We start from the raw sequence: 60235 nt of genomic DNA, 5'->3' as shown, positions 1-60235 counted from the left end.
TTTTTTTTTTTTTGGTTTTTCAAGACAGGGTTTCTCTGTGTAGCCCTGGCTGTCCTGGAACTCACTCTGTAGACCAGGCTGTCCTCGAACTCAAAAATCCGCCTGCCTCTGCCTCCCAAGTGCTGGGATTAAAGGCGTGCGACACCACCGCCCGGCTATTTAGTTCTAATAGAACTATTAAAAAAAAAAAAGACCCTGTCAAGAAAAATAGATATAGAAAAAAAGCAAACTGAATTAACAACAACAACAAAACCCCCACAAGAACAGAGCAGATAGTTGGGTTGGGGAAATGAATCGAAGGGAGAAAAACGTAGAAAAGAGAAGCATCTTTAAGGAGCTTTACTAGATAAAGGCTGTTGACTTTTCTGGGGTGAGTCCTCTTGTGACTCAGAACTCACTCTTTAAGGCACCTACTTGAGGAGTGGGTAGTTTCAAGCAGCCTGAGCTACCTGGATGTTCCCTGGAAACAATGTTGAATGCTTCTATCTACTGACCCACAGCTAAAGGATCACCAGCTATAGGCAGAGGTGCCAAGGGTGTCCTGGTAGTGATCACTAGAATTGGTGGCATAACAAGTAACTAAACTCGGTGAAGCCAGAGGCACAGTCCATGCTTTCCCAGATTGAGAATGACAAAGCCAACTGCCACAGAGTAATTAATATTCCTCATTCCTCGTCAGTGTTTCCTGTGACCTCAGGAGCCAAGAACACAGGAGAGTGGGAGCAGAGAGACAAGAGAATGACAATTACAAGACTTGACTATAAGTGCCTGCAGGGGCCAAAAGAGGTTGTTGAATCAGTGGAACTGCTGTTATAGACAATTGTGGGCCCCCATGTGGCTGCTGGAAATTAAACCTGGATCCTCTGGAAGAGAAGTCTTAACCTCTCAGTCATCTCTTCAGACCCAAATTTTATACCCTTTAATGTTTGTTTGTTATTTTGAGACAGGATTTCTCTGCGTGGCCCTGGCTGTTCTAGAACTGGATCTGTGTACCAAGGTGGCCATGAACTCATAGATCTACCTGCCTCTGCCACTCAAGTGTTGAGATTAAAGGTGTGCACCACCATGCTCATCTGCCTTTTATTTGTTTATGATAGTGGTGCTTCCCTAAAGGCTTTTTTTGTGAGGTAGCACATGTTAGCCTACTCTGTAGCTGTGGGTAAGTCCTTTGGGCTATCAATGTCACTTTGTAGATCTCTTTCCCAGGCATATTAGGTCCCCTGGAGCCCTCTCACACTGAACCTGTGAAACCCTGATTAGTCCCCTAAGACTTGGGATAGAGAATGATGAGGGATAGGTGGTGTGACACCACTGGGGTAGCACAGCTTCTAGGCAGGTCTCTCCTCTCCTATCTATCCACTCAGGACAGTGATCCTTAAATGTAAATCCCTTTGGCATGGGACTCTTTGCTTAATAACTTTCTCTGTCCCTTCCATATCACAGGGATTCAAGTGCCTAAGATCAACCTTTAGTGAAGAGGGACTGAAGCTGACCAACATGCAACTCTATTTCCTCACTGCTCAGAGAGACTTTAAAAACTTATGTAACTCTGTGAAGAGAAAAGAGAAGATACAGTAGATGTACAATTCCATGAAGAGCTGAAAGATTACCACTGGGGACACTGTGTCCTTGAGTTGTCTCAGGAGTCAGAGTGAGGATGAGCTTCTCTTGCCCACTGAGTTGCTTCTTCATGCCTGGTTGCTCCGTGGTTCCTAATGCTAAGGAACCATGCATCGGAAAGGCGTTTAATGTGAAGGTCTCTGAGCCGAGAGCTGAGTGCAGGGAAGGAGTTGGCTGTATTAGGACCAGTACAGGGTGTGGGGGAGGCTCTGACTGTGGCAGTCTTGAGTATGGAAGAAAGGAATGTGCTGGAGCTGGCACAGGACAATGACCAGGGAGGCGAGGACACAATATGTAATAGGCAGGCATGAGCCAGATACTGCAAGGCTGCCCATCGCAAATATGTGCAACATGTATATATGTGGCAAACCTGATCTCTCTTTTCTTCTCAGCTTTCCTTACTTGTATGAACCCAAGCTGGAGGCAGACATGGCTTGCTGCATTCCCTGGAGTATAGTATAAGGACATGACAGGAGAGTGAAGGAAGCATCCACCCCATGGATGATTATCTTCCCAATTACTGAGATTCTGTCTCAGCTTCCAGACACTCCTTTCCAACTAAAGAAATCAGTTCCCAACCCTTTCTTTTATATGTGGACAAGGAGAGGCTCTTTGTGGCTATGTAACTGAAGACTTATCATTATAGACAGTCCTTAAACTTAGAATGAGGTTAGCTCAGAACTGCTTCCATTTTCCCACCATGTTAAAAGGAATCTGGCCAACTTGAAAGAAGTTACTTCATATTTTTGGATCCTCATATTTTTTTTTTTTTTAGAAAGAAATGATGTCAAACTGAAGCAGGGTGATCATTTTCCTGAGGTGTGCATGCATTGCCCCCTGAGCTTTTGAGAACAGAGATGATAGATTGAGGAGGTGGTTCAGAGGGTGAAAAGCTTGAGGTTCAAGCATGTAGATCCATGTTCAAAGCCCCAGAAACTACATAAAGCTCAGTACAGTAGAGGGCCCCAAGTGATTCTCCTTCCCAGCCTCCCTCAGACCATATGTAAGGCATATGTGGTGTATGCCACCACAGCCTATGAATCTTTCTAGTCTTTTTTGTAGGAAGAAAAATGTAAAGTTTCCCCAAGAACTAATGTAACAATATAACACAGAGAAAAGACAATTGAATACCAAACAAACACCAAAGAACAAGCCAGTAAGTGAATTTTGATTGACAACACAGCCTGTTAGCATTTTTATTAAAATAAAACTTAATGTTGTAAATCATGTAATAAAGTGGATATTTCATGATGTGCTTGCCAAGTTATAGACATAGATGAAGAGACCACAAGAAATGATAATTTACTATCAATAAGCAAGTGCCCTGTAGGCAGAGCTGAGCACTGTAACAGTCAAGTAGACTGAAAACCAGAGTGAATCCTTGATATCATGGAGATCTGAGTTTAAACTGTAGCAAGACAGCTTCTGACCATCACTGATCCCAAGTTTAACCAGTCAAAAATTCAGGCTGGGAAGGTAGCTCATTGGCAGAGATCTTGATGAGCATGTACAGTGCTCTAAGTTAAATTACCAGTGAGAGAAACAGAATGGGGAAGATGTTTCCACATTGTTAGCTATTATAAAGCTGTGGGGAGGGGTTTTCTTTGGCTCTGGTGATGGTTATTTACTTAGAACCTCGTTCCCTTTCAGAGGCCTCTTTATCCTCGAGTAGGGGCTCATTGTGTCATCCATCACAAAGTCATACAGTGCCTTCACCCAGGAGCTGTGATGTGGGAGCTCATCGTAGTACTCAGCTGCGATTCTCCTCACCTGGAAGTGAGCACACAGAGAAGTGAGCTATGTCATTGAGGCCTCAGGACACAGACAGAGGGACAAAATCCAGCCAAAGGGCAACAACACCTCTGTTCATGAATAAGGACAATCTGTAGATCACACACATAACTGCCTCTACCGCAACCAACGTTGAATTTAGAGTCTAGCCAATGGCAATCAATTTAGCTTAGCAGCTGGAACAGAAAACCACTGGAGATCTAAAACTGTAAAATGACAGAGCCAGTTCAAAGTTCAGATCCTAAAAAAAGCACTTAAGATGCTCTTGAGGATTGAGAATATATTATCAACCAGGAGAAAATAAAAGTTGATATTTTTTTCATATTTTAAGGACATAAAATAAAAATTAATACATTTCTTACTGTTTGTTGTTATCCTAGAGAATTTATTAGTCTCATATCCAGTGCAATTCAAATGCTGACATTGTAAATCCCTGGGTATCCGCTGTCTTTACAATCTTGTGAACAGGTGGAAAAAGATATCCTTAAAAAGTGTTTTGTGAACAACAAATCTCAGTAAAAATAAGTAAAAAACAAACTTCAAAAATTGGAGTATTAGTTGGACATGGTGGTAAGTGCCTTTAATCCCAGCAATCAGGACACAGAGGCAGGTGGATCTCTATGAGTTAGAGGCCAGCCTGGTCTACAGAGTGAGCTTCAGGCCAGCCAAGGATTTCATAATTCAGTGATTCACAGAGGAAAGAAACAATATCTGTACTCTGTTCAGAGTAGACTGACACCAGGAACTGGAGGCTAGCGACATATCACACCAACTCAAGGTTGTGTTCACTCAACCACATGCTTTGTTTACACAAACCTTTATTCTGATTATGTAAGGATTATCAAAAAGTTGGAAGAATAGTCAAAGTAATCTTCAGCCACTTCTTCAGTTTACCAGTTCTGCAGCAGAGGTGCCCTCTGTGATGTTCTGTATAAAATGAGCCACAGCCTTTGCTCTTCTTGCTGAACATGTTGGGAGTTGCAGATGTAATTCATAGTTGTGCTGGGTCATCCCTCAGTATTTCGCCATGCCATATTTTATAAACCACAGTACTGTCACACTGCAGCTACATTGCACAATGCTTTATTTTGATGAGAGAACGTCTTGGCTTGAGGAGTATAGGATTGGTCCCTGTCCATTCATTTTGTAGATCATTTTTGCAGGTCACCTCATCTGTATTTCATAAAAGGGTGGGAAGATTATAGGAGCCCGGGGGTGGGTGAAGGATTGTTGCAAAATAGTGTCTTCTTGATTGAGTCAGTCAAAAAATCAAGCATAGAAGCATGCGAGGCACATGAAGCCCCTGGCTGAGGAGCTTTGGTTCTTACAGGCTTCTGGAGTAGGGAGGGTCAGTTCTCTCAGGACAGCCATCCCTGTAGGTTCTCCATGCTCTGTTAATGACCACACCCATGAAGCAAGGAGAGAATAGATGAGACCCAGTGGGCCATGAAACAAGGAGAGAATTGATGAGACCCAGTGGGCTATGAAAAGAAGACACGAATTGGAGGGAGAATTTGCCAGGGTCAGGGTCTTGTAAAATAGGGGATTGGTATTGTCAAAATATGCTGCATATATGTATGAAATTCCCAAAGAATGAAATAGAAAATACATACATCTTAACAGAGCCTGTCAGCTCAAAATGCAGCTGGTGTTCCCTTTACACAGGAATTTGATTTTTAATTGAGGTGTTTTTTTTTTTATCAAGTAATAAGTTTGTACATCTTCTGACACTTCTGAATTCTAATCGTGATCATCAAGTGTAAGGATCAAAGAGAGTGAAGGTTACTAAAACTAGTCTGTCAGACACTGGGTGTACACTATGCTTTCCTTTTTATTTTGAAGTAAATTTTTGTTTGATAAAACATACTTTTTTTTAATGAACAAGGAAAGGCTAATTTAATTTAGATCCATCAGAAATTAAAACAATAAATCAGAACTTCTCTTACCTGTGGAAGACGACTTCCAGGAACACTGGGGAAGTCATGATGTTCGTTGTGATAGCCTCCGTTGAACATGAAAAGGTTGAGAGGCCCATAATATGAGTTTGTGTCTTGCCCCTTTAAGAACATGTAGTGGTCAGCTATAAAATGCCCAGAAATTGGGTTCAAACCCAGGCCAAGTAGGGAGGCCAACATGTAGACTAAAGATTTAATTCCAAAAACATAGTAAACTATAATGTTAAAAATGATCTGGGTCACAATATTGATAGTTTCCAGATAAGTAACTGGTTTGGGGTTGACGAAGTAAGGTCTAAGAAAAAGAAACAAAGGCTGAAAAACAACCCATATAAGCTTCCTGAAAGTGGTGCAGAAGAACCAGCCCTCAAAGTCAGAAGGAGCATCCACATCAATGCCAGCAGCTCCAAGGTATCGATGGTGATCTATGTGATACATTTTATAGGAAATTGAATATGGAACCCCAAAAGGGAGATTAGTAAATATTCCAAACCAGCGGTTCCACAGAGCCCTGTGGTGGCCAAAGGGGAAATTGTGGGAAATCTCATGGATAGCCAGAGTCACTGAGTGGTTAATGGAGCTGCCAAAGACAAAGGCCCAAAATATGACCCATTTCCACTGTAAGTCTTTGACTAAGTAAAATGAAGCCAACTGGACAAGAAGCATCATGGTTATGATCCAGATCAGGTTAGGGTCGGGTTTCATCAAGGATTTTATCTCTGGATACTTTGCTGTAAGAAAAAAATACAACAAGAATTATAAGTGGAAAAAATACAATATAATTATACACAATTATAATCAACACACCTAAGAAATTATAATGAGGTCTGGAGAGACAGAGCTTAGTGGAGAGACAGTGCTTGTGTGTAGAAATGAGGATCTGAGTTTGATCTCCAGAACCCAAGGCAAAGAGCCAAGTGTGCTAGCAAGATTTTGTAACCTCTAAGCTAAGAGGGCAGAGACAGGTAGGTCCTTAGGGCTACATTAAGTAAAGTTTCCTAGCTCAATGTTTTACCATCTGCAAGGGTATAATGACAAATCAAGATTGATAAAGTATGCATCCCTTGCTGAAATAGTTTATTATCATTTAGTTAGTATTTTGAGCACTTAATAATATGAGAAATATTGTACTATAATAAAATACTGTAATTATCCTTTTTCTAATTTTTTTTTTTTGGTTTTTCGAGACAGGGTTTCTTTGTGTAGCCCTGGCTGTCCTAGAACTCACTCTGTAGACCAGGCTGGCCTCGAACTCAGAAATCTGCCTGCCTCTGCCTCCCAAGTGCTGGGATTAAAGGCGTGCGAATATTCTTTTTTCTAAAGATTTATTTATTGCGTGTATGTGAGTACACTGTCGCTGCCTTCAGACACACCAGAAGAGGGCACCAGATCTCATTACAGATGGTTGTGAGCCACCATGTGGTTGCTGGGAATTGAACTCAGGACCTCTGGGAGAGCAGTCAGTGTTGTAAGCCACTGAGCCATCTCTCCTGCCCCCTCTAAGTATTCTTGAATTTAGGTGACAGATTTTATCCTTCAACAAAAGACATGATATAGATGAAATACTAGTGTATTTAACAATTATAGAAAAATAAGAAGATTTAGCCATACTCTAAAAAGCATAGTGCAGATATTAACAAAACTGGTTGTTTCCCATACACGGACTGAATAATATAATGAGAAGAAATAGTCAAAGCATGAACAACTATGTAAAGAGTCTCAGTCTGGGCATGGTGGTGCACACCGTCCATCACTCAGGAGGCAGAGGTAGGACATCTCCGAGAGTGAGGTCAGTCTGGGCTACAAGGTGAGTTCCTCAACATTCAGGGATATGTAGAGAGACCTTGTCTTGAAAGAAAAGATTCTCAGGACATAGAAATTAAGTCAGGAATGCTCAAATTAGAAAAAATCTCTTAGGGCCTAAAACTTTGACAGGTAGTTTTGTTATTTTAGTCAAAAGTTCTTTGGGAAGTAAATATAAAACTTGCTTTTATGTTTATGTAATACAAATTTCATCTCTTTGGAGTGTGTGTACCAGGAATAGATCCTGGCACATGCAAGAGAAGTGAGCCCTACCCTGAGCCCTAGAGATCTGAAGTATTGTTTTTAGATGGACTCGTGCTTTGTTGTCCAGGGTGGTCATATCGCCCAATGTCTTTACTTTGTTAATGGGAAAAGCATGATATAGACTAATTCTATATATCTTTTTATTTAAATTACCATTTTATTTATTTTTAATAATGTATTTATTTTTGTTTAGTTATATATTTGTGCCCTGAGTTTTGCCTATCTGTATGTCTGTATGAGGGTGTCAGATCCCCTGGAACAATAGTTATAGACTATTGTGAACTGTCTTGTGCGTACTGGGAACTGAACCTTGGTCCTTTGGAAGAACAGCCAGTGCTCTTAACTACTGAGCCATGTCTCCAGCCCCCAAGTTACCATTTTATAAATATATTAATTATACATATTAATGAGCTTCAGTGTGCTTTTTTTCATGCACATATAGCCCGTGCAGATCAAACCTTCTGTTTTCCTTTCCCACTTTTCCTCCATTCACTTCCTAACCTCTAGTAACTGTGATTCCACTTTCAAGTCAGCTTCCTCTGGCTTCTGCATGTGGAGGAGAAGCTGTGGTGCTTATCTTTCTGTCTCGTTTACATTTAACACAATTATCTCTAGTTCACCACATTATCTACTAATTACTGCATGTGTATGGTTCTGTGTGCAAAGGTCAATGTCCTTAGTCACTGTCCACCTCAGATTTTACAGGTTCTTTTTAAAGATTTATTTATGTATATAAGTGTTTTGCCTGCATGTATATAGATGTTCCACATGTGTGCATGGTGTACATTGATGTCAGAAGAGGACATCAGATCTCCTGGAACTAGAGTTACCAATGACTGTGAGCCATCATGTGAGGGCCTGGGTCTTCTGTAAGAGCAGTAAAGTACTCTTAACCACTGAGGCATCTCTCCACAACTCCACCTTGTATTTTGAGACAGAGCCTATAGCTGAATTTGAAGCTCACTGATTGACTATGCTTACTGACCAAAAAGCCCCAGAGATCCTCCTGTCTCTGTGACCCCTGTTCCAGAATGGCTGACACATGCATCTGCACCTGGCTTTAACATCAGTGCTGAGTCCTCATGCCTGCATGACAAGCACTTACAGACCTCTGAGATCTTTCTCCAGCTCATTTCGTTCTTCATTGCCACAGTAGTTTAATGATACACTGTTGTGCGCCTCACACTTTCTTTATCCCACCTGCTTGTTGATGAGCACCTCAGCGAATTCCATAGTTTAGCTGTTGGGAACGCCGTAACACATAAGAATGTGCAGTGTCTCTTTTATATGCCGATTTGTGTTCATTTTAGAGGCATAGCAGGAAGTAGGAGAAATGAATAGATATGAAACTTATTTTTGGTGTTTTTGGGGAATAATAGAACTTTTAAGAATTGTTTGAGAAAACTTCATACTGTTCTTCATAATAACTATATAGTTTATGCCCCCAATAGCAGTGTGTAAATGTTTCTTTTCTCTGTATCCTCCCCAGTGTTAAACAGGTACAGTCATTTAACTTGGAGTGGAATATTACTATAGTTTCAGTTACATTTCTCTAATGTCTAAGGATACTAAGAATTTTTTCATCGATTTCCTGGTCATTTGTGGATTTTGTTTGTTTTGTTTTTGAAAAGTGTCTCTTGAAATCATTTACTCCTTTTAAACTTGGGTTAGCGGATGTTTTGTTGTTGTAATCCTCATGTATTCTACTATTAGCTCTGGCACATGACTAGCTGGCAAATGTCTTGCATTCTGTACATTTTCTCCTTGCACAGTTGATTATTTTCTCTCCTCTGCAGAAGGTTAAAATCCTATTTTCAATTGTTGTTGCCTTTTAACTCCAATCCAGAAAATGATTGCTGTGTCAGCATCCCAACAGTTTCTCCTGTGTCTTCTGTCAGCTGTTTCTGGTCTTATATTTAGGCACTGATGCCTTTGCGATTGTATTTTGTTGTTTTGACAGGGTCTCTTCCACGTAGTTTGCCTGGTCTGGAACTCACAGCAACCTGCCTGCCTGGGGTTAAAATTGTGTGCCTCCTAACCCAGTTTGAGTCAGTTTTTTAGTATGTTATAAGAGTCAAATTTCAATGTCATATATGTAAATAATTCCATGATTTTGTGTGTCTACTTCAGTTTTTCATCAATATTATTGAATTTTCATTGTTGAAGTCTATTATTTCATTGGTAACATTTATTTTGTGCTATTTAACTTACAGATATTGTGAAGGTGACTGACTTAGTGTTTTTCTTTCTCATCAAGTATTTTTTGGGGGGCAATACAGGGAAGCTAGGGATTTTTAGTTTAAAAAAAGTTATTTTATGTAAGCTAGACATAATAGCTTACACCTTTAATTCCAGCACTCAAGAGGCAGAGGCAGGCAGATCTCTGTGATCTCAGAAACAGCCTCACTTACAAAAACAAATTCTAGGACAGTCAGGGCTACACAGAGAAATTCTGTCTCGAAAAAAAAAGATTTTGTATGTGAATGTTCTGCCTGTATGTATGTATGTATGTATGTATGTATGTATGTATGTGTCAGAGGAGACTGTTGGATGCCCTGGCACTGGAATAACAAATGTTTGTGAATCACCATGTCAGTGCCAGGAAGCAAATCGGAAGTTTCTGCAAGAGCAATATGTTCTCTAAACTTCTGAGCCATCTCTCCAACCCCAAAAGTAAAAAAATATTTTTAAAGATATATTCTTGCTGTATTGGCAAGATCGGTCTCAGACTTGTGGATTCATGCAAACCTCCCGCCTCAGCCTCCCAAATAGCAAGTACACAGGTGTGCAGTCATGACCAGCAAATAAGCTACTGTTTGTATGCTGATGTTGTGTTCCGCCATGTTAGTGAGTTTGCTAGTTCCAGTAGCGTTTGTGTGGAGTCTGTTTTTCTACCTGTACTGTCACATGGGCAGACAGAACATTGGACTTTCCACCTTATTTGTATCTCCTGCCTTCTATCACCTATTGACTCCTTCTAAAACGTTGTAGGAACAGTAAGTGGCACCCTTGCCTTCTTCCTGAATGCAGAGCAAATGCTTCGGGTTCTTATTCAGAAAAGGGGAAGAAAAGGTGAGGGGAAAGAGAACAGGGTAGGAGAGAGAGAAAGAGAGGGGGGTAATGAGAGAGAGAACAGTAAGTGGCACCCCTGCCTTCTTCCTGAATGCAGAGAAAATGCTTTGAGTTCTTTCCTTGTTCAGTATGATACTGGCTGTGGCCTCTTGTGGGCTGTTCGAGCATCCAACCATCCAGCTACGTCCCCAGCCCCACTTCCATAAATTCTCTGCCAAGCATTTCACTCACAGAAGTTTCTGCAACTTCCATTGCTAAAAGCCAGTTCTGTTCTTTTTCTGGCATCCTATTACCTTGTTTCACTTAAATTCTGTAGTTTGTTTTGAGATTTTTGAGTGTGTTTGGTAGATCAGTCATCTCTGCCAGTTTTATGGTGTAGACTTCTTAGAAAGTGATTTTCCTTTGAAGATGTGCCTGAAGTGGGAGTTTGTTGTGCACTGTTGACTGTATTCCAATATAGTCTCCCTATCCCATCTGTGGCTGTGACTGATGACTTTGTCCCAATGTATCCTATAGCAGAGGCAGTGACAGCCACTTTCCTCTAGGGTGTTCTGACAGTGGGGACATGCAAATAGTTCAGGCAGCGTGTTGTAGACAGCAGTGGATATGAAGTCCTCACAGTCCAGCTTCTTGTTTGGTGCAGCTGGAGATCTGTGTAGGGCAGTGGGCACTGTGGAGGCTAACTCTGCAGTGACAAGGGCCTGTGCACTGTCAGCCCCTGCATTGGTGAAGTGCCGAAGCCTTGTTCTCTGACCTCTCAGAGATACGGGCTCACAGAGGCAGCGGTGGGAAGCACAGCACCCTCTCTTTGGCACCTTCGCCCCAGCACACTCTTTCAGCTGAAGTGCATTCCTGGAGCAGAAGCGCATCTGGAGGGAGCTGGGTGGAGTTTCTCTCCATCTCCTGTGCTCTTGGACACCCCTAAGGGGATAAAGCATGAAGTGGACTTCTAGCACTAACTCTAAATGTAGATGGAAAGCGTCGGAACTCCTGTCTTCCCCAAAGGTCAACGTGTATTTCAGAAGTACACTGTCATTTGGATGATGTCATTTAAATAGGTTCCCATGGTCTGTTTCCTTCCTTCCTTTATGTCTCCAGAAATGGAACACTGAGGGGTAAAAAGGGTATTTTTCATCACACCATTTAGCTTTTCAAGGGAGATAGTTCATGGGTGATAAGTTGTGCAGAAAGATTCAATGCTAGAAAAGCATAAAAAGCACACTTTATTGCTTCATTGATTTTTCTGATTACTGAAGAGAAAACTAAATTTGAGCATCACTTTCTGCAAGGTTGGCCATCACATTGTTCTTATGCAAGATGCAGATAAGGTTTAGATAAGATGTACCACATAGTAGCTCATATAAAACAGGTACAAGTGAGCTGCAATATTGTTCAGGAAGACGGAAGAAACCCAAGAATTAGATAAAAGTCTTCTATGGGGCTACCTTAAAATGCAATGTAAAGGTTGCCACACACACTGCTGTGAACTCATCTAACATAAGACATTTCTAACTTAGATACTCATAAAACTTGGAGCCTTGTCTTTTCTTTGGACAAATGTTGCCAAGGCTGCTGCTATGTGAAGCCCTGGGTTTGGTCTCACTGGAGGGAGGGAGCTCCTCATATTCAAAGCCCTTCCCATAGGTTTCATTGGTTTTAAGCAACCAACTTATTGGTTAGAAGCATATTCTGTGTAGACTGCCAGCCCAGATTAGCATCCTCCTAGCATTTATCTCCTTCCCTCTCACTGCACCTTTAAAAGGCAGAAAAGTAGGGAGACTGCCATGAGAGAAGTCAGGCAATACTGAAAAGCAACCAGCTCAAAAGCCTGCAGGTCATGAAGGGGAGCCTGGGAGAGATGAGAGAGCTCTCTGTGAAACACAGACGTTCCAGTATACTCTAGAGCTGTAAGGCCCGCTTAGCCTGCGATAAACACCCTAAGTGAACAAACTGTCAGGACAAGCCAGGTTGTAGTATTAGGCTGGTCATCTGTGCTTTAGTGTCTTCACGCTAACACCATAAAGGAGGAAAAGTGTCTATGAACTGCCCTTCCGATGTCACACGATTGTGGGAGATTCACAAAGAAGCACACCAGAACCTGGCTTCTCTAATAAGCCCTGCAGTCCCATCACCAGTGAGGACTTCAGACTGCACTGCTTCATGCTTACTTGGCTCCAAGGGTCCCAGAATTTCCCAGAGCTACTTCCTGAGCCACACACTCCAGTGGCAGCCTATTTAGGTAAATCACTACCCAGTGGTCATCTGAGGAATCTTCTAGCTAATGGATAAGGCCTGGGATTTCTCAGGCTGAAGATCACCAGGTTCAGCTGGGATTGCCCACACTCAGGGACTGGCCTGTGCCACTTCACCACACGGGTGAATCTTGGTGGTGGTGGTGGTGGTGGTGGTGGTGTGTGTGTGTGTGTGTGTGTGTGTGTGTGTGTGAGAGAGAGAGAGAGAGAGACAGAGAGAGAGAGAGAGAGAGACAGAGAGAGAGAGAGACAGAGAGAGAGAGAGAGAGAGACAGAGAGAGAGAGAGAGAGAGACAGAGAGAGAGAGAGAGACAGAGAGAGAGAGAGAGAGAGAGAGAGAGAGAGAGAGAGAGAGAGAGAGAGAGAGAGAGAGAGAGATGATTGGGGTGAAGATTGGGGTGAATACATCCCTAAGGCTGAGCACCCTGAGTCCAGACCGGGCTTCTCTTTCTGCTGGGCTCCAGGTACTGGCTACACACTCTGAAACATATGCACAAGACCTCACCCAGGATCTCCCGTCTCCTCTGCGCATGTGGCTCATCCGTGTAGACCCACTCAAAATCTTCCCGAGAAACATGGCTGCCCATTGCTCTGCGCGGACCTCTCTGGGTTCTGCTCCAAGTCCAACGTCTTGAAAGCAAAGGAGGTAGAAGCTGCTGCAAGCTCTGGTCGGCAGGTTCCTGTGCTGGGTTGAGTAGAGTAGCAGGTGGGCAGAGCCCAGCCTGCTCCTCCCACTCACCCCACCCAACCCTCTTCTGGCTCCTAGCTCTGGGGCCAGAGTAGGAAGAATTTGTTGCTAGCTAGGTCTGAGGTTCCTTAGTGCATGAGCACCCGTGGGGTCCAGCTCCTGTGTCTACTGTCTATCCCTCATCTCAGGACAAAATGGGAAAGGAAAGAAATGTCTGAGGGTAGAGAGGCTGCTGCCCAGAACCTCCTGGAACTGAGGATCCTAAGGTGGCTGCAAGTTTTCAAGACAGGAGGCTGCCCGCTTTTACACACTCAGCACCCTGAATTGTGGTTAGATGTTTAGGTTCCAAAGCAAATGACCAGCAGAGCCCGCTGTGTCTGCTTCTCAAACAGAAAGGTTCTTGCACCCAGAAGAACACAGGTGCTGGAAAGCCAGCAGCCAAACAAGAGCTTGTGAGAAAGACCACATAGAATCTGTCATTCTGATGTATGTCAAGAGCGGACATTGTGTTTCAAAATTAACTACCACTGTGGGTCCAGAAAAGAAACCAAGACGAGGATGGCAGAAGGTAGACAGTGTGCTTCCTAATAACAGGACACACCATACACTCTAGCTAAACTACACACTCCCACACCATGCCACACACACACACAGACCCAAATCCATTGAGTCCCCTGGCTCAGATTGCCACTGTATAGAAACTAGGAAGGACAGAGGGCAATGCACAGCACAGAGGTGCTGTCAGTCTGAGCTGTCTGTAGAGAGCAGTGACCACAGTGACCCAGGTTTTCAATAATTATAATTCTAGGGACATAAAAAAAGGGATCTGAAAGAAGGAAAGGCTGTTGAAAGATGTTCAACCACCTTCAGTGCGTTTGACATATTAAGATTAGGATACAGATTTTGTAGTTTTAAAAACAGATTTGGCATTTAATTTAAATCACTGGAGGTGTCAGGAAGTTACCGTTAAAATGTTAATGAGGATATAGTATTTTATGGTTATAGTTTCTCAAAAGAGTTCTTCTCCTTTAGAGGTAAGTACCAGATAAATACCAGGAAAAAGTACCCTAAACTAAGACAGCTACAATAGGAAGCTATGCTGTGCTACTGCTACAAACTAGAGTTCTCCATGTATTAATATGAAATAGACCCCAAGGCATATCATGTGTTAGATGTAAAGCAGTAGGCATGAACAGTAGGCTACACAATAAATGTACATGCTTTCTTGCATATGCATAAATACACAAGTCACGCAAGCATGGACTACATCGTGCAGGAGGAAGTGGGTGAGAGGATGCCAGTGGAATAGTTTCCCATTAAATGTAAACAGTGACCCTCAGGGTGCTGTGATTTCAGTGTGTGCCCCTTTGCCAAGGCACTAGTCATTTTAAAGCAATTTTCCAGGAATATTTTCCTTGTGTGTGCTTTCCTTAAAACTCACAAACGTACTTCTTCACCATGTCCAAGGTCTCTCCACAGAGCTACGTTTTCCCCATAAGCTTTGTGAAGGCTCAACCCACCTTAAGATCCTAGCCACAGTGCTCCCCACCCTTGTCTGTAGGGTGGGAGCATGTGCTCACCCTGGGTCCTCCAGTTTGCACACTGCATGAAGAATAACAGCTTCCCACAGCCCCTGCCCTCCCTGTATCTCCAGCTATGCTTAGGTTTTTCACTTGCTGTCAGCACCCCTGATTCAGGCCAACCCTGGAGCTTGCTGGTACACAAACTGGTGCCTGCTTAGACTGTTTTCTTGATTCCCTCTTGATATCAGAGCTCAAGTGTATGTCCTGGGCTGGCCTTTTCTGGCTGCTTGGGAGCGTTTTGGACTCTCTCCCATTCTGTTACATTGAGAATTTGTAAATGTAGACTCTATGGAAGGGTAAGGAGAAATAAAATCAGATAAAAATGTAACCTTTTAAAAAGTAGAGTTTGAAATTCTAAGAAAAGAATTTGAGGGCTAGAATGATTATGATAGAGACCCACTGCTTTAGCTGTATCTAGATTTGCAGTTTCAAAAGCTTTGTGGTGTAAGAAGAAAAAAGTAATGTGAGCAAAGCATGGGCCAATGCTTTAGAATTTGAAATGTCCTCAGTTTGTTATCTAGCTTTTATCTTTCTTATTAGTCTTGGCAAGAGGTTTCAATGATGTAGTTACCCTGTCATTCTGGAAGACACAGCTAGTGTCATGTGAAGGCCCTGGCAAGTCTGCAGAGCTCCTGACATGGCAGGCAGCGTCAGGTGAGGTACGAAGCCTTCCCTCTGCTTCTCTAACTGATTAGTTCATTAACTGTGATCTGGGCTATGTGCTTGAGACAGGTGACCGACCCTCTCTAGGTGATGCTGCTGTCACATCTGTGATCCCCTTTCCTCGGACTGGGACTCGCCACCACACCCAGCTACCATTTCATTTTCGAGCAGACATTTGAATGATCTTTCCTTCTTTCTTTCTTTCTTTCTTTCTTTCTTTTCTTTTTTTTTTTTTGTGTGTGTGTGAGACAGGGTTTCTCTGTGCAGCCCTGGCTGTCCTGGAACTCACTCTGTAAACCAGGCTGGCCTCGAACTCAGAAATTCGCCTGCCTCTGCCTCCCAAGTGCTGGGATTAAAGGCGTGGACTTGAATGATCTTTCAATTGAACTTTTATAATGACTTTAAAAGGTTCGTGCCTGTGAGATGCTTTGTCAGTGTTAATTCACAGGAGGAAAATTATAGTAAGCATTCCTTACTCACTTTAGAACAAACATTGATCATAATATCTTCTTCTGGATATCAAGTGGGCCCAGCATCCAGTCTGTAATTCTTTGCCAATAAATATGTGATTTGTCCTTGTGCTTTTATACTAATAACAATATTTTTCAGTTAAAACACCCACAAGTATGTCTAATTAGAGCAGAGCCGATATGAGACCAATATTCCACCATGCCTGTCAGCGGTCTGCCCCTCAGGCCTCCCTTGGCATTGCTGTCCCTGGCTGGCACCGGAGGCTACTGTGCCATTTACTGCTGGCATTTCTAGGTCCACATGCTGTCCAGTCTCAGTGTCTACCAGCTGAGCTGCTTCACCTTCTCTTCTAGCACACAGCCTTCCCAGGGCTCTGGGCCTCCCTCTTTCAGAGGGATGCCTTCCAGTGGCTCAGTTGCTCGCTCAGTTCTGTGGGATACTTTGGGGTTCTGTGGGTTTGTCCTCATGCGTGTGGATTTAGACATCTCAGGTCCCAATTGTTAATCTACTGCTCAAGTGGCATGTGGCAGGTGAACACCCTGTGATGTTAGGCTGTCTGGTTATCCTACAAAACCCAGATGATCACTTCTGCTTTCCTTTTGCTTCCCAACTCAGCTCAAGACCAAAAGCAGACTGTGGGGGAAACAGTTTCATGATCTCAACAGCAGCAACAAATGTGATGGAATCCAGTTCCTTTTTTAGCATCATTTTTCATACAATCCGATGGGACTGACTTGTCAAAGTAAGATAGATTGAAAAAGTAATGTACAAAAGCACTCTGTGTTTTTATATGCCAGCAATGACTGTTTCAAAGTTGCAGTTAAATGGAACAACAACACTTATGAAGACTCAAAAAATGCGTCTAGAAACAAATCTAACCAAAGGTTTGCTAGACCATTAAGATTAAATGTCAACAGTTAGGTTGGAAGTATACAAGGGAGTGAAGCTGGGCTTGGTGGTGACAAGCAGTCTACCGCTCAGCACCAAACTCTGGCCAATAGCATTAGCTCTTTATAAAAAAGACAGACATTAAAGACATGCATACTCCATGAAACAGACAATACTAATAGACTGGGTTAAATCCCATAAAAATGTTAGTTAGTTGCCCCATTCAGTTAGTTGACTGACAGATTCTAACAAAGTTCCAAGTAGAATTTTGTTGGAAATTGTGCAGATGGTTTTTCAATTCACATGGAAGAATAACAACAAAACCAAGTAACACCAAGATATCTGCAGAGAAGAAGGAAAATGACCTTGCCGGAAGTTGTAAGTTTTTATACATTTTTAATATGTCATTTATAGAGCACCATGGCTATCTCAGGCTGCTGTAAAAAAAATTATCATAGACAAGGTGGATCCCGGAAAACAAAGACATGTTCTTCTAAGTCACAGGTAGACAACTGTATGACCTTGGCACTGGCAGTTTTACTGGTGAGGTAACTCTTCCTAATTCATACAGGACATCTTCTCTCTGTGTCCTCAGGGAAGCTCCCCTGGGTTTTGTTTTGTTTTGTTTTTTTAAATGGGGGAATTAGTCCTATAAATGAAATTCTACTCTCACTTCTTCAGGGCCATGCCTAGAAATACCATAACATTGGTATGCAGCAGATGAGTTTTCCTGGAGGAAACAATATTATTGACAAATACATAAAGAACCTAATAATAGGAGCAGAAGACAATGTCCAGCAAGAAATCCTACGAGTATGTAGTACTGTAAGATCAGTGAAGAAGAGAAAGTTGTGAGACCAACCCACCTGCACTGTACACCAACACCGATTCCGGCAGACAACGACTGAGATGTGGACAGTAAGACTAAGACGCTTTTAAACCTAGGAGACATAGAACGTGTTACAGTTAGGGGAAGACTTAATAAAAGACAAAAAGCACATGGAGATACATTGGTCACTAAGTGTGCGCCTCAGTGGTCGAGGGCATGCTTAGCTTGAAGAGGCTGCAGGTACATTCCTGGAACCACAAACCAAGAGCAAAGAAGAGAACAGTTAAGATCTGTTTGTGACAAGACTCCAGAGACATGAGTGGAAAGTCAAGCTGCACACCAAGAGAAAGTGACTGCAACATGTATGATCAAGGAAGAGTTCTGACCCAAAATACAAGGAGGAAAGAGGAATAGTAAACAAGAAACAAAGGACTTATCAGGACAAGAAGCACTGTGGCTTTGCAGTCAAGGTCTAATGAGGAGGACACGAGCCCTTTCAAGGCCTGATAACATAGGATTCTATTGTTACACAGATAGTGCCAGGTTCAGAGTCAAGGCACACAAGGAAGAGACACTGTCCCTCAGTTGGAAGGCCTCCTCCTCAGATAAGAGACAGTGGGACTTCAGCACCATGTCACCTAGTTACACCAGAGCTGCAGAGGGCCCCAGTCAGGACCCGGAGCCCAAATGACAGAAAGTGGGACCTGAGGGAGAAAAGGAGGGATGTAAGTCCTTGGCTTCTCCCTCCATCTTCCCTCCTGTGTCTCCCATTAGGCAAACAGCCAGAATCCAGCTGATAGGGGAGCCTTAGCAACAGCCTGCAGGGCCTGCTGCTCTGCACAGCAGGAATGAGTCTGGGGCTAAATAGGTATGAGTGTATGTAAATCTCCCAGGTTGATGTGAAACATGCCCCTCCCCTGTTATCAGGGACACGTGGATAAAAGGCACAGAAGGATATGTTTTCAGAAACTCTTACTGCCAGAGTGAAGGAATGGGGAACTCTGATACCTACTCTATAGTGCAGCAAACATAAAAAAAAAAGGTGTGAGTCTGTGATAGCAACTTACAATCTCTAGAAATTGTCTCAGAGATGTCCATCGCATCAACATTCACCCAAGAAAACATGAGCCTCATTCGCTTGTGGGGGGGTGTGCCCTGGTATCTGGGCCATGCATGGTGGGCTATTTCTCTTCTTCAAAGCTCAGTGTGAAGATTCTGCATCTTATACAGCTGTTTTGAAAAACAGACTCTCTGCTCCCCAGCTCCTGGAACTCCAGAGCCTCCATGGAACCACGGGACTCTGACTACAGTCCTACAGCATTGCTCATTCCCTTCCAGCTTCTCCTTACTGCAAAGACAGGGAATTCTGAAAGCAGTCCAGGGCTACTATCACACTCACTGTAGCTACCCACTCCGACCCGCAGAATTAAACGGCAACACATGGAGCTCTTCTCAAAGCCGTCTATTCAGGAACCCTGTCTTCTTCTCCAATGGCCCCCGAGCCTCTCTCCATGGTCCTTAAGTCTCCTGCCTGCACCACTCAGATTCTGCCACGAATGCGTTCTCGATTGGTTCCGTGCAGCACTCGTTAGATGGTCTGATCTTACGTTGCAGCGAGTCTGCACAGTGCTAACTGTGGACGGGGCTTTCCAAGGGTGTATGAGGAAGTCAGGTGCCATTTTGGACTGGCTGCTGCACCCGCTCTTCACAATTCCCCCTTTTATTTAATTTTGGCCGAGAGAATGCCTGTGTTAGGTTGCCCCTTGGGACAATGCTCCTTTCCCTTCATCGGGAATCAAAGAGCTCTGGTTTGGTCCCTGTCTTAGGTTGGTAACACGTCTAAGGAGTCTTACCCATCTCTGACTACTTCTCTAGCATGCCGAGCCACACTTCAGGAGATTGACCCATCTCCACCGCTGCAAATGCTTGCACCATAAAGGCCTGATTCTTAGCCTGTCGAGCTCTCATGTTACACATTCACCAGAACACTAGGCAACTGATGAGGAGCAGGCACAGAGCCACACACACCCCAATTCAAGCCCACTCCTTCAGATGAGACATTGCTTGAAGTGTGTAGTCGGTCAGAAGTGAGTAGAATTAATATGCACGATGGACTGGGATAGGTCTCTCATCAGGGCATCAAATTCACCTGACCAATTACCTACAAGATACTGGGAAAGGGCTTTAGACAAATTACCTGCTCTGCTAAAATTTTGAAAGGGCATGGAGGTCACACAAAGTCCCGAATATTTCCACTGGCATCCCAATTGAGCTAATTCCATCAATATATCCACCTGTTCCTGTACCAAATCCACTCTCTGATTAAGAAGCAGAATGCCTGCTTTCAATTGACTATTTACCTGGCATTGAATATCCAATGCCTCTGCAACTCCTGCAGACAAATCATTTAGGGTGGCTGCTGTCTGATCCGTTGTAGCCAAAGCAACAATGGCTGCCATGGTGGCCGTAGCAGACACTGCAATAGCTGCAATTATTGCTGCAGTAATGCCAAAATGTCTCTTTGATCTAAACAAGGTCATGGCCAAAGGGGCTTCAATAGGCCACGGAATATAACGAGGCATTCTGGCAACAACAGTCAGAGAAAACTTACTTGCATCCCAACAGGTGGCATAAAAGCAGGTTTGATTACTACCTTGCAAATAACTATCATTATAACTACCATTATATAATATAAAAACGAAAGGAGGCTACACACATACCGGTGTAGGCCCATAACTAACATTTTGACCAATACTTAATAACCCCACAGAATTTTCAAAACTATCACTACTATTCCAACTGAAACTAGCATTACCCATCCCTCCCCCAATAACATACTCATAACAGAAATATCAGTACAACTATCATTAGCCCCACACATCATCCACAAATCAAAAGGATTACTATGCATTACTTGGGATGGATTTTGATATGTCCAATTATACCCTGAAAAGGTGGCATTATGACCAGTGCCAATATATGGAGAGGCCAAGGCTTTGGATAAACTGATAGAATACCCCACCTATACTCATCACCCTGATTCAGGGGAAGACGCATCCAAAGGAGCCACAGCAATGGGCAAGAAAGGGTCACTGGATGCATCCCGTGGAGAAGCATCTTGAACAGCAGTCTGAATCACTCGCGTCAGGCGCTCAGGAATCCACACCGGATGATCCCAAGTCTGGGGAAACACACAAACAGACCCTCTCGCCCAGACCAACACCGGATCGGGGCCATTCCCCTGGCCTGTGAGCACATCCTTCCAAAGCACCTGACCTTTGTCAGTCGTATCAGGCTGAACATGCCAATCAGCGGCAGACCAACCTTGCTTATCCACTTGAAAAAAATTTAAGGTAAGAAGAGCTATAGCAAGATGGTCTCTTGGGGTTCTGCCATGGGCTATTCTCCCCTATTGTTTTAGAAGACACTCTTTCAATGTGTGATGAGCATGCTCAAAATTCCTTGCCTTGAGGATTATAAGGCAATCCATGGGAAAGACTTACACCCATGGCTTTACAAAAGGACACTAAAGAAGAAGAAGTATAAGCAGGCCCATTATCAGTTTTTAGGGCAGATGGTAATCCCCACGCACTCCAGGCCTCAAAGCAATGTGATATGACATGTCTTGCCTTCTCCCCCATTTGCAGGGATGCAAAAATTATACCTGAGGCAGTATCCACTGAAACATGAATATATTTTAATTTACCAAACTCTGGGAAGTGGATAACAACCATCTGCCAAATATGCAAAGGGCACAACCCTCGTGGATTGACCCCGACTGATACCTGAGGTAACATAGGAACAGAGGAACAGCAATTTTTTACAATATCTCTGGCCTGCGCTCTAGTAATGGCAAAGCAAGTAGCCAGGGTCTTGGCATTAACATGAAATTGTGAATGAAATTGTCTGCCACACTCCTCAGAAGAAAAGGTGGTGAAAGCAAAAATCGCTCTCGAGGCTTTATCAGCCAAATCATTACCCTCTGCCAATGGTCCTGGCAGTCCTGTATGGGCACGAATATGTTGAATGGAAAATGGACATTCTCTTTGCCAAATAAGATTTTGTAACTGCATCAATAATTCTCCAATTATACTTCTCAAATTTATTTTCCCAGTAATTTCTAAACATTTCAAAATATTTACCACATACTGTGAATCTGAAATTAAATTAAAAGAACAGGAAAATTGTTGAAATACCCGAATTGCAATTTGTAACTCTGCCACCTGGGGGGATGCGGATGGAAAATTAATAACAACAGGAGCAGATCCTGCTACCACATAAGCTGTAGGATAATAGGTTAATGTTTTAGCTGGAGAAATTTTTGGATGAATCCAAAGCAAAGGAGCGCCTTGCCATATTACAACAGTAGGTTGTTTTTCTGTAGCTAAAATACACAGCCAAATAGGTTGCGATTCCTCCCTACGGCCCAAGGCGGCTTACTGTATCCCTTGCTCCACCAATTTTAAAGCCACTCTGGCATCCTCAGTCAAATAACGTGGGGAGGTTAATTCCGGATTACCAGGCAAAATATCATACAAGGGCTGTACTGTTTATTGGATAACTTAAGATATGGCCGAATCCATTGAATATCACCTAATAACTTTTGAAAATCATTTAAGGTGGCCAGATTATCTACTCCAAACTGAATCTTTTGAGGAGCTACCTTTTCTGAAAAAAATCTGTGCTCCTAAATAATTTAAAACTTGACCTTTCTGAACTTTCTCAGGGGCAATAATCAAACCTTTAACTTTCAATTCCTGTATGGTAAGATGATATGCCTCTTCTAACATTACTTCACAGGGAGCTGACAAAAGAAAATCATCCGTATAGTGATAACATTTAAGCTTAGGAAACTGCTCCCTTACTTTTGCTAGGGCTGCATCAACATAGAGCTGACACATAGTAGGGCTGTTTGACATGCCTTGGGGTAAAACAACCCATTCATATCTGGCATCAGGCTGCTCATGATTCAACGATGGTACAGTAAAGGCAAATCTTTTGGTATCCTTATCATTCAGTGGGATCGAGAAAAAACAATCCTTAATATCCACCACAATAATGGGCCAATGTTTAGGTAACGTAGAAGGGAGAGGTAATCCCCTCTGCACAGATCCCATAATCATCATTCGTTTATTTATTGCCCTTAGATCATGTAAAAGGCTCCATTTTTTAGATTTTTTTCTTAATTACAAAAATAGGTGTATTCCATGGGGAGGTGAATGGTTGTAAATGTCCTAACAACATCTGGTCTTTAATCAAAGCATGAGCAGCTTGTAATTTCTCTGAGGGAAGCGGCCACTGAGGAACCCACACAGGCTTCTCAGAAATCCACATAATGGGAAGAGCTTCCCCAGTGGCCCCTAGGAAAACCCCAGTCCCCTTTTATCATTCTTAATTTTGACAGGCAGGGCGATCTTGCGTCCTTGTGAATACTTCCCCAATCCATGTCCTGAATCTTGCATCACTTTGTGTGCTTGGGGGCTATACATGCCTTCATTGGTCAGCACAAATCCCATCTCCTTCAGGAGATCTCTCCCCCATAGGGAAATAGGCATTTCAAGTACATAAGGTTGAAACACCCCAGAACACCCCTCCTCATCCTGCCAATGCAACATTCAGGAACTTATTTCCGGTTCCTGGGCGTATCCCAGTCCTCTCAACATTTGATCAGAACTTTGTTTAGGCCAACCGGACGGCCAATCCTTTTTACTAATGATACTTTTATCGGCCCTGGTGTCCAGGAGGCCTGAAAGTTTCTTTCCTTCCACTAGCAATTGTTAAAGGGGTCGAGACTCAAGATTCAAAGAGCAGAATACAGCACTAGTGCCAGTTGATCCAAACCCTTTATCTCCTCTTTCTACTTCCTTGGATGGAAAATTCTCATGGCAGCTAGGCAAAATCAATAATTGTGCCAATTTATCCCCAGGTGATATGGCTGAAATGCCTCAGGGAGAGGAAATCATAATCTTTACTCTCCCCGTATAATCTGGATCTATTACACCGGGATGTTCTATCAGCCCCTGCATATTAATAGAACTTCTCCCTATCAGCAGACCAACTGTCTTGGGTGGTAATGGACCTTTAAAATCAGTATCTACTAATTGTGGTCCCATCTGAGGGGTTAATATGAGTCTGGTGGTGGAATAGAGGTCAAGTCCCGCACTCCCTTTGGTGGCTCTTCTGGGTGGTTCCATTGCATGGGCGGTCTCAGGCTTGGCCAATTCCCTGTTGTTGCCCCATTCTCTGTGACTGCCCCATATATTTGAGGGCCCTGGGGCTGGGGGCCCCGTGTCACGGTTTTTGGCCGGGCTCCTCCATTACCAGCAGCTAAAGGTTGTCTGTTTGTATCTTTTACTGATCTGCATTCATTAGCCCAGTGGTTATCCTTTTTACATTTTGGGCATAGGCCAGGCACCCAAGGGCGTGGTCCTTCAAAGCTTTCAACATAGGGCACTGGCGTTTCAAATGTTCCTGCTGCCCACACTTAAAGCAACTTCCTGCCCGAGCCCCACCTCTCTGTTGCATCAACTGCATAACTGCAGCTGCAAGGCCAGCATTAGAAAGGAGACCTCCTATCTCCCGGCAGATCTTCATCCACACCTCTAGTCCTTTTCCCTTATAAGGATTAATTGCCTGCCTACACTCTTTGGTACACTGCTCATAGATAAGCTGCTTTATTAAAGGCATGGCAGCATCAGGATCCTCCAAAATTTTTCCTGCTGCCTCTACCATGTGAGCCATGAAGTCTGCGAAGGGCTCTGCTGGCCCTTGAGTGATTTTTGTCAAATTTCCTAAGACTTCTCCTCGATTGGGAAGCGCCTTCCTGGCTCTAGTGCCCATTAAATTTATCTGCTCATAGACTTGTGGAGGATAATTTATTTTTGATTTGCAAATCTTCCTTGACCTAGCAGCATGTCCTGATCCCATGCAGGCTGTCCATTAGCCGCATTAAGAGCGGCCTGTTCGGCTGAAATCTCTATAAAATATATGTTCCAATCTAGGTACTGACCAGGAGTCAAGCATGCTTGGGATAAATTTTGCCAATCACTTGGGGTCATGCAATACTTATGGAGCGATTCCAGCTGAGCCACCACAAACGCAGCACTAGTACCATAGGCATGAACCCCCTCAGCAAGCCTCTGTATGACTTTAAAGTCTAGGGGCTCATGATAATGTCCCCCTTGAGCATCCTGGAAGACTGGATAGCAGCATTGTGCTCTTAGCTTCTTCCATACTTTTTTTTGGGTCTGTCTGTTTCCCCATCTTCTCTTTCAGGTGACCTCCCCAGACCCCTGTTTAATGCCTTGCTGGACAGGACAGAAAAGATTCCTGGCATACTTTGTTGGGGAATGTGACACATTTCTTAGTTCAAACAGAACTCCTGAGTCAGCTATTTGGTGGAATAACAGAAGGATATAGGTTTGACCAACCTGGGTTTTGAGTTTGGGTCCTGGGTCCTTGTCCTGAGGGTTCAGGTTAGTCATCTGTGTGTTGAACATTGGTTCCTTCACATGATAGCATGTGGAGAGAACAGCCATCTCATGAGGTGACAGAAGCCATCTAGGGAAGGCTATAACAAGCAAGTGAGTTTCCTGGAGATGGCCCATGGTTTTGCATGGCTTCGATGGGTGCACTCTGGAGGCACAGCCCCGGAGACTTCATCCCAGGATTGCTTCTCACTGCTGATATGCCTTCCCTGCCATTGTTACACAGCCTAATGATTACTGGGCAGCAGCCCACCCTATTGGAAAAATTTCCTGCTGATCAACATGAAGATGAACTTTCATAAATGAATACTATTTAGATTACTTAATGACATTATAGAATTCATGATTTGATTCAAGTAATTTTAGAATGAAAGTTTAAGGAGATGGTTTTCGTTGTTTTAAAAGAAAGATGTAACGATGTAATAAAGTTAGAGTCAAGAATAGAATGTGCCCCCTCCTCATAGAATAGTAAGTAAAGGCTGCATAATAAAGAATACAGGGAGGTTTCATAAATTACACTAAGAAGAGAAATAGGCTTGGGACATATTTGTGATTAAGTGTAGGGGTGATATTTAGAAAATGGCACCCAGTCCAGCTTGTCTCCAGGAAGCCGCCATGTTCCTGCTGCTCCTCGGGTCTGACCCCGGCTCTGGCTAGCTAGATGCACAGGCCCTGGCACCCACGAGACACCAGCGTGGGGGATGGCTCTGCCAATCCCCCACACTGCATCCACAAAGCGCAGCTGAACCCCAGACAATGTCTGCCATCCTCACAGTACCCGATAGAATGAAGACTCTTAATGTTTAAAGATTATCCAATGGATTTATATATTTGGAAATGCTCAAATAACAAGATGCCCACACAGTTAGAATTGTTACTCAATAGCTAACCTTTTGACAGAATTTGTTACCTAGGACTGCTTTCGACCCATCCATCTTCCTCCATGGTTGATAGCCTCTTCCTTCTCCTCCCCTTCCTCTCTTTCTCCCCTCTCCTTCCTCTCTTCTTTTCCCAGCTCCACCTCTTCTCCTACTGCCTGATCACTGAGCTCCACTGTGAATACCATGTAGCAGAATAAATATCCTGCTACAATTAAGGAAAAATATTTATTCTAGGTCATGCTGAATGCCGAGGATGAAGCCCCTGCTGCACATTATGATAAAGCAAGGCCATATGAACTGTTGCTTTGAACTTATAATGAGCTTATAGAATGAAACACTGCTTTGAACTTACTATGGACATCCTTTTGTAACTCCTCTTTTTGTGTAACATTTTATCTATGAGGTAATTTTATAAAGAACTTTTGTCTAAGAAGGTATAAATTGCCAGAGAGAAGGAATAAACTTGGCTGTTGGGGCTCTGCCCCATCCACCATATATATATGTGTGTGTGTGTGTGTGTGTGTGTGTCTGTGTGTCTGTGTGTCTGTGTGTGTACACATCCACACAATTAAGAGTTAAAAGAGTTCAAAGTTTCTCTCTGGGCATTCTTACAAACCCCAGATAGTTAAGTTTTGTTCCATCAGTAAAATTGACCCTGTAAATAGTCTGTCACTGTCAGTGGGCCCTCCATTGGCTATCACCAGGGCCCTAATCACCAATGCCATACCCCTTTTTGCTGCCTGCCTCAGTTTACCCTGAGATGTCAAATCTTGCCTTTGACAATGAGGTTGACAGAGACTTACAGTGCTCATTGCAGTAGTGTCTGACAGAGCCGAGGACCAGATGTACACCCTCTATCTGCCCTTGCCAGACACACGCGTATCCTATATTTCATGAAAGCTTTATCGTTAAATGATACCTTGTGGGGATAGTGTCTCACAGAGACAGGGCATAGAACTCTTTATTTAGGACCACACTTTGTATCCTCACTGCCTTGTGCAATGCTTGGTGTTGTGTTAGTTTTTCTGAGAAGCCTATATGTAGCATTCCAACAGAAGTACCAATGGCACATCAAGTAAGTGTCTAGCTTGGTAAAGCAGTGAATTTACTGGCATTACTTACATGGATAACTCTTGACACCTGAAATGCCCAAAGCCCAACCCACCATTGGTGACCACTTAGGACAACTGTCAGTGGATCTTGCAGACAGCTACACTACTGGAGCCTACTTTCCAGCACTGTTTGGATTACAGCCCCTGGTTGAGCCTCTCCAGGCTCCTCAGATCCTTGTGAGTTTCATGAGCTATGTGAGCCTTCAGCATCCATCTGGGAGAGGGTGAAAGACCCACACAGAGTCTGATAAGGAACCTATAGAATAAACATGTTTGTGTTTTGGATTACAACATGAATGTTTCATATGAGTGTCTTTCATAAATGATTTTTTTTTTTTGAGTCAGGGTTTCTCTGTGTAGCTCTGGCTGTCCTGGAACACACTCTGTAGACCAGGCTGGCCTCAAACGCAGAAATCCGCCTGCTTCTGCCTCCCAAGCGCTGGGATTAAAGGCGTGTGCCACCACTGCCCGGCTCATAAATGATTTTTAAATGTTCATTTTTCTCTAGTTGACCTAAAGGTTATACAAAATCACCTCAGTCTTTGGCTGTTAGTTTTGTATAATTCTGTATAATTTTCAAGGAAACTCTCTCAAGTAATTAGCCCTGCCCTTGCTAGGGTTTGGGGGATAGAGAACATTAAATCAATGGTTCTTTATGTAACATGATGAATGATTGTAGGAATCTCCCTGCATGAGAAGGTCAGAAAGGAGTCCAGTGTGCTTCGGGGGTGACACTGGGACAGTTCATCAAATTTGTCAACCCTACAGAGGATTCTATCTCCCACAGTCAAGTGCTTGTGCCTCCCTTTCAGGACTTGCACTGTGTAATAGTAATTTGAAAACATTTGCTCACTGTGTACCAAATTTCCCTGTGGCATAGGGCCTGTTTTGTAGCAACCTGTTCGGGTCAGTCAGCAGGGTCTCCAGCACAGGAGTGAGGATGCAGGCTTCCAATTCCCGCTGTGTCCTTCACTGTACCCTGCTTACTGGAGCTCCAATGTTGAGGCGCCACTTTGTAGCCGGCCGAGCTGCCTCACGATCTGAGGGCCACTTTGTAGCTGCCCGTTCTGCTGCTCCAGTCCGCAGGTCAGGGCCCAGCAAGAGAGAGAGTGGGGACGGAGACGTGAAGAATGGAGACAAGACAGGGAGTCTGATCAAGTCTCTCAAGTCTCGTTTATTGGAAGGAAATCCTTTACCCTTTACCAGGTGCCTTGCCCTCGTGGACAAGCACAGCTGAAGGCACTATGTCATGTGCCTTGCAGCGTGGATATCACATGCACCTAGCTAGCAGTGAGGAGACCACGTGCACCTTACAGCTGGTGGCACTAAACAGCAAAACAAGATATGTGAGAAAAACAAGATGTTTATCAGAGTGTGCTCAGTTGTTTCGGGCTGTTGAAAACAAGTCTCTTGTCAGGGTATATGGCCTGAGATGGCTGCAAAGATGATAGCCGCTTTCGGCTAGGAGTCGGCTCCCAACAGGTCCCCCTTTTTAAATTTATTTTCAAAAGGGAAGGCTGGGAAAACTTATGGAAACCGTGCCTGTCTTTGGTTGGAACAAAGGACCCCAGCCTCCCTTTCCCATCTCTGGATACCCAACAGCCATTGGTTGAGCTCCTGTCTTAGGGTGATGAGGCCTCCCAGTTCGGGGCAAGGGTCTTGAGGTGTTCTCTTACCCGTCATTGACTATCCAGCTTAGCGTGTAAGTTAGGGGTTAATCCTCGTCAGTCTTGATGACAGAGGTTTTTGAGTCCCCTACTTCCAGCCTGTAATAACGGACCTGTATGGGTTTCATTTGAATAGCATCTGTCTGTTGTCGTATGAAAGCCATCAGTCTGTTGAACAGCATGAATCCGAGAGACAAGAGACTTAATGCCTGAATGGTTGATGTAAACCATTCTGCCTCAGAGCAACACTCTTTTTTAAGGGTAGCACACAACTCCCTCTGTTCGAGGAGCAAAAAATATAAGCCTCTTCTATTCTGTAGCACTATTTTCTAAATCTAAATCTGTATAAGTACAAAACTGATCATAACTTTGATCTTAACAAAACAAGTAAGGAAATCCCTGTTCCTGCCCCAATCAATCTCAAACCCAAAAAACAATTGTAGCAACTGTGGTAATGGGTTCTTTCTTGGGTCTAAACAATGTACCCCACTAAATCATAAACCAGGGAACCAAGAGTCCAATAGAGCCACCCTGGAGGTGCGGATGGTGATGTCTTCTTCTGCACTGAGAACTTTCCGAGTCAGGTATGCTGGTTGATCCACTCCAGTGAAGCATCTTCATGTTTCCTGCAAAGAAAAAAATATGCTTCCCAGGGGATTTCTCCTCCCTGGATTTGTTATTGTTGTCTATTTGTTTAATCAGTCTCTCTGGCAGCCAGCGTGTGGCATCTGCCGTTTGAGAATCAGAGGAACCAAAGTATACATCAGAGAAATCAAAGCCTTGATCCCCTCTCTTAGTATTTATGATTAGTAGGGATCAATGGAAGTAACAACAGTTGAGCTATCCTCCTTCCTGTAGGAATAGTGACTATATTCTCTATTGCCTTGGTCATTACCTTAATCTCACCTTGATAATCACTGTCTATAACTCCAGGAAAAATTTGTAGCCCCTGCATAGTAGCACTGCTTCTTCCCACTATCAGGCCAAACACATTTGGATAGAGTGGTCCAAACGCTCCAGTGGGTAAGGCCTGAGGTTCCATTTCTGGGGTTAATACTGTGTGGGTGGCAGAACTGAGGTCCAGTCCTGCGCTTCCTGGTGTTGCTCGACTAAGTTCAGAAAGGGGTTGTTGTTTGCTGGTATGAAACTGACTGCCCCATAAGCCTGTTTTGGCTTGTGTTGGTTCGGGGCCTGGGGCTGGCCCCTGTTCCCGTTTCCCTGATTATGGGAAAGGGTGTTTCCTTGTGCTTCTATCTGTTTTGGACTTACATTCACTAGCCCAATGCCTTCCACGTTTGCAACGTGGGCATAGGCCAGGCTGTTTTCTAGGCTGTCTCTGGGTTAACTCATTCTCTGCCCTGCAATCTTTTGCAAAGTGTCCAGGCTTGCCACATTTAAAACAAGCCTTTTTGTCCCTGCTTGCCAAAAAATCTCTTACTGATTGTCCTTGCATGGCAGCTGCCATAGCTAAGCCCTGTTGGTAAGAGGGCCCTATGTCAGAACAGAGTCTGATATACCCAGTAAGGTCTGTCTTTTTCCTATAGGGTCTAATGGCCGCTTGGCAAGCAGGATTGGCATTTTCATATGCAAGCTGTTTCACATAATCTACACCTGCCTCTGCATTACCAAAAATCCTTCCTGCTGTTGTCATTAATCGATGAACAAAATCAGAAAATCGTTCATCAGGCCCTTGTCTGACTGAGGTCAAAGATGCACCAGGGTCTCCCTTTACCAGGAGTTTGCGCCAAGCCTTCATGGCCGCATTTTGAATTTGAGCGAATAAGCCTGGGTCATATTGCATTTGGTTATCACTAGAAGCAAATTGCCCTTCTCCTACTAAGGCATCAAAGGACCAACCATTACCTGCCTGAATGTTTCTCCTAGCTGTCTCTTTACAATTCTCATGATACTCTGATTTCCAAATAAGATAGTCACCACCACTAAGAACTGCTCTCACTAGAGTATTCCAATCACCAGGAGTCAGCCACTCCTCTGCAACAGATTCTAAGATTGCAAGAGTAAAGGGAGCAGCGGCACCATATTGTGCCACCGAATTGTTTAATTCTTTAATAATTTGAAAATTAAACCCTGTGTGATGTCTCCACGCAACCTCTTGAGCGTCTCTAGTCTCTGATACAGGGAAAACCTCAGCCTCTCCCTCCTCTGGCTGATCTGTGGCTGAACTAAAACCAGAGGACAGGGGCTGCCTTTGGACTCCGGGTTGAGGAACACAAGGACCTGGGTGATTTTCACAATTAGCCTCGCCCTCTTGAGACATCTTCCCTGTCCTTAATTTTTATAACTGATTAATTAAGTCCCGATACTCTTTCTCTAATTCTATTTGCTGTTTAAGAAAAGAAATTTTGTCCTGCAACTCCTTTCTGTGGTCTACAACCGCCATCTCCAGAGCAGGAGCATCTGGAGGTGGAGGAGCATAGGGAGGGGGCCTTCGGGAAGTGGGCCATTCAGGGTCGTAATTTTTGGCTGCCTCTTTCTCTAGGTCAGCACAATCTAGCTCTGACAAATCGATTACTTCAACCTTTGGTCCTATTTTGGATTCTACGCTTTTCTTTTTCTTTTGAACATGAAAGACAGCATTTAAAGAGCAAAACAAAAGCAGACAATTGACACATGGAAACAGCAAACAACAAAACAAAAACAGAGAGTTGAGTTCAGGCTGACTTATTTCCTGCCCCATTATCATTACTATGACCAAGTGGTCTCCACACGGCTGCCACAGTCACCTCTGTTTCACTTCTGAAGTTTCAGTCGACCCTTCTTCCAGTAATGTCCCTCACTGGGCCTCTCCTTCTTGCCGCCTCACGTTGAGCGCCACTTTATAGCTGCCTGTTCGGAGTCAGTCAGCAGGGTCTCCAGCGCAGGAGTGAGGATGCAGGCTTCCAATTCCCGCTGTGTCCTTCACTGTACCCTGCTTACTGGAGCTCCAATGTTGAGGCGCCACTTTGTAGCTGCCCGTTCTGCTGCTCCGGTCCGCAGGTCAGGGCCTAGCAAGAGAGAGAGTGGGGACGGAGACGCGAAGAATGGAGACAAGATAGGGAGTCTGATCAAGTCTCTTCAAGTCTTGTTTATTGGAAGGAAATCCTGGGTATTTATACCCTTTACCACGTTCCTTGCCCTCGTGGACAAGCACAGCTGAAGGCACATGTGCCTTGCAGTGTGGATATCACGTGCACCTAGCTAGCTGTGAGGGGACCATGTGTGCCTTGCAGCTGGTGGCACTAAGCAGCAAAACAAGATATGTGGGACAAACAAGATGTTTATCAGAGTGTGCTCAGTTGTTTTGGGCTGTTGAAAACAAGTCTCTTGTCAGGGTATATGGCCTGAGATGGCTGCAAAGATGATAGCAGCTTTCTGCTCGGAGTTGGCTCCCAACACTGTTTGATGCTTTTGAGATAATCAGGACTGCTAGCCTAACAACCAGCCTCTAGAGATCAACTGCCTGTCATCAGCCCTCCTGGGGTGTAGGTAAGAATTTACACAGGTTAAAAAAGGAAGCTCAGTGTTAGCTAATGGCTTCAAACTCCCTGTAGCTGTGGGTGGGCCTCTAGGTATGTGCCACCATACCTCTTGACCTTAAAAATCCTCTTTTTGAAAGGAAAGTTTAAAATAAATTTCCTCTGGTACTCAGGTAGCCATATGTAATAAAGAAAGAAAAATACAAAAAAAGGCAATAGATATTGATATATTGTGATTAATACTTTAGGTTACTAGCTTTTATAAAAGTAAAACTTTGTGATAAAAATCATATAGTAGAAATAGGCGGTTTTATGACATGGTTGCAAAATGACAGACATAGGTAGACTCTCTCTCTGGGATTGTAATTGGACAAGCAAGTACACAGTTGATCTCTGTAACAGAGTCAGGCTGCTTGGAAACCAGAAAGGCTTCTTGATATTATGGAGGTGAAATTCTTCTGGGGCAGCATCTGAGCATCACTGCTCTTTGTCAGGGGGAGGGGAGGAGTGCTATGGGGTCATCCATTTCCAGAGGACGGCAGAAAAGGGGTATGGAGTTGGTGATCAGAGCCAAAAGCTGTTTACTTTTGGCAATTTAACTCTTTCTATCTTTGGGGCCAGAAGGTGATGGCTTCTTGTGATTTTACTCTTTCTTGCTATTCTGGGACCCAAAACAGCTGGCTTCTAGCAATTAACTCCTGCTGCTAGCAGCAGGTCAAAAGAAACTTAGTTACCTGGGTTCTATTCTCTTTGATTCAGGCCTCTCAATGGCCAGGACAGAGGCTTGGAGTTCCTTAACTCTTCATGAGTCAAAGACAAGAAAATAGAAGGGAAGAAGAGAAGAGGAGAGGAGAGGAGAGGAGAGGAGAGGAGAGGAGAGGAGAGGAGAAGAGAGGAGAAGAGAGGAGAAGAGAGGAGAAGAGAGGAGAAGGGAAGAGAAAGGCACACATAGATACATGCATACTGGATGAAGCTGAAGTAGGCTGCACTGCCATTTTATTGTTGTTCTTAGTTTTTATACTTTCTCAGGATAATTGATCACATGGTTTTCTAAGCATTTTTTACATTCCATAAGTTCACAGATCAATAAGGCTTAAGGAATTACAACAGAATTCTTTATATGTCTTTCCATTGGGCTAGCACCTGACTAAATCTTCATTATCAGTTACTAGATCCATACATTCATTAAAAGTTTGTAGCAATAATTCTTATGTCATAAGTTAGCACAGTGTTTGTCAAGACACAAATCATCTGCCTTGTGTTTTATTATTTTGAAGTCTTGTGTATACCAGTCCATTATTTGTGCTTTGTCCTTGCACCTACAATACATTTCCCATTCCCAGTTTATGACCTTTGGTTACGAGATAGTGGCCTCATTCTTAACCTAGAAGGAATTTATTCCAAGCCTGTTTTTCTTTCTCTAATGCAATTAGCCTGTGACACATGAAGGTTTACAGAGCTCTATTTGCAGCTTTGTTCTATGGGGGTTGAGACTACTTGTATCACCTTAGGAGTTCTATAAACAGGAATATGAAGTCACCAGCTCATCTACACAACGTAACTACATGAAAGTACCATCTTCATATTGATTCTGCAGGAGAGCTGCCCAATACGGTTGGCAGATGCCCAGCTAGGTAAGAGTAGCAGGAAGAGCATATTGGTAGCAAGAAGCAACCCTGGGATGAAGTTTCTGAGGACCCTGCATCTCAGAGTGCACCCATTACAGCCATGAAAAACAGTGGGTCATCACCAGAAAACTCAATTGCCATAACCTTTCTTAAATGGCTTCTGACAGCTCTTAATTTTAACAAGGAAAAAATCCACATTATCAGCAATTAAACATCTTTGCAGATTTTTCTTTGGCTCTGACAGTGTTTGCTCTAAAAGCTATTTCCTTCTTTGGAAGCCTCTTCATCCGTGAATAGGGACTAATTGTGTTATCCGTCACAAAGTCATACAATACTTTGACCCAAGAGATGTGATGGGGGAGTTTGTCATAGTATTCACCTGCCATTTTCTTCACCTGGAAGTTATAAAAAAAAAAAAAAACACACAGTGAGTTTTCCTGAGGCCTCAAGATGACAGGTGAGTGTCTGACACAGATTGAGAGACAATAACCAACTAAAGGGCAATGCCTTTGTTCTTGGTCCTTCAGACCACTGCAGTTCTTCATGAATAAAGACAATCTACAGATCACATATACATTAACAGCTCTGTCATACTACATACTGGACTCATGGCAAAGCCAGAAGCAGTCAGTTCACTCAGCAACTGGAACAAAAAGCTATTAATGTGTGTCTGCCTAACAGTGGTAAGGGAGAGATGCCCTCCCTCCACCCCTGCCCCTTGCCACATGCAGCAGATGGGAGAGATGGCCCTGGGGTCATGAGAACTGGAGAATTAGTCCTGTCTTTCACTGTCTGCAGCACTTGGGAGTGCACCCTGCACCTCACCGGGCAGCACAATAGAGCTGACCGTGGTGGAAGGGATACCAGTGAGTATAGGACACCTGGCCCTACCACTTGACAGATGCTCCCCCTCTCCTGAACCACCTATGGCAGGCAGGAGATCTAGCCCCAAGGTCATGAAAGTAGAAGAGCTGGTCCTGCCACGAGCAAGCCCCGGCCCTTACATGGGCAGTACAGTAGAGCTGACCCTATTGCTTGTCTGCTGCAGCATTGGACAACCTATCTGGGGTAGTACTGAAAAGCTCACACTAGTTGTATGAGTGCAGGAGAGCTTGTGGGATGACCAATTAGGCCCAGATCCAGGGCTTTGAGTTGGCCCACCCCCAAATCTACCACATCTATGAACTGTTGAAGCACATGAAGTGATCAATCCTTCAGTTCCAAATCTGCAGGACCTTCATGACACAGGGCAACAGTAGGATACCCAAGGGGAGTCCAAGTAAGGATCCAACACTGATAATGTAACACAAGGTCTCAAAGTAGAACAATGACTCATTGCAATAAACATTTGCAAGCAAAGAAGTGTGGGCAAAAGGATCCCACACTGTGGGACACACTGTGACATACTATTGCTTCCAGAATGAGATGATTTTTTTTTCTTCTCTGGGGGAGGTTGCAAGGGCAGAGTGTGGATTTCAAGGGATGGGATCATGAGGGAGATTGGGGTGCATGATGTGAAATTCACAAAGAATCAATTAACAGTTAAATAAATACATTTAAGATATTAATTCAGACTGAAAGTATATTAGCAACCTGGAAACCTGGATGATGCAAATGATGACAAATTATAAACATAAAGAGGACATATGGTAAAAAATGAACAAATTCTCAACTGCCCCAGTCCCACGGGTCATTGAAATGGGATCAGAAGAGCTGGAAGAGAGAATTGGAGGGCAGGGGACACACAGAATGAGTGGCTTGTCTATAGGCTGATCAAACCACTGATTCTAATTTTTTCACACAGGCATTATATACACAAAAAGGCAGGATGTGGGGAAGGGGATGATGCAGGAGCATAGGTATTCTCAGGGGGAGTACAGATATCTTCCAGAACAGGGTATTGGCTGGGTTCAGGGAATAGGCCACTATGACTCTGTCTATGATTGCCTTGTTCCTTATCTAAGCTGGTACTATCCACCAAGGCTACCTATCTACAAGGTCTATGATTATTAGTTCTTATCCAGGCTGGTAAATTTCCACCAAAGCTGCCTGTTTACAAGATCTTATAGCTATCTGTTTCAGTATTTTTCCACAGAGACCAAGACTTTGTGTTTGCAGGCTGACTTAGGCCTACTGGTGATTGTAGGCCTTCACTGTATAAGCAAGGCTGCCCCTGACACTCAACATTATGTATGGGTTATAAATCTTAGAGAATTTAGAAGCAGTTTGTCCAATACAATTCAGAGGCTGCCATAATCTTTGATGTCTATGTACTTTATAAAGTTGTAAGAACATGAAAATGCTTGTTTAAGGGTGAGCTATGAGATCACTGAGTTAAAGGCACTTGCTGCCAATCCTGAAGATCTGAATCCAATACTGAGAAATCCACATGATGGAAGAAGAGAACCAACTCTAGAAAACTGTCCTTTGACTTCCTCCAATACACACAATCAATGAATCATGCACACACACAATGTAAATATTTCAAGAGTTTTGTGAACAGCAAATTTAAATAAAACTGACTTATTAAAAATGTTAAACTTTGGAATTGAAAATATTTTAATTGATATTGTATTGTATAAAAATGCTCTGTAATTGATTATTGGTACTTCAAATTTTGTGTATCAGTTACATACACTCCTGACAAAACAACACACACACACACAAACACATACACACACACACAAATGTGTGTAGATACAGATATATGTATTTTGGTTTTTTTCTAGACAGAGTTTCTCTGTGTAGCTAGGTGTCCTGAAACTAGCTCTGTAGACCAGTCTAACCTTGAAGTTGGAGACCCATCTCCTTCTCTCTGCCTCCCAGGTACTGGAATTGAAAGTGTATGCCATCATACCCAGCATTGTATATGAGTTACACTTTAATAAAGCTATTACAAGTCATAAGAGTTGGAGGTGTAGCTCAGTGATACCATGTTGCCTAGCATGCCTGAGGCCATAGTTTCATCTCTAGAAACACAAACAAGCAAATGAACAAACAAAATACCCATTTTAGTATTGCATCATCAGCAATCATTTCATAGCTACACAAATGAGACTATAATTAACTATGATAAACACCAGGAAATTATTAAGAAACAAAGAATTAAGTTCCCACATATATACCATAGAAAGAGCAAAAAAATCTAGACTAGTGAAATCTAGAGATGTTTGTGAGATTAGCTCAGAAAAAGAAGAAAGCATAAAGAAAGAGAGACTTGTGGGTGTACCATGGGCCTTAAGTCAAGATGTCTGCACTGAACTAAAGTTTCAGATCCAGAGGGCTACAGAAAATTACATGTACCTTTCTATGTAGCTTAGGTTGAGAAAATTTGTATGTTCAAAATATCACCAACTTTGTCTCTTGGGTAGACATACTTAAAAAAGAATAAAAATTCTAGGCTAAAGAGAGGGCTCAGCAGTTAATAGCACCTTCCATTCTTGTAGAGGGCCTGAGTTCAGTTCTCAGCACCCACATGGCAGCTCACAGTTCTAAGGTATATGATACTCCTGTGCTTTCCTTGAACGCCTAATATGCATGTGACCCACACACATACATGCAGGCATTCACACAAACACACACACACACAAAAAAAAACCATTAACAAAATAAAAATTCACCTGCCGAGTCACAGCAGAGGTCAACAAAAGCCACACTAGAGATTCAGGGCAGATTGATACCAAGGCACTGGAGGCTAGTGTTACATTGCACATGCTCAAGATTGTGGTCACACAGGTACCTGCTTCTTTCCTCAAATACTTTACTGTGAAAATGTAAATCCCATTGTTGAAAGAATCACCAAATAGCTCTCATACACCATTCAACAGTTTGAAGGTGTGACGCAGGTACCTATAACAGCTGTAAGTAACATAGCTACCCTCTGTAATGTCAGTCTGCATAAGACACAGCCTTCCATTGAAATCAGGTTGCAGATGGCACGCATGAGTTCCAGAGAAGTTAACATTGGTATTTCATCCCTCAATATCTCAATATATGTGTTTCCAAAAGGTGTAATTCTACAAAGCACAGAACACTGAACTATAATACATTATGCAAGTCTGTGCGAGGGAGAAGTGATGGCCCTTGCCAGAAACATAATATAGCATTGCAAAATGCCTATCCATTTTTCAGAAAACTTATGCAGGCTTTCATGGATCTCATGGACAAATCAACTAGCACCACATGATTGTGTACTGCATTGTCACAAAGTAGTAATAGTATTTCATAAGCCAGCACACCATCTTAGCAAAGCCAACCAGTTTAACAGTGACAAGAGCTTCTCAACCTCAGATTGATGCTCATGTGACAGAAGGATTTGTTTTCTAATTCTGTTTGTGATGTTTGAATGAAAATGGCCTCCATATGAAGGATTAGGAAGTGTGGCTGTGTTTAAGAAAATGTGTCACTGGGGGATGGGATTTGAGGTTTCAAAAGCATATACCAGGTCCAGTCTCACTCAGCACCATGCCTCCCTGCCTGCTACCACGCTCCCTGCCATGATGATCATGGGTTGGTCCCATGAAGCTGTATCAAGACCCCCAGTTAAATGCTTTCTAAGTTGCCTTGGTCATGGTGTCTCTTCACAGCAATATAACAGTAGCTAAGACAGAGTTATTTTACTGCATAACAGATTCTACACATCTGCCAATACTTCTGACCCCTGAGCTTAAGGATCTAAAAAGACTGTATCCTTGGTCAAACTAGCCTGTTAGATATTAGATGTTATTATGCTTTGGTTTTCATTTTGATGAGTAACTTTGGTTACTAAAATGTGCTAACTCTCATTAAACAATGAGCAAGTAAATATTAATTTGGATTATATAGCTATTAGAAATGAAAATATTTACCAAATACTTTACTTACCAAGGGCAGATCTTTTCCAGGAATGTTCGGGAAGTCGTGGTGTTCATTATGATAGCCCACATTGAAGGTGAGTAAGTTCAGAGGCCCATAATAGGAGTATGTTTTTTGTTCCTTTAAGGACATGAAATGGTCCCCTATAAGACTGCCAGAAATTGGGTGCAAACCCAGACCAAGCACAAAGGCTGCCAGCATATAGACTAAAGATTTAATTCCCAACACATAGTAAACCATAATGTCAAAAGTGATCTGAACAACAGCATTGATGATTTCCAGATAAGAAATTGGTTTGGGGTTGATAAGTAGAGGTCGAAAAATAATAAAGAGAGGTTGGAAAGCAATCCAGACAAGCTTCCTGAAAGTGGTGCAGAAAAACCAGCCCTCAAGATCATGAGGAATACCCATATCGATACCATCAGCTCCAAGGTATCGATGATGATCCATGTGGTATCTCTTAAGGGAAATAGAAAATGGAACCCCAATAGGGAGGTTAGCAAATATTCCAAACCAGCGGTTCCACAGAGCCCTGTGGTGGCCAAAGGGGAAATTGTGGGAAATCTCATGAGAACCTATAACTAGTGAGTAGTTGATAGAGCCACCAAACACGTAGGCACAAAATATGACCCATTTCCACTGTAAGTCTTTGACTAAGTAAAATGAAGCCAACTGGACAAGAAGCATCATGGTTATGATCCAGATCAGGTTAGGGTCAGGTTTCATCAAGGATTTTATCTCTGGATACTTTGCTGTAAGAAAAGAAAATACAAGAGTCGTTAAGTGGAGATTATTGTAATCATAATTATCATCATCAAGTATATTTAAGTGAACACATTGAAGAAATTATAGTTAAAGGAGTTGGGGAGATGGCTCGATGGGTAAGAGAACTTGCTGTAAAAGCCCCTTCCTTTAAGCATGCACAGCTATTACCTGCAACTGTGTCAAAGACCTGACGATAAAGTCCCAAATCTCAAAAGATAACATTGAAGTTACTCCTCCTGATCTCTGTGGTTTTTAAGACACTCAACAATTTAATAAAAGGAAAAATTCAACTGCAAACAAATCTTTCCTTCTGCAAATAATGTCACTGAAAAAGGAAAGACTATTGATGAGGGACCTTTATGTAGACTGTATAGAAATTTTTAAAGCTTACACGGAATTTTTAGAGCTTACACAAATAAGTAATAATCCAATTTAAAAAGTGTAAAGCTGGGCTGGAGAGACGGCTCAGTGGTTAAGAGCACTGATTGCTCTTTCAGAGGTCCTGAGTTCAATTCCCAGCAACCACATGGTGGCTCACAACCATCTGTAATGAGATCCAATGCTCTCTTCTGGTGTGTATGAAGACAGCTACTCCATACTCACAAAAATAAATAAATCTTTTTTTAAAAAAAATGCAAAACTGTCTAAACAGATATTCCTTCAGTTAATCTTGGTTGTCAGTTTGATTATCTGTGGAATTACCTTAAATGCAAGTGGCTCGGCATATCTGTAAGGGATATTTCTTTTGGTTGGATTGTTTGAAGTGCAAGACCCATCCTAAATCTGAGGCAAATGTTCTGGCAGCAGCCCACATAAAAGGACACGGAGAAAGCAAGCTTTTGCCTTTTGCCTTTCACCTGCTTGCCCTCGCTCTCACTGGCAAGTTCATCTACCCTGTTGCTGAGGCACTCCTTTGCTGGCATTAGGCCCTACCTGTTTGGTATTCCAATGTAGAGGGAAGACCTGAAGCTCTCTGGAGTGTCTCTGGGACTCCAGCACCAGAGGGTGGCTTCTGAGACATTCAGTCTCTTTAACTGAATAACTATTGGAACTTTGGCCTTTCTGTCAGGAGGCAGCCATTGCTGAAATGCTCAGACCACAGCTCTAAGACACACTAATAAATCCCTTCCTATCTTTGCTACCCCCGTGCCAGGATTACTCTTATGTGCCACTATGCCTTGCTTTTATCTGGGAGCTGGGCATCTGAGTGCAGGTCATCATGCCTGCATCCCAAGCACCAAATTGACTGAGCTAATGTCTCTAAGGCTGCTTTATTATTATTTGTCATACCTTTAACAATACACTCTTGTGGAAACACACCGTTGTCTCTTTATACTTGCTGTTTATTGATGGTCACTTCAGTTAAGTCCACGACTTAGCTATTGTGAAAGTCGCATGTGTGAGTGTGCAGGTTTCTCGTTTGCATGCTGACTGTGTCCACTTTGGAAGCATAGCAGGAAGTGGGAGGGAGGACTATGTGGTAGCTCTATTGTGAGATTAGTATGGGAGGAAAGCCACTATTTTTTAAATTAATTTTTAGAAAATCCATTTTGTTCCCTATAGTAAGTGTATAGTTTCAGGCCCCCATAGCAGGGTGCAAGCATGCCTTTTCTCTGTTTGCGTTTCTATGGTGGCTAGGGGTGCTGGGGGATTTTTCATAGACATCTTTGCCATTTGTATTTCATTATTGAGAAGTGGCTCTTCAGACTACTAACTCCTTTTACACTTGGATTACTTGTGGGTTTGTAGTTTTCTCTCCCATTCTGGACATTGTCTCTCCACTGTTACTGTTCCCTTTGCTCTGCAGAAGCATTCACTATTGGGAGAAGCCCATTCATGAATCTGGTTTGTATTTGCCTTTGGGCTGTCTGCTCATTGCTGATATCTTGAGTGTGTTTTATTCTAGCAGTTTCAAATCTTTTTTTTTCTTTTTTTTCTTTTTGCAGTTTCAAATCTTAAATTCAGCTATTTAGTACGTTTTGAGTTGACTTTGTACAGTTTGATGAGAGTAAATTTTCAGTGTGGTATATGCAGATCATTTTGTATGTCTTCATTGTTTTTTTCATTCCTAGAGTCTATTACTTTGTTACTAAAGATTATTCTAAAGCCGAGCAGTGGTGGTGCACGCCTTTAATCCCAGCACTTGGGAGGCTGAGGCAGGTGGATTTCTGAGTTTGAGGCCAGCCTGGTCGACAGAGTGAGTTCCAGGACAGCCAGAGAAACCCTGTCTCGAAAACAAACAAACAAAAAAGATTATTCTAAGCAATCTAATTTTTTTCTTCTTTTTAAGATAAGGTGTATTTGTGTAGCCTTGGCAGTCCTATGACTCTCTCTGTAGATCAGGGCTAGCCTCAGACTCAGAGACCTACCTGCCTCTGAGAATTGCCTTGGGCAACTTCACAGCAATAGAACAGTGTCTAAGACATCAGTTATCTCTCTTACCATCTTGGTGTCATTTATGTGTCTGTGTGTTTTTGTCTGTGAAGTTGTGTGTGGGTGCCCATGGAAGCCAGAAGAGGGTACTGGATCCCATGGAGCTGGAGTTGCAGGGGATTCTGAGCCACGTGATTTAGGTGCTAAGAACTGAGTCCAGCAGTGCGCACTCTTAACTGTGACCCTGTTTTATCAGTTCTAAGAGCCTTTGGGTGGAGTCTGGTTTCTTACATAAAGACTACTATGGACAAACAGAATTTGTGTTTCTCCTCTTTCTCCTGCGTGTTTGCACTTTCTAAAGCTTCTTAGGCTTTTACAGCATGAACAGTGAGTGTCCTCTTTGCCAGCAAGAACCATGGAGGCCACCAGAGGAAAAGAAGGTTTCTATTGTGCCAGAAACCCTTGGGCAAACACAAAGGAATCTCTCTACAGAGTTTAAGATAAAGCCCCTGAGGAAGAAGTTTGCCCTAAAGACACTTTGAAAGGCAAGTAGGAGGCTTATCTGTGAAAGACAAATACAGGTCTTATATCTATAGAACTGGCATTGGCATGGCGAGGTTGGCAAGGATGGCTGGAAACTTCTATACCTGCAGAACCAACAGAACTCAGAATACCAATGCTGGAGGCCCAGAACTCCACAGCATTCTGCAGCTTCTCTGTTTCTACCAGGTAGGTCTTCAATGACAGACACCTTTGTTAAATTCAACAGGCTTCAATCCACATGCTGGAAATTGGGGAACACACATAGAAGTACTCCAACCAGAAGATGGTAAATGAGCTAATCTACAAGCCTGGTTAGGGCAAAATCAGTAAGAAGAGAATTGCCTCGACAATCAATTCTTTGATTGCTCGACCTCTTGGGAAGTACGACATCATCCATATGAAGAATATAATTTCTGGGATCTATACAATTCAAGGAAGCAAATAACCTCCTGAGGCCCAAATATCTTCTCCCAGAGGTGGAATGAAGAAAAAAAAAAGTCCACACATTCACTAGCAGATGGAGACACTGGCAACAGAGAACAGACAGGCCTGTGTGAAGGACGGAGGACGTGTCTCCTGGGTATTTCTGGTTAATAAACAGTGACTGCTTGACATGTTGGAGATAAACAGAAAGGGGGAAGAAAAGGTGAGGGGAGAGAGAACGGGAGAGGAGAGACAGACAGACAGACAGACAGACAGACAGACAGACAGAGGTAATGAGAGAGAGAACAGTAAGTGTCACCCTTGCCTTCTTCCTAAATGAAGAGCAAGTGCTTTGAGTTCTTTCCTTATTCAATATAATGCTGGCTGTGGCCTCTCGTGGGCTGTTCGAGCATCCAACCATCCAGCTACATTCTCAGCCCCACTTCCGTAAAAATCTGCCAAGCATTTCACTCACAGTAGTTTCTGCAACTTCCATTGCTAAGAACCAGTTGTGTTCTTTTTCTGGCATCCTATTACCTTGTTTCACATAAATTTTGTAGTTTATTTTGAGATTTTTGAGTGTTTTCAGTAAATCAGGCATGTCTGCCAGTTTTATGATGTGGACTTCTTAGAAAAGTGACAGAGTTTCAGAAATATGCTATCATGTCAATGTAATTCAAGCAATGCCCTGGCTTTTTCACCGATGGCCATCCATCTCTGTTTTCAGAAAGGGGCCACTGAGCAACACTCTCATTCCTCTTCAAAAATGGTTTACTTTTCATTGAGAAATGTAAAGTCCTTTCTGCTTTCAAGGATGGTGCTAGATTTGTGGGGAAAGTCTCCCTGAGGTGACAAGAACCGACTACAACTTCTTGTTTCTTTAATTTTCAGACTATTGATGAGAACACTGAATTCCATTGTTTGGGAGTGAGTTTTCATGTGGGTGGATATCATGTTATTAGCTATTAATAATTACCTTTATTATGCAACATGTTGATAACATAGATAAGATCACCACGTGTCACTCATATCAAGTATGCGTCAGTGATTTGCCACATGAGAGAGAGGACACGCACGAACCAAGGGTTCCCCCATCTCACACTCAAGCTCTCCTGTGTAAACCAAACAGGACTAGAACTCACATGGAACCACATGGCTCTGCTTCCTGGCTGCTGGAATAAAAGATGCCCTCTCCCCAGGCTAACCCAAAGTCTCTTAAAGGGATGTCCTTAATAAGCAACTTAAAGTTTCAATTCTGTCAGGAGGGCAGATGTGAGCACAGCAGGACCTGTCTTCTCTAACAAGACCTGGAATCACACGGTAGGATGCTGAACCCTGCTAGTACTGTCTTTTGCTTAGGATCACATGAGTGTGGCTCCAGTGGCCCTGGGGCCCCTCAGCATCATGGCATTTGCTTATGCCTGCTGCCTGACTTTGTGCTTTGCCTGGAGCCCTTTAAGGAAGCACTGAATCACAACTCATCCATGGCTTGAGGAATCTCTCGGGTTGGAGAATATTGCTGGAGACAGCCCAACCAAACGAACCCTTAGCTCTAAGGCCAACAGAGGCAAGATGAGTCAGGGTCCAGCCCACTCTTCCTAGTGGAAAGGCCAGAGCGGCACAGGGGCAGGTAGACCTCATCCCAGGTTTCCACACTGTGTACTCTGACCCACCCGAGGGCTTCTTGCCTGGGCCATTCCTACCAAGTCTTGGTGATAGACAGTTGAGGAGGAAAAAGGGGAGGTGTCAGTACCAAGCCTTAGGCATCCATGACCTTATCCCCCGACCCCTCCCACACACAATCTCACCCAATATCTCCCGACGTCGGTCACTGTGCCACCGATCAGTGTAGACCCACTCAGAATCTTCCAGGGATGCGTCTTTCCTCATGGCTGCTGTGCACACCTGCCCTAGGATCTGCTCCAGGTGCAACTCTGTGAAGGTGACAGTATCAATGGCAGCTGTGGGCTGTGGCTCTCATCCTCTTCACAGGCTGAGTAATACCTTTGAGGAGGTGCTCAACCCCACCCAGTCTCCAGCCATGCCTGGTCAGCTGACTCTGCAGACTGTGCCTCCAGGTTCTGAGGTTTGGATACGCCCTCTTGCAGTCTATGGGTACCACTGCCCCTGCCTGTGGAAGCCGGCCCTCCGCCCAAGCATGGCTGCAGACATTTTGTTCCATGCCTGCCAGCTATTTCATATTGTTATTGTAAAATGTCTGCCTGTCATTGACACAGAAAAATAACTTGACTCAGAGCAGGGTCATGTGACCATATCCCCTGTTGTATTCTCTATGAGGTTTATTAGTCTTAAAAAAATTTTTTTCACAAAGTTTTATGTAGCACCCTTTAAATTAGACGTCAATATGAACTTTTATGTCTGAATTGGCTTGAGTTAGGGCTGACCACCGGGCAGCACTTCCAGCACCTGTGTACTAGCTCATCGTGATTTTTTTTGTGGTTTTACCCTTTATAAGCTGACACTAAAAATGTTCAAGGTTGTAGACTCAGCACCACCCTACAACCCTGATGGATCAGTCTTAGCATGTGCATTCAACAAACCATCTCTGTTGGAATGAGATGGGTATTCGTGTGTTTTGTGGGGCGATTCCTGGACCCCAACATTCGGTGCATTGGCCGGGAAGCCCGGTACCCTGGAGCATCCCTCAGTTACTGACAGTGAATTCCATCAAGCCAGCTGGCCCTCCATGAGGAGGTAAGATTTTTTTTTTGTACCTTCGCAGTTCTTTTTCTTAGTTTGGTCTTGTTTCTGGTACGTTTTGGTGACTCAAGTAAAGACAGCTGGACACAGTAATGCTCTTGGGTCAGGAGGACAGAGGATGCTCCAACTCTCCTGTTGGCTAGGTGGTCAGAGTACAATCCACCCCTTTGGACAAGGACTTAGTCAGTCCTTTAGATCTAAAATTAAATACACTTAATCCTTGAAATTATATATAAAGACAAAGGAGAATATAGGTGCAATTTATCCACTAAGGTATATTTATTTCAAATTTTCAAAAGAATATTTTTTAATTTCAATTGAGAGATAATACTTATTTTTGTTGTTTTTTGACAACATTTTGCCCTAGGAAAGATATAACCTGCCAAAAAGGGACACCCCCTTCCCCAGAGGCAGGCAGTTGGGACAGGGTTTTGGTTTTATCTTTCCAGGAGAACAAAAGCATCCCACTAAGGAATCTGGAAACCATCTGAAGAAAAGGGTCAGGCCATCAAGAGAAAATGTCCCAAGAGAAAGAGTAAATTGGCCAAGTGATATTGTTGCCTTCTACAGACAAAAGTGCCAAATGCTCTTCATGTGATTCCAATTCAATTAAAAATGAAAGCTGGCTTTGGGTTTGGAGAGTGGCTCTCTCTTTATGTAAACCCACACATGCTTGATAAAGGAAAATCCAAAATCTTTGTCTCATATCAGAAGAACCACCTGATATGGGACAGGGGAAAAAAGAGAAAGACTAGTTTATTGCCAGTAATACCACAATCTTTTGGTTGTCATCTGACTCTCCAAAAGTTTCTTAATATCTACAAACTGTATCTGATTATTACGTACTTGTAAACTTTCTATCATGACACTAGCAGTCATAGAGAATATTAACTAGTTCTAGAAGTAAGCTTCATCTAGCTTCCTGTCTGTGTTCTCAGGTTTGAGTCTGAAGCAGGTAACTAGGAACAAAGTCTGTGTGCCTCGGATGTGCCAAATAGACTGTGTACTCAAACCTTTTGAATCTGCTGAATATAGCATTTAAAATGTTAAATTCTCTGCCGTTTCCAACCCTTGAGGTCCCCAAGAAGATGAAGGCGTCCTGCAACAACAAATACACGTGGGTCGTGGCGACGCCAGCCACTGGCCAAAACTGCCCCATGCCTCTTCTGCCACCAGGTTCTGCACAAACAGTGGACACCTCTGGGTTAACTACTGTGTTCTTCCTAGCCACGATTGCTACTAAGCTGATGCACACCACCCAAAGATCAGCTTTGGACTACAAACTGCTCAGGCCATTCAACTTGCTGAGTTTGTATGGGACTGATATGGACACTTTACAGAATTTTGAACTCAAAATACTTAATCCTAAAACTGCCAAATATAACCAGGTTGGACTTTGTGGGAAGCTTGACAGATAATAGCTTCATTACTGCAAATAGTTTTTCTGTGTTAGAGTTAAAATCTTTCCTTTTACTTATACAAAAAAAAAAAAGAAAATATAGGAATAATACAGGAATAATAGGAGTAAAAGGAAGAAAACATGGAATTACGTGACCACAGACTGGGACTTCTGAAACAATCTGAACACTTTCCGACTGTTAGGTTCAAACCCAGGCCGAGTCTCACTCAGCACCTGTGGCTCGTCCTAGACTGGGCTCCTCTCTTGCTCTCCTTCCCCTTTCCCCTCATGGTCTGGTTTAGTCTGCCAACCACACCCAGCCTGGCCCCTTTCCTCTGCCTTCTTTCTCCCTCATATCCACCATAAAAACATTATCTCCATACTTTAGGGATGGCCACATCCTCCTTTAATTTCACTTTCATTCACTGAGAACACAGTCAATGGCCTGGTGGTAAAAACTGATGGCTAAACTGTATTAAAATATTATAAGGGAACTGGTGAATACGGTTGGCGTAATGACTGATTCTCTGCATTTTTGAGGTCAGATGTGCCAGAGAAGTCTGGATTGTCTGACAAAGCCATTCCCCTCATAATCTGTTGACCCAAGTGGATGGCCATTATCACCACATTTTCCCTCCTGTGAATGCTAGATTGTATTTTGGTTCATTGGTGAGAACATATGTGCACAGGCCTGTGGAGTTCAGAGTTCAGTGTTCAGTGTCCTTCCCTTTGACTCTCCACCTTGGTTTTCTGAACCAGGTCTCTGACTGAGCCTGGAATGCACCAGTGTGCTAGACTAGCTGAAAAGTCCTGATTTGTGCGTATCTCCCTGACCTCTAGTGCTGGGATTGATTTCAACACAGGAAACCACGCCTGTGGGTGTTGTGTATCCAAACTCACTGAGTTCATCTTACCCACAGAACCACTTCCCTGGGCTCCTAGATTTTAATTGTAATATATGCAAACTCACCGAGCTCATCTTACCCACTGAGCCGCTCCCTTGACTCCCTAGATTTTAGTTGTCATATATGCAAATGTTTGGGGTAGTGCAGGCTGTCACACCACCCCCAGTAAAATCTGTGTGACAAGTTTTACAGACTGAGGCGAAAACTTTAAAAGAAGGAGGCCTCCTGGGACCGGTTGTGGAACTCTTGCCAGAAACAGAACATTGAGCCACAGCTCTCATGACAACTTATCCGTTTTAGTTTCTCTTATTCCTTTTCTTATTTACAACATGTTCCTGATAGCTTAGGCCAAGATCTTAAGCAAAGAAAATGGGTAAAAAAATCATCTGTTGAGATGGGTTCAGTAACATGACCTTGCCTCCAGAGAAACTGACATTTACTGGAGAGAGAGAGAGAGAGAGAGAGAGAGAGGGAGAGAGAGAGAGAGGGAGAGAGAGAACTGGGGGCTGGAGAGATGGCTCAGTGCTTAAGAGCACTGACTGCTCTTCCAGAGGTCCTGAGTTCAATTACCAGCAACCACATGGTGGCTCACAACCATCTGTAATGTGATCTGATGCCCTCTTCTGGTGTGTCACAAGACAGCTACAGTGTACTCACAATAAAATAAATAAATCTTTGAAAAAGAAAGGAAGGAAGAAAGAACATGTGATAATTTTTTAAAAACAAAGCTACATAATAATATTATGATAAATAAAACTTTCCCAAAAATAAAATTTCATATGGCCACATGTGTGTCATTAGAGGAGGGTTTTGGTATATGGTAAAGAAAGTCTTAAATAAAAATAATTAAAATAATTTAAATTTGTGCAGTGAAGATTTATAAAAAATCAGGTATTAAGATGTTAAATAATAGTTGATTATAAAAATTAATTAACCTACTCTTGGAGATCTGGCACTAGTCTTAGATGATTGCCCCTCTGAATACATCCTTTTAAAGTTATAATACTTAATGATTTTTATTGTGTTAAATAATAATAATGATGTTACCTGTTCTATTTGTGATTTATTGAATATATCTTTTTAGAGTTGGTATGCTTGGATGATTCTTGGGCTTTGATGATTGCTTTCCTGTACACATCTCCTAGGAGCTGTAATATTTGTTTTTTCTATGTATAAGAACCCTTGCTTGAAGCCGGGCAGTGGTGGCACATGCCTTTAATCCCAGCACTTGGGAGGCAGAGACAGGCAGATTTCTGAGTTCGAGACCAGCCTGGTCTACAGAGTGAGTTCCAGGACAGCCAGGACTTCACAGAGAAACCCTGTCTCGAAAAACCAAAAGGAAAAAAATAAAAGAACTCTTGCTTGAGAACTAAAAAATACACTCAGATTCAAACTGCCTCTGTGTTTGTTTCTGTTTGTCACTGCCCCTTACCCAGCTAGCCTGCAAAGACCCTCATCCCAGGGACCCCCATATCAGACTAGAGTGGTCCGTGACAGCAGGCATAGGTCTTGAAACTACATAGGGCACCGTAAGAGGCCAAGTTTTAAGTGAGTAGTGGAGGGAAGGGAGATGAGGGAATGATGGAACCCATGTCACAGGAACACAAAAGGAACAGTGAAGGAGTTTGTCGGGTTGAGGCATGGGAAAGGGAGAGGGGAGAAAAGGAACAGAAGCTAATGCCAAACTAAGTGTGATGTGTCCCTGCTGTAGAATACTGGAGAGCTACTGGATGAGAAAGGACTTTGCTCTTTGTTTCTTTGAGGAAAGGTCTTCCCACACATCCCAGGCTAGCCACTAAAGGAAATAACAATGTGAAAGCAATATTATAGCATGCTGGCATTTTGGTATAAAAAAAGAAAGGACAAAATACTGTGCTGGTGTCCTTTTGCTCATATATGGATAAAGATACCCCCCAACTCACACAATATCTAAAACCAGACATTTTATTTTTCAGTTGAGCTATGCAAGGAGGAACGGTTGTTCTAAGCAAAACTCTAACACGATGTGAGGTTTCCAGCCTTGATTGTGGTGGTGACAGAAATGCTAATGTGGTCAAATGTAACTAAAATAGCACAGAACTGTGGCTCGGGGTACTGTAGTGTCCAGGGACAATACTCAACACCAATATAAATACACATGCAAATTCTGTACACTAAAAATGAGTACTTTATTATTTAGGGTTCTCTAGAGGAACAGAGCCAATGTAGGGTGTGTGTGTGTTTATGTACAAAGGAGATTTAGTAGAATGCTTTACAGAATGTGATCTCACTGTTCCAACAGTGATTGTCTATGCTGATAGAAGGCCTAATAATCTAATATTTGTTCAGTCAAAGAAGGTGGATGTCTCAGCTGGTCTTCAATATATGCTGGAATCCTGAAGAAGGAGGATTTAATGCCAGTGAAGGGATGGGGCTGGCTATCAGGGGTGAAAGCAAGAAGCAAAAGAGTTTCTTCTCCATGTCTACTATGTAGGCTGCCAGCAGAAGGCGTGTCCCAGATTTCCACCTCAAAAGATCCTTATTAAAAGTGGATCTTTCTACTTCAAATGATTTCATTAAGAAAAAAAAAAAGTCCCTCTATCCCAACACTGTGGAGGCAGAGGCAGGCAGAACTCTGAGTCCAAGTCCAGTCAGTTTTGTGCAGTAACTTCCAGATCAGCTAGGGCTCCGTAATGAGGGTTTATCTCAACAACAACAATAATAACAACAACCAAGCCAGAGATGGTGGCACACACCTTTACTCTCTGCACCAGGGAGGAAGAGGCGGAGGCAGAGGCTGAGGTCAGCTTGATCTATAGAGGGAGTTCCAGGACAGCCAGGGCTACACAGAGAAACCCTGTCTCAAAACAAACAAGAGAATAAAAACCCCATCACCACCACCAAACAAACAAATAACACTCGCCCCAAAGAAAAGTCGTCACAGGTGCACCCAGCCCCTTGGGTTTTAGTTAGTTCCAGATGTAGTCAAGTTGACAACCAAGATCTGTCACAGATCTACGTCAATGTTATCTTGAGAAGATTATAAGTACAAGGTCGTGCATTCCTGTCAAGTCTTTTATTGTCTTTCTTTCTTTCTTTTCTTTCTTTCTTTTTTTTTTTGTGGCTGTTATCATGATCATCCAATGTGGCAAGATTTGGTTACAGAAAACGCAGCACTACGCAGATCAGAATGTTACTGTTACCAAGCAGTATTCTATCATATGGCTCTGCACTACAGACTGTCTTATCTATTGACAGATATTTGTTGCATTTCTAGGTTTTGGCATGATTACAAATAAATATAGTACAAGCAGTCACACACAATCTTAGCAGTGACATGGTGTTTTTCTTTCCCCAGGGACAGTAGTGAAGGAAGAACCAGCCAGATGATGTGGTGAGTTCTTATCAGCTTATTCCCACAAACCCCTTTGCTTATTCCCAGCCCCACCCCCACCCCTACCCCCTGTGCTATAGGTTATGTGTTAGCCAGCCTTGTATACTTGTATGAGTAAGCCCCACTGCCAGCCCCTACATTGTTTGCTATTTTTCAGTGATGAAAAATATTATCTATTCAAATATTGAACCACTGAACACCGGACATGTGTGCCTACTAAAGCTCATAGGCTGAAACTTAGTCTCTGAAATGGGATATTTACAATGTTGTATAAGAGAAGGGAACTCAGAAATCCCCCTCCACACCAGGCCACATTTGGAGCCTAGACTCTACAAAAAAGTCTGAGTTTTCCTCAGGTCAGAAGGAGTCCTGTGCTTGTGAGCGGGGGAGCTGTACTGACCAGGCGTGCCTGTGAAGCAGGGTCCAGTCTCCATAGATACCAAGGCTGCAGCTCCCTTGACCTTGTACTTCCTGTCTGCCAGAACTGACAGAGATGAATTTATGTGGCATTTTTACAGTAACTTTAATGGGTAAAGACATTTATGTTTGGGTCCAGGAGTCACCCTACCAATCACTGGGTCACCAATCTTAGTTAAACAGGGATGGTTTGTTGAATGCACACACCAAGACTGATTGGCCAGAGCAACAGCTTAAAGCTGTATGCTGAACATTTCTCAGGGCCAGCTTCTAAAGGCTAAAACTCCAAAAACCACGATGAGCTCATACGCAGGTGCTGGAAGTGCTGCCTAGTGGTCAGCCCTGGCTCAAGCCAATTTAGACAGAACAGTTCATATTGACCTCTAATTTGATGGATCCTACATGAAGCTTATAGTTGTGGGATTTCTTAAGATTAACAACCCTCATAACATACAGACCATAGCAGGGACTATGGTCAGATGACCCTGCTCTGGGTCAAATCATTTTTCTGCATCAATGATTGGCAGGCAATATATGAAATATATGAAATAGCTGACAGGCACGGAACGAAATGGCTGCAGCCATGCTAGGTGGGTAAGCTTCAACAATTAGCAAAAGAAAAGACTCATAAATTATACTAAACAGTATGCAGTTTCAACAGCAGTGACTAAGAGATGGAGAAACTATACACTTTTAGGAGATTGATGACTATGTTTTCAACATGTTCCTAATACAACTGAGGAATAAAATACAAAATGACATGCATATATTTAGTATATTCTTCATCCATGATGAGTCTATATACATGTCTTCCTCACAGTCAGGGTAAAGAATGTTTTCTTTAACTTCTATTATATTACTCAAACACACCCAGGACGAAGACAACTGGTGACCCACTTTCTCCTCCACGGTTGGACTTGCCCCTTTGCACAATCGTTTGGTCGGGAGCAGACTGCCTACATTCTCTTGAGCAAGGCTTATTATTTTTGACCTTGTTTTTGAGCTTCCCACAGGTATATACAGGTTATCGTAGCAAGATTCCATCCTGTGGAGTTTGTTTACCCTCACCTACTGATAAATATCTATACTGTGTCTGGTTGTGCTACAGAAGAGTCATGGACAGGTCTTTCCCTAGGAAAAGTACCTAAAAATGTACGTGGCTAAGTTCTTCTGCTTCCTCGACTTAATTAATATGGTCAGGTTTTGTTTATAAATTTAGCAGTATTTGTTCTAAAGTTTGCTAGCCACTCTATTATCTCCATGTAGATTCTGTCTGGATCTCGGTGCCTGAAGTTGTTAAGTTTGTGGCCCCATCTTGGTCCTTTTCCACTGGGTCTCACTTCTCCAGGGCTTGGGCCTAGCAGGCCATAGTCTTTGTATCGCAGCTGATGTGCCTTGAAACTATGTAATCAGCCTATCGGTCCTTGGATCTTGGCTGTGAAGCCATCCTCAGAATTACCGGGAGCACAAGAGCTGAGCTGACTAAGTTCTTAGTAGAAGCAGCTCTTGTGCTCTTCCAAGCTGGCCTTCTTCATGACTGCCGTGGGGGCTTGCATCTCTCCTACAGTAAGGGGAGGGTTGTGCCAGTTCTCAGCCTACCACAGCTAGCATAGACAGACCCTCTACTTTGTCAAAGACAGGGCAATGAGAGACTCTTAGGCTGCTTGGCTTCACGATGTAGGAACTTAGCCTTTTAGTAATAGAGGAGGTGGAAGGGGTAAGAAATGCTGGCAACCTGCCTCTGAAAGGTAACACTGAAGACCTAGACTGGGATCTGGGGACAGGGAACCTACCTGTGTCTTGGGTTTGCCTGTCTGGGATGCAATGCCTTCATGCTGAGCTGGAAGAAAGAAAAGAACAGGCCATAGCGTGGGTGCTGTGGGCACTTTTCTTCCTGCCAAAACTCAGATTCTCTTGAGTCCATATTTTCTTCATACACTGTATGTCCCTGGAACAGTCTCTAGAACAGCAGTTCTCAATCTGTGGGCCACAACCTCGTTAGGGGTTGCAGATGATATCTTGCATTTCAGATATTTTACATTACAATTTATAACAGTAGCAGAATTATAGTTATATAGTAACAAAAATAATTATGGTTGGGTGTCACCACAACATGAGGAACTGTATTAAAGGGTTGCAGTGTTAGGAAGGCTGAGAACCACTGCTCTAGAGGGTGTACATGGTTATTTTAATAGTTTTATTAAAAAAAAATTTATACAATATGGTTACCTCACTGCAGAATGGATGCATAGAACTGGGCTCATCTCCACTCTGGAAGCCAGAGTACCTGGAATTGTATCTCATTGTGCTTTGTTTTAGTGCCTGGTTAGTAAAAAGGGGACCCTTTATTTCACACCACCCTTGGCCATTTGCACTAGACCACACCCACTTGCCATCTAACCACTTCCAACTTCATGCCGCATGGCTTTTCTATTCCCAACAGCAAAGGTGCAGGCCCTGCAGGCTGTTCCTCACACTCTCTGCTCTCTGGATTCTGCCTCAGTTTGGCTATTAGGGGACCCAAGAAGTTAGAGGAGAGTCAGGGATTCCTCTCTTCCTTTCTCTGCATCAGGCTTTACCTACTAACACATGGGAGCCAGCGCCAGCCAGTCAGGCTCTGTGGCTTTGCTTTCTCTGGGTGATGTCAGTGCTAAGGTAACTGAGGACCAGTGTCCTCCCTGTCTCCTATTTAGCCGCCAATCCCTGGTGTCTGAGTAACCTGTGTATCTCGAGAGGTTTCTTCAGCTGCCAGTACTTGGAGCAGCGTCTGCTTGGTTTTAGGTGGAGTTTATCCACGGGACCATTATCACTCCTTGTTCTGATAAGTTCTTATTTTGTTCACTTTATCTTCTGTTGCCCAGTTTCTGTGTTGGGGTACCCTGTACCCCACTGAAGGAACATGAGAGCTTCTTAGGAGGACAAATTGCATGCTGGAAGAACAGCACACACACACACACACACACACACACACACACACACACACAAAACCACCCTGAAACCAAGCCTAAGTCCTTCTTTTACACCGTTTAGCCACTAGTGGGCACTCCTGGGCAGACACTGTCTAGATCTGGGGTTGGCTTTCTCATGGTTAATCTGGAAAGGTAAGGTCTCAGGTGTTCTTACACCAAAGAGTAGATGGATATTCTGAATGATGGACCTTCCTGTCAGAAAGATTTCAACAAAGGCAGAATAAAAGCCATGTTCCCTGTCTCAGCTGAACCAGAAAACACAAAGATCCTTCTGTGGTTGCTTGACAGTAGCGATATTTATTTATTTATTTATTTATTTATTTATTTATTTATTTTGAATTGAACAATTTTTTAAAATTTTATTTACTTATTTCATGTATGTGAGTACACTGTCACTGTCTTCTGACACACCAGAAGAGAGCATTGGATCCCCATTACAGACAGTTGTGAGCCACCATGTGGTTGCTGGGAACTGAACTCAGGACCTCTGGAAGAGCAGTCAGTGCTCTTAACCACTGAGTTGTCTCTCCAGTCTGACAGTACCTCTCATAAAAGACTGACCCGAGGCTTCCACACAGCACCCACGGCCTCAAAGAAAGACTTCTGCAAAGAATGAGCACAATAACTGTGTATACAGGTTTGAAGGATTCAGTGCATTCAGGACAAGTGGGAAGATAGTGTGGAGGGAAGAAGATGGGCTCAGGGCCACTCGAGGCAGTGGGAGCCCAAGGCAGGAAAGCCCCTTGCCTGTGAGTCAGGCTCTTCATGGGTGTTTACAGAGGCCCCAGCATACTTCCACAAAGCATCCCTTAAAGCTGTTAATTGGGCCAGTGGGCACTGTTTCTGAATCTATTGGTACACTGAGGGCCAGCACTGGGGCTTGTGCAGAGCTGTGGCTAGCTGTTGGGTTCCTGCTTCCTGATGTGTACGGAAGCTCTCATGTGGAAACTGACTGTGTTTAGCAGGGACCCTACTGACTGCCCCAAGCTCATCATCATCCCCAAGTCACCATTTCTTCTTCACAGCCATCCATTAAGAGGTACTGCTGCCACAGATTCAGCCCTCTCCATGGCCAGCTCCTCTGTGATCAGACAACTCCTCCTCATACACGGGATACCGCTGTGGCTTTCAAGAGTCAGCCCAGCCTCCATGAGCTAGAGCCACAGCCACGCTGAGACCTCACACTTGCCATCTTTAGAAGCCATGCCCTGAGAATAGAGACCTGAACTTACCACACATTCCCCTCCTCTGGCTGTAAGCTCTTTGTGGCTCAGAGTCTTGGTGAGAAACTTTCCTAGAGTTGCAGAGGACCAGGAGCCAGCTCTGCTCCCTGCAGACAGCAGCACGGGGATGCTGGGGAGTGGCTCCTCTCCAGCCTGCCAGGCTGGAGGTTTCCTTTCTTAACCAAGGTACCCTGAATGTCTGTCTCCGGGACCCTCGTCTGTGATAACAACTATTAGTCTGGTGGTGAGAACAGCATTCCTGGAATGCCTACAGACATGACCCTCACTTCAGGGGATTAAGAAAAGAAAGTTGCACCCTTCCTCCCCTGCCTGGTCCTTTGGGCTGAGGCAGACACAGAGTTGGTCTGCTCCTGTCCTGTGGAGATACTGACTCCTGAGTCATCCTAGAGGAGCCACTGCACTCAGAGCAGCCGGTAAGAACTCCATCTCACTCCCTAAGCCCCAGAGATACATCTGGGAGCCAGGGACAGTCAGGACACAGCAGCTACCCAAACCCCGCCCCTCCGGAATTCCACTTCCCTTCCTCCCCTGCCTGGTCCTTTGGGCTGAGGCAGACACAGAGTTGGTCTGCTCCTGTGGAGATGCTGACTCCTGAGTCATCCTAGAGGAGCCACTGCACTCAGAGCAGCAGACACCAAGGAGATTAGGATCATAAGACTACAGAGACATCTGGACTCTGAGGAGCTCTGCAACAAGCAAGATAACTGGAAATACAGACTCCAGTCTCACACAGTGAGGGCAGGTAACACTAGTATTAACCAGATGGCAAAAGGCAAGCACAAGAACATAAGCAACAGAAACCAAAGTTTCTTGGCATCATCAGTACCCAGTTCTCCCAATATAGCAAGCCCTGAACACCCCATCACACCGGAAAAGCAGGATTCAGAATTAAAATCACTTCTCATGATGATGATAGAGGATTATAAGAAGGAATGAAGTAACTCCCTTAAAGAAATACAGGAGAGTACAAGTAAACAGATAGAAGCCCTTAAAGAGGAATCACAGAAATCCCTTAAAGAAATGCAAGAAAACACAAAGAAGGAATTAAAAACATTCAGGATCTGAAACTAGAAATAGAAACAATAAAGAAAGTTCAAAGGGAGACAACCATGGAGATAGAAAACCTAGGAAAGAGATTAGGAGTCACAAACGTAAACATCACCAACCGAATACAAGAGATAGAAGAGAGAATCTCAAATGCAGAAGATACGGTGGAAAATATTGACACAGTTGTCAAAGACAATGCAAAATGCAAAAAACTCCTAACTCAAAACGTCCAGGAAATCCAGGACACAATGAGAAGACCAAACCTAAGGATAATAGGTATAGATGAGAATGAAGATTCCCAACTTAAAGGGCCAGTAAATATCTTCAACAAAATCATTGAGGAAAATTTCCCTAACCTAAAGAACAAGATGCCCATAAACATACAAGAAGCCTACAGAACACCAAATAGACTAGACCAGAAAAGAAATACCTCCCGTCACATAATAATCAAAACATCAGATGCACAAAACAAAGAAAAAATACTAAAAGCAGTAAGGGAAAAAGGTCAAGTAACATATAAAGGCAGACCTATAAGAATTACACCAGACTTCTCACCAGAGACTATAAAAGCCAGAAGAGCCTGGACGGACATCATACAGACCCTAAGAGAACACAATTGCCAGCCCAGATTACTATACCCAGCAAAACTCTCAATCAATATAGATGGTGAAACCAAGATATTCCATGACAAAACCAAATTTGCACAATATCTTCCCACAAACCCAGCACTTCAAAGGATAATTGATGGAAAACGCCAACACAAGGAGGGAAACTACAACCTAGAAAAAGCAAGAAAGTAATCTTCCAACAACCCCAAAAGAAGATAACTATACAAACATAACTTTACCTCTAATAACAAAAATAACAGGAAGCCACAATCATTTTTCCTTAATATCTCTTAACATCAATGGTCTCAATTCCCCAATAAAAAGACGCAGACTAGCAGACTGGATACACAAACAAGACCCAGAATTTTGCTGCATACAAGAAACACACCTCAGTGACAAAGACAGACACTACCTCAGAATAAAAGGGTGGAAAACAATTTTCCAAGCCAATGGTCCCAAGAAACAAGCTGGAGTAGCCATTCTAATATCAAATAAAATCGACTTCCATCCAAAATTAATCAAAAAAGATAAGGAAGGACACTTCATACTCATCAAAGGAAAAAGCTACCAAGGTGAACTCTCAATTCTGAACATCTATGCCCCAAATGCAAGGGCACCTACATACATAAAAGAAACTTTACTAAAGCTCAAAACACACAATACACCTCACACAATAATAGTGGGGGATTTCAACACCCCACTCTCAGCAATGGACAGATCATGGAAACAGAAACTAAACCGAGACACTTTGACATTAACAGAAGTTATGAACCGAATGGACTTAACAGACATCTATAGAACATTTCATCCTAAAACAAAAGAATATACCTTTTTCTCAGCACCTCATGGTACCTTCTCCAAAATAGACCATATAATTGGTCACAAAACAAGCCTCTACAGATACAAAAAGATTGAAATAATCCCTTGCCTCTTATCAGATCACCATGGAATAAGACTGGTCTTTAATAATGACAAAACCAATGGAAAACCCATGTGCACATGGAAACTGAACAACTCTCTACTCAATGATGACTTGGTCAAGGAAGAAATAAAGAAAGAAATTAAAGACTTTTTAGAATTCAATGAAAATGAGGACACATCATACCAAAACTTGTGGGACTCCATGAAGGCAGTGCTAAGAGGAAAACTCATAGCTCTAAGTGCCTACAAAAAGAAACTGGAAAGAGCACACACTAACAAGTTGACTGCACAACTAAAAGCCCTAGAACAAAAAGAAGCAAATACACCCAGGAGGAGTAGAAGGCAGGAAATAATCAAACTCAGGGCTGAAATCAACCAAATAGAAACAGAAAGAACAATACAAAATATCAATAAAACCAGGAGCTGGTTCTTTGAGAAAATCAACAAGATAGATAAACCCTTAGCCAGATTAACCAGAGAGCACAGAGACAGTATCCAAATTAATAAAATCAGAACTGAAAAAGGAGACATAACAACAGAAACTGAAGAAATTTAAAAAATCATCAGATCCTACTACAAAGGCCTTTACTCAACAAAACTGGAAAACCTGGATGAAATGGACAATTTCCTAGACAGATACCAGGTCCCAAAGTTAAACCAGGGGCAGATAAACCATCTAAATAGTCCCATAACCCCCAGGGAAATAGCAGCAGTCATTAAAAGTCTCCCCACTAAAAAAAGCCCAGGACCAGATGGTTTTAGTGCTGAATTTTATCAGACCTTCAAGGAAGACCTAATACCAATTCTCTTCAAACTACTCCACAAAATAGAAACAGAAGGAACACTACCCAATTCGTTCTATGAAGCTACAATTACACTCATACCCAAACCCCACAAAGACACGACAAAGAAAGAGAACTTCAGACCAATCTCCCTTATGAACATCGATGCAAAAATACTCAATAAAATTCTAGCAAACCGAATCCAAGACCACATCAAAACAATCATCCATCATGATCAAGTAGGTTTTATCCCAGGAATGCAGGGATGGTTCAATATTCAGAAATCCATCAATGTAATCCACTATATAAACAAACTCAAAGGAAAAAAACCACATGATCATCTCACTAGATGCTGAGAAAGCATTTGACAAAATTCAACATCCCTTCATGATAAAAGTCTTGGAAAGATCAGGAATTCAAGGCCCCTACCTAAACATAGTAAAAGCAATTTACAGCAAACCAGTAGCCAACATCAAGCTAAATGGAGAGAAACTTGAAGCAATCCCACTAAGATCAGGGACTAGACAAGGCTGCCCACTCTCCCCCTACCTATTCAATATAGTACTGGAAGTCTTAGCCAGAGCAATTAGACAGCAAAAAGAAGTCAAAGGGATACAAATAGGAAAGGAAGAAGTCAAAATATCGCTATTTGCAGATGATATGATAGTATACTTAAGTGACCCCCAAACTTCCACCAGAGAACTCCTAAACCTGATAAACAACTTCAGCAAAGTGGCTGGTTATAAAATCAACTCAAACAA

At 43.0% G+C, this 60235-nt stretch overlaps 2 protein-coding genes across 2 annotated transcripts; both read right to left on the bottom strand.

Moving 5' to 3' along the window:
* Positions 1-1610: 1610 nt before the first annotated feature.
* On the bottom strand, positions 1611-13402 carry LOC114632734 (sphingolipid delta(4)-desaturase DES1-like; the record flags this gene model as incomplete). The annotated part of the gene is made up of 4 exons (XM_028781360.1): positions 13263-13402; positions 5358-6097; positions 3249-3390; positions 1611-1718 (listed from the first exon to the last, which is right to left on the bottom strand). Coding segments are annotated over exons 1-4 (1072 nt in total), but the record flags the coding sequence as incomplete, so codon positions are not given.
* A 20068-nt stretch (positions 13403-33470) lies between these two features.
* LOC114632735 (sphingolipid delta(4)-desaturase DES1-like) lies at positions 33471-45053 on the bottom strand. The gene is made up of 3 exons (XM_028781361.1): positions 44897-45053; positions 38994-39736; positions 33471-34525 (listed from the first exon to the last, which is right to left on the bottom strand). The coding sequence occupies exons 1-3, from the start codon at positions 44976-44978 to the stop codon at positions 34331-34333; spliced, it is 1020 nt and encodes a 339-aa protein (XP_028637194.1). The 5' UTR covers positions 44979-45053; the 3' UTR covers positions 33471-34330.
* Positions 45054-60235: the final 15182 nt, after the last annotated feature.

Source organism: Grammomys surdaster, unplaced genomic scaffold (genome assembly GCF_004785775.1).
Source record: "Grammomys surdaster isolate TR1022 unplaced genomic scaffold, NIH_TR_1.0 411, whole genome shotgun sequence".
Taxonomy (NCBI): Eukaryota; Metazoa; Chordata; class Mammalia; order Rodentia; family Muridae; genus Grammomys; species Grammomys surdaster.
This window is presented reverse-complemented; position numbering and strand designations above follow the sequence as displayed.

Bases quoted from the DNA above. Each gene is read 5' to 3' on its own strand.
- LOC114632735 (XM_028781361.1), bottom strand. From the start codon at position 44,978: ATGAGGAAAGACGCATCCCTGGAAGATTCTGAGTGGGTCTACACTGAT. The intron at 39,737-44,896 runs GTGAGATTGTGT...CTTTTCTTACAG, and splicing joins CCGACGTCGGGAGATATTGG to CAAAGTATCCAGAGATAAAA. The intron at 34,526-38,993 runs GTAAGTAAAGTA...TATAACTTCCAG, and splicing joins CTGGAAAAGATCTGCCCTTG to GTGAAGAAAATGGCAGGTGA.